This window comes from Acomys minous (genome assembly GCF_964271855.1).
Source record: "Acomys minous genome assembly, chromosome: 19".
Classification (NCBI taxonomy): Eukaryota; Metazoa; Chordata; class Mammalia; order Rodentia; family Muridae; genus Acomys; species Acomys minous.
Window position 1 is genome coordinate 26056207 of NC_140499.1, and position 72089 is coordinate 26128295.

General features: G+C 36.2%; 1 long non-coding RNA gene and 1 pseudogene across 2 annotated transcripts; one reads left to right on the plus strand and one right to left on the minus strand.

Moving 5' to 3' along the window:
- Nucleotides 1-8438: 8438 nt before the first annotated feature.
- LOC311589885 lies at nt 8439-37309 on the minus strand. Its single transcript, XR_014776674.1, has 3 exons — nt 37126-37309; nt 8701-8784; nt 8439-8612 (listed from the first exon to the last, which is right to left on the minus strand). It is a non-coding gene; the product is annotated as an uncharacterized lncRNA (long non-coding RNA).
- A 31175-nt stretch (nt 37310-68484) lies between these two features.
- LOC311590294 (large ribosomal subunit protein eL24-like) lies at nt 68485-69108 on the plus strand (annotated as a pseudogene). The gene is made up of 2 exons: nt 68485-68507; nt 68683-69108. The product of its transcript is annotated as a large ribosomal subunit protein eL24-like (transcript).
- Nucleotides 69109-72089: the final 2981 nt, after the last annotated feature.

Here is a 72089-nt window from a genome sequence, read left to right on the forward strand (position 1 = left end):
ATTTTATATATAATCTCCTGAATTAACTCCCCCACGCAAGGCAATGTACATGAATGCTCACATAGACCCATGCTTTGTGATACTTGACAGTGTGACATGCACCAGCAATTTTCACAAACAAGTACCCGATAATAATGACAGCTTCCTTTGCATTGCATTTTGTTTTCTTTCTTAACTCCAATCTTTCCCTTAACCATAGAAGGAAGTTTGTTTCCATAGTAAACATATGTCTCTCTGATTCTGGACCACAAATTATTCTGAGTTTTGACTGGACACTGTCTGAGTTTTCTTTAATAGTAATTACCACAGCACTGACTTTAATCAGATTTTCTGCTGCGTTCCCTTTTGTAATGATGTTTTAGGGTTACTGAAACAAACTGGATGGAATAAAATAACGTAAATGTTTTTTCACTGTTCTGCTCAAGACTAACAAAAAAGTTTTAGAAACTTTGTATACTGGTTTTCTCTTATAAAATAAAATGTTAGGAAACTGTTTCTGGGGCCAGCGAAGCTCAAATACATATACACAGTTGAGAACTATTAATCTTCTTATTCAGAGGAGAATGTCCTAAAACTTGAACATTTCCATGTTCAATTTCACCCGTTTATAGAGATGGCTTGGCCAGTGCCCCAGTGTCTATAGCTGTCATTAAATAAATGGAAGTGTCCTTGTGGATCTTCCAATGAAATATTTCAGGTAAATTCTTCTCTAAGAAATGGAAACGGCTTAGATAAAAATTTCTAATAGTCAATCAAATTAATTGTATAAAAGTATTACTCAATTCCATTATGAATTATCAGTTTCTAAGTTTGTTCATGAGCACTGTATTTTTAGATTAGAAAAGGACAGCCCATCAGCAAATTCCAACTGCTCTCTACAGGTGCTCCTAGGGACATAATGCACAACTCTTGTGATTAATCTTATAACTTGAGTGAGTTAACACAGAAGTATTTTAATAAATAACATAAAATATATGTATACTGTGTCTTACCATTCTTCATAATATATATATATACCTTAGTATACATGTTGGTAGGGAAGAAATTCATTAGTTACATAAAAATATTGAATAAGGCTCACAATAGGAGAACATCACCACAGTGATGCCACTTGAATAATGTAACTGTGTTGATCCTTTATAACTATATTTTATTGTAATAACAATCCAATATAATGAATTCAGTTTGTACCAGTTTGAAAGTAGTTTATTTAACATCACAAAAAATAATATTAGTTATTTAAGAAATCCATAAAACATGCTACAGTTAATTTTAAAGTAAAAACATACTGTGTAATTAAAGTGCCATGTTTATTGCTCATTCACATTGATTTACATACTTTAGAGAGAAAACAAATATTTCACTTAAATATAATCAACCTTTTTTGAGTAGATAGGTTATTATCATGCTTTCTATTATTACAGACATTGCACATGCTTCTAGCAAATAAAACTCTGTCTTGGAAAAGTCCAATATTAGGATTAACCTGGTAATGTTTCCTGAGCTTTACTATGTAGATTCTAATGATTATTAGTAGTTAGTTATATAATTTCATTTGTAAGATTGTATACACATACTAATAAATATCATGATCAAAATTCTCACCACACCTGACCTTCCAAAATGGTACTGTGTCCATTAAAAACTTTTAAAATGTTCTTACCTCTTTGACCTATCATTTAAAGGTGGCTCCTAGTCAACTTTATCTCCAAGATTAATTTATCTCATGTATTGAGACATTTTATGCTTTCACAAATGGTGCAGCCTTAAGTGAAACTTAATCTCTGTTGTCAATAATTACAATGTTAATATCACAAGATCTATTAAGACAACTGGTTTGCAAGAAAATTTGACACGATCGGGCCTCTTGTGGAATTCCTGTCCTCTGTGGGTCCTTCTATCTTTACTCCCACTCTCCCTCCCCCTGTGCTACACCCAAAGTTTAGCTGTGAGTCTCAGCATCTGTTTGGATGTGCTGTTGGGCAGAGCCTCTCAGAGGACGGCTATGTGAAGCTACTGTCTGAAAGCATATGCTAGGCTACTGTCTGCCAGCACAGCACAGGATCATTAATAGTCTCAGAGGTTTTGATTCTCTCCCATGGGGTTGGTTTCAGGTGGGGCCAGGCATTGGTGGACATTCCTTCATCTCTGCTCTGTTTTCATTTCTGAACATCTTTTAGGCAGGTATTGGTTGGACATTCCTTCATCTCTGCTCTGTTTTCATTTCTGAACATCTTTTAGGCAGGTACATTTTTGGTTGAAGTTTTCGTAGGTGGATTTATGTTCCTCTCCCTCCACTAGGTGTCCTGCTTACTTAGAGGGTGGCCTCTTCAGTTTCCATAACCCCTGCTACTAGGAGTCACCCACATATCCTCCCAGGAGTCTACCTTGTCGTAGGTCTGCAGCTTGTCAACTAACCAGGGCCCAGGGTGGCTTGCAGAGACAGAAGCACCAACCAGTGACCATGAATTGACTGGATGTAGACCCCCCCGAGACAGATGTAGCTGTTGAGTAGCTCAGGTTTCATGTGGGTCACCTAGTGAGGGGAATATGGACTGTCTATGTCATGGACTGTGCTCCCTGCTTTTTGATCACTTCACCTCTGGTGAAGTTTCCTTGCCTGGTACAGGCGAAGCAGATGCACTCAGTCCTAATTCGATGTTGCTGGGGGAGGGAGGCCCATCCTTTTTCTAAGAAGTAAGGTGGGTGTATTGGGGTAGAGGGATGGAAGATGAGACTGAGAGAAGATAAGGGAAATGGCTATAATTGGGATGTATATTGAATGGATAAATAAATTTCCTCAAAAAAGAAAATATTTTAGGGTTCCAGGACTCTACAAGAAGACCATCAAGGCTGGCAGATCTGGGCCCAGAGAGGCCTGCACAAACTACTGTACCAAGTAAGGACAATGCATGCAGTAAACATAGACCCCCTACTCAGGTCTAGTCAATGAACAGCTCATTCTCCACAGTGTGAAAAGAATGGGGACTGACTCTGACGGCCTCTATTTGACTAATTCCCCTTGGTGGGGATGTCTAGTGGCTCTCAGAGGAAGGGGAAGCAGGCTATCAAGATGCAAACTGATAGGCTTTGATGCTATGGAGGGTGAGGAGATCCCATTCTTTCACAGGCCTAGAGGAGGAGACTAGAGTGAAGGAGGGAGGGAGGGAAGAACGGGAAGATACAAGTGAGGGGGTAACAACTGGAATGTAATCTGAATAAATTATTTAAATTTAAAAATTGAAAAAACAAAAATATTGTTCTATATAAGTGAATCATGAGTTTTAAAGGTATCTATTTAGAATAGTTTAACATAATGATTTATTAATTTAATTTTATAAGAACCCTGCCCATATAAGTTTATCTATAACAATGTCTTAATATGAGGATATGAAGGCCATTAGCTGTCCAAAGTCATATTCAAATAGAGTTCTTACATGTCTTAATGTGGTTGATGTATTCTTCTGTAGGTACTGACTTATCTATGTCAAATTCATTGAATTGACATGGATTATTTTTAAATGTATTTTTTTCAAATGTATTTTATTTAATATTTATTCACTTTAAAGCCTGGTCATAGGCCCCTCCTTCCTCTACCTCAGGACCTACCTTCCCTCCATATTTCTTCCTTTTCCCCTTTCATACTCATCAGAGGAGGGGACTCCCCATGCCCACCCCAGCATATCAAGTGATATCGAGGACTGAGGGAATGCCCATCTCTTGTGGCCCAGCAAGGCAACCCTTCTGGGGAAAGCAACAACTACAACAACAAAAACAAAAAGAGGGAGCAGAGTCTATGTGAGATCCAGCCTCTGCTTTCCTCACTAGGGGGCCCATAAGATCACAGAGCTGCCCATTGGCTACATCTGTGCAAGGGGCCCAGGTCCAGTCCATGCATGGCCCCAGGCTAGAGCCTTGGTCTTCACTGGGCCCCTAGGCTCTGGTTATTTGGTTCTGTCTGTCCTGGTGTGGAGTTCCTATGCCCTGTGAGTCCTCCATCTCCCCCCCCCAACCCCCACCCACACACACACACATTCTTCCTCCAAGACTCCAGCGCTCTACCTAATGTTTGGCTGTGGGTCTTCACAGGTGCTTCCATCAGCTGCTCATGGAACCTTTCAGAGTGCAGCCATGCTAGCCTCCCATCCTTCAGCCCAACTGAGTATATTTAATAGTGCCAGGTGTTGGTTATTTCCCATGGGTGGACTCAGGTTGGGCCAATAACCTGCTGGACATTTCCTCAATGTCCCCAGCAGCCCCATCCCTGTCCATCTTGTAGGAAGGGCAAGTCCAGGGTCCCAGTCTCCATGGGTAGCTTTGGTGTTCCCCTCCTGCCACTAGGAGTCCCGTCTAGTTAGAGGGTGTCTGCTTCAGTCTCCATGACCCCTGCTAGTAGGAGTCTCAGCTAGAGTTAGCCTCATATTCTCCCTGGAGCTTACCCTGTCATAGGTCTCCTGCTTGTAACAGAGAAGCTCCACCCAAGGTTTCTTTTCTCTCTACCAGCCCTCTACCCTCTCCTCTCCTTCACCTCAGCTCGGATATCAACTCTCATTTTTCTCCATTTTCCCCCTCTTACTATGTTCCGCTCTTGAACCACTTCTACTGTCTTTTCTATTTTCACTTCTGAGTGAGGATTAAGCATCCTCCCTTGGGTCAGCCTTGTTACTTGTTTTCTCTGGGTCGGTGAATTGTGGTATGGTTACCCTGTATTATATGGCTAAAATCCACTTATATGTGAGTACATACTGTGTGTGTCTTTCTGGGTCTGGATTACTTGGGATAATCTTTTCTGGTTTCATTCCATTGCCTGCAAATTGCATGATTTCCTTGTTTTCAAAGCTGAGTAGTACTCTGCCAGGGACCAAACGGCCTGTGGCCGACCCCCACCCATTCAACATCTGCAACAAACATCCTGCTGGGCCACTCATTAGGCATGCAAGGCATCCGGCTTAACCCTGAGAAGAGAGCGATCTGATCCTGAGATAACCACAGAGACATTCTTCTTTGCCTCACCTAGGAAAACCCCTCCCCTTGCAAATGTTCCCGGGGCTCAACCCCAGAAGATTTTGTACTTTTCCATTTACTCTCCCCGCTTACCCCGCCCTCCCTAAAGCAGGTTTTAAAAAGCCTGCCCCCACCCTCAATAAACGGCTCTTGACAAGCAACTGTTCGCTTGAGCTCTGCGTCTCTCTCGCCCATATCTTTAACTACAGGTTGCGACCCCCCTCGGCCCCCCAATAACTGACCAGCTGGACTGGTTGGTGGACTAGTTACATGGACTAGTTATCCTAGTTTGTCTGTCATGTAAATATAGCAGTTTCTTTATCCATTGCTGAGTTGAGGGACAACTGAGTTATTTCCAGCTTCTGGCTATTACAAATAAAGCAGCTATGGATATAATTGAGCAAATATCCATGTTATATGATGGGGCATCTTTTGGATATATACCCAGGAGTGGTATAGCTGGGTCTTGAGGTAGAGCTAGTCTCAGTTTCCTGAAAAAACACCAGATTGATTTGCAGAGTGGTTATATAGGTTTGCACTCCCATCAACAATGGAGATGTGTTCCCTTTTCTCCGTGTCCTCACCTCACATGTGCTTTGGATCATTACCATTCTGATGAGTGTAATGAAATCTCAGAGTCATTCTGGTTTGCATTTCCCTGAGAAGTGCTTCTCAGCCATTCAGTATTCTTTGCTGATAATTCTCTGTTTATCTCTGTACTGAACTGTGTTCTTAACCATGCATACCCGTTCTATTGCCACAGCATGACCAATGTTAAGAAAGGCAGGGCTCTCTTACTGTAGCGGTAGGAAACATTATGGTCAAATGTGTCATCCTGTGACAATATATTAATTTTTATAAACAGTATCATGATCTAGTGGTACAGATCAGCAATGCTAGAATTGGAGAGTCAGACTGAAGAGAGGGTTCAAACTAGTCTATAGGCATAGATTTCTCATCAAGCAAAAGCTGCTATGGACATGATATGTAACTCCTATAATTCTATCTCTAAAGACGTGAAGGTAGAACTATCAGGCATTCAGGTTCAACATCTGTGATATAGTTATGGAACGGCTAGCTCAGACTACACAAAACCTTGCTTGAGAAAACAAAGCCAGTGCTTCAAAGATGGCTCAGCAATTAATATCATTAGCTGCTCTTTCTCTGTAACCTAGGTTTGATTCCCAACACCCACATAGTGACTCATGGTAACTTGTATCTTCAGATACAGGCACTGTCTTTTGGCCTATACTGTAGTGTATTGACACAAATGAAGGCAAAATGCTCTTACACAAAACCTTTTTTAAAAACTAAACTAAACCATAACAAAGACAAAGTTCCTAAAAAAAATGGCAATGGCAATTATATAAAAGAATAAAATTTAAAAGTTCTACCATCTATTATTCAACATTTATTGCATTGCTGATATGAAAAGATGACCAAGTATAGTATTAGCCACTGCAGGAATATGGGAAATTCATCAACATGTCCCACTACCTCTATTCTTACAACTTACTATGAAAACAGAAGCTAAATGTAACAGGTGAAAATTCATAATCACTTCCTAGAAAACACTGAAATTGGCCTCGTTTTGTGAATGAGCTGAGTTTAGTAATCTATTAAAATGAGTTTTTCTGCATTTAGAGGTATGTTCACTTCTCAATTCTGGCCAAATGGGAACTGAGTTAACATTTCTGAAAATCTTATACGAAGCCAGTAAGTACTATACTCATATCTATTCTTATCTTTCTTTCATAAACCTGAGTGACAATGAGAGCACATAATGTTGATTCTGTCTGCCCAATAACAATTTAAAATTGGAGGAGTTTGAGCACATAACTGTTGCATTCTAAAAAACCTGTTCCAGAGAAATTTCCTACTGAGTCCCAATCTGCTGAACTCTGCTGTAATGCTTGAGAATAGAGCTAGTGATTAAAGTCTCCTGGCGAAACCCAGCACATGGGGAAATCAAAGTGATAAGACACTTTGTTTGAAATGCAGACGGAAGGCTGCAGTGATAAGGTAGAAACAGTTCAAAAGCAAATATATGATCATATACTTGTATTCTTTATAAAACCACTGCAAAGTTATATGCATGCCAAATAAAAATTTCCATTTGCAATGAGTCTTTGTATCAAATATTAAAGGATGAGCTTAGAGCACAACTTTGAGGACATCACAGATGAAAAGGACATCTTCTCTATCATGGGAGAAATTCTAGAAAGTTGCCCAGCAACAAACTTTTTCCCCATCTCTGTGCTAGGATATGATCTCTGTGCATTCATAGTCAATTTAGATAGAAAAAAATGAATCCATCAGTTTAAATACCTAGTTTTCTTCCACTTTTCTTTCTTTCTTATTTATTTATTTTTAATTTGTTCATTTTACATCCTGATTGTAACCACCTCCCTGTTGCCTTCCAGTCCCACCCTTGCTCCCTCATACCCCCTCCCTCCCTCCCCTATTCCTCAGAAAGAGGAGCCCTCATCCCCTAACATCTGACCTCAGCCTACCAAGTTTCATCTTAACTGTCTATATTTTCTTCCTCTGTGGCCTGGCAAGGTCACCCCACCAGGGGGGGAGTGATCAATGTGTGGGGTCCAGAGTCCATGTCAGACGTAGTCCCTGTTCGCCATATTATGGGACCCACAAGGAGACTGTGATGCCTATCTACTATATCTGAGCAGAGGTTCTAGGTTGCCACCATGCATGGCCCTTGATTGATGCATCAGAACACAAACATTTAATCCAGGTGCAATGGTTCACACTTGTAATTCCACAGGTGGAGGTGGAGTAATCAGGCATTCAAGGTCGTCCTGAACTCTGTAGTGAGTCTTGTATAGGCTGTGCCACATGAGAATATGTCTAAACCAAATAATATATGTATATATTATATGATGTTTTTAAGGGCTGACACTCTGTATGGGGCAGCCAGTAAAGAGGAGAGGCTAATCCCTCTCACAGAGAGAGGCTAATTCTCCTTCCTCCAATAGTCATGAGTTGCCTTCTTTGTCTAGGAACGGTATGCTATCAAAGCCTCCCCTCCACATTACCATGTCAAACTTCCTGGAATTCACCTTTAACAACCTTTCTCCCACAATGCTTCATGAGCAGATGAAATGGAGTTGTATCCATTGGGGCTGACCTCCATCCACCTACAGACCTCTGTATTGAGTCGTAAGATGATATATAGTATCTACATTTATCATTGGAAACAAGGATAAGATTTAGATTCTAGTAAAGAATTATGCTGATTTTGCAATATAGCAATGGTATATTTTTAAAAAGCTTAGAGGCATCACTAGCTTCAGTAAACCCCACAGGCTTCCGGGGCTACATATGATTTTCCTCCTGATGAGGGGGCCTTACGTTCAATTAGATGGCTGCTGATTGACACCAACATGTGAGTGCCCATATTGCACCTGTGTGCTTAAACTTGCCAAGTGATTCAGAGGTTTTGCGGCTGGGTAAGTCATTTAATTACTTCTCTCCCTTGGCGGCTTCTGACATAGTGTGGAAACAGAAACAAAAATAAATAATATTCAACCACTGAATGAATAATGAAAACGTGACACATACACACAACCGGAACACTGTCCACTGTCCATCTGTAAACAAAAGTGAAACCATAAAGTTTGTAAAAAAAAAAAATTTGATAGACTTAGAAAATGTTGTATTGAATGAAGTAACTCATGCCTGTGAGGAGAAACTCCAGGTGTTCCTTGTCTTCTGTGCTTCCTAGCTCCAAATCCTCAGGTGTGAGAAGAGACCAGTGAGTAACTGCAGAAGACAGGAAAGCAGAAAAGAACCATAGTTGGGATGGTACGAAAGAAGAATAAAGGTGATATGAAGTTGAAAACAATATGTGAATGTAAAAGGGTCCCCAACTGGGGAGGCAGAGGGGATGTCAGTACAGAAAGAGAAGGATGGGACATCTGACATGAAGGTTTTTGAAAAAGCCTCAAGGAATACTCTTTTTAAAAAAATATTTTGTTAATTTATTCATATTACATCTCAATTGTTATCCTAACCCTTGTATCCTCCCATTCTTCCCTCCCTCCCATTTTTCCCTTACTCCCCTCCCCTATGTCTGTGACTGAGGGGGACCTCCTCCCCCTGTGTATGCTCATAGGGTATGAAGTCTCTTCTTGGTAGCCTGCTATCCTTCCTCTGAGTGCCACCAGGCCTCCCCACCCAGAGGACATGGTCAAATATGGGGCACCAGAGCTTGTGTGAAAGTCAGACCCCACTCTCCACTCAACTGTGGAGAATGCCCTGTTCATTGGCTAGATCTGGGTAGGGGTTTGAAGTTTACTACACATATTGTCCTTGGCTGGTGCCATAGTTTGAGCAGGACCCCTGGGCCCAAATCTGCCTATCATAATGTTCTTCTTGTAGATTTCTAGGACCCTCTGGATCCTTCTACTTTACCATTCTCCCATGCTTCTCTCATCTAGAGTCCCAATAGGAATACTCTTATATTTACTTAAATTATAGTATTCATGATCAAGAAATGACTATTGCTGGCCACAACAACTATAAAATGTTGAAAAGTCTAGTACTAGTTCAGAGAAAAACATTTTTACAATAGTTGGTTAGGGCAATCCAACTTACTAACAAAACACAGATTATATATGTAACCCTGGTGGCCTCTCAAGGACTGATGGTATGAAGCTATTGCTAGGGCTGAAGCACAATTAGGAGACAGAGCTCTGAATCTGGGCGCTGGATATGACCCGAAAACTACTTTTCTTCTTTCAGCCCCATGGCATTAGCTACCTTTCTTACAGTTTAGGACAGCCTGCCTAAGGACGGCACTAGCCAAAGTGGCATGGGATGCCCTGCATCAGTGGCTATCAAGACAATGTTTTACAGACTTGCCCATAGGCCAATCTGATAAAACCAATTGTTCCACTGAGATAGCACTTCCAAGGCTTGTCTAGGTTTGTGTCAAATTAGCAAAAACAAAGCAGCTCCAGCAGAATACATTACAATAGCTGCTTTCCTTTAGCAGCACAAGACTCAAGAAGCCTTCACTTTCCACTTCCCCAACTCTAGTTCAGATAAAATGCTGGTGGAAAACGGCGTAATGAACACAAAACTTCAGAGGTTCTTGGTCTCTTAAAATATTAAAATCATCTGCTCAATAATTAGAGGTGATATATGAGAGTGATTATGTTAATAGACTGTTTAAATTAAATAGCTAGGCGTATTTGAAGTGGAGTAAAAATAGTGAACTTTTTATTATCTCCTTATAAATGTTTTATGACTCTATATAGTTGAAATAATACTCTATTAATAAAGGTTATCATGGGTCTCCATAAGCAAAAAGTATGTAAAATAAGTGGACTGCATAAAATAATCTCAACTTAATTCTAATTTTTGTTATGTACTAGAGGCATTATACCTGAAAGCAAAATCAGCATGTCTTTACATGATAAATGCATTTTTCTTTTATTTTTGATATTTAATATAATTATGTAAAATTCATCTATTCCTTTTCCCCCCCTCCAAACCCTTCCTTCCATTTTATACCTTCTTGCTCTTTTATAAAAATTCATGGCTTATATTTTTCATTAATTGCTATCATATAAATGAACTTCTTACTCCACTGTATTTACTTTTATCATTGACTGTCTTCAACGATGCCACAAACACTATCCATATTGTACATAGAAATAGAAAAGTGCATCGAATAAAGCATCTTAAACCCAATGAGAAGGGTATCTTAATCTGCAGATGTTAATAATGAACAGTATCTGTGGTTTAATGTGGACAGGGAAGAATACATATTTATCAATGATATGGCTGATGTACTGGTTAGTACTTTGCTAACTTAACACAGCATAGTGTTGTCTGTGAAGATGGTACCTTAATTGTCTTCATCACATTTGCTATTGGAAATTTGTGAGGCAGTTTTCTTTTAGTTTTTGATTAATAGGTATTTTGTGAGGGCCAAGCTAACTGTGGGGTGTGCTGCTCCTTGGCAGGTTTCGCTGGGTGTTATTAAAAAGCTTCATTTCCCGGCTTCAAGTTGCCCTCTTTGTGTTTCTGCCTTGGCTCCCCTCAATGATGGATAGTGTTCATGTCATATAATCCAAAACAAACAAACAAACAACAAACAAACAGCTCACTTTTTCCTTTCCAAGTTGAATTTTATCTGAGTGTTTTAACACAAAATGGAAACTGAACAAATACAGAGATTGGAACCAGAGAGTGAGCTAGTACTGGGACAGACCTGGCCTTGTTTTTATGGGAGGATTGTGAAGGATTTGGGACTATCGGCATTGAAAAGCCATTGAGTGGTCAGTTTTTAGTGAGTTGCTGTGGGACCTTGGAAGGTGTTACCAACAACAATGGAGACCGGCTTGTAAAACTTTAGAGGGAACAACTTTGGGAATTTTTCAGAGACTCTGAACAGGCCATCTATGTGACAGTTTGAAATAAGAATGTGTAATTCTTGGTCAGCTGTGGCTGAAAAGTCAGCTGTGTGTAACAAGAGATCTGCACTACCAAAGTTAAAAGTTAGTTTTCCGGATAATTGATGCATGTGGGCTGGAGCAAAAACCATAGCGATAACAATAGCTAATGCTGAAGAAAATCTCATGTATCTAATAACATCTTCTAATTTACAAAGCAATGTGCTTACATAGAAACAGTCCTCAACTCCATCAAATATTTTAGAAGAGGAGGGGTAGGCCATTAGATGTTCCAATGGAGAAGGCATTTTTGGGCTAATTTTGAAATTGCCTTCCTAACCACGTTGACAGACAAATGAAAAGTAAACATAATAAAGACTTCAGTGACTTTCAGTAATTAATTTAATTATAAATTCTGTCACTATGTATATTTAACATGCATGTTTGTGCATCTGTGTGAGTATATGTCACATGAATGCAAGTGTCCATTGGGGACAGGAAATGGAGTGGGATGACCTGAAGTGGAGGAATTAGAGGCCATTTTGAGCTGCCTGGCATGGATGCTTTGAAGTGAACCCTAGTCACCTAGAAGAGAAATGTTCTCAACCGCTGAAGCATTCACAGCAACTTCTGGGCAGAAATGTAATTTTTATTTATGTTGGTTAATGCATGATAGATTTTTTTTAAGAGTATAAGTAAAATTTAGTATCAAAAAGTAATCATACATATATATTAATTAATTGACTTTCAGCTACTTTAATCTAAGATTAATTGTTTATTTGCGCAGATTTACTTCTCAGTGATACTTGCTAAATCTCACATAAAATGAAGAAGAAGATTATGCATCCCAGGTGTTCAACTTGATCCCTTTGTTGCACATAAGGAAGGTTATGTTTATCTTTCCTGCTTCCTGTGAGACTTCCTAAAGGGACAAAGAACAAGGTTCTACCAGCTTCTGGATTGGTATTTAACTCAGGTTTGAAGAGAAAACATTGAGGCACTCCCAGTAACCTTTGTTCATCCAGGACCCACAGTGGTCAGAAAGAAATAATTACAACCACTTCAAAGCAATTAAAAAGCAGTTGTGTGCAGAAAGTAAGAATGGCCCTAATTATGCCCTAGGGAAGGCTGCTTCAGAGGGATGCTTGCACTTGCTTTGAAGCAAAAGTAACTGCTCTCTCCTTCTCAGCAAGCCTCACTAAGTAGAGATATGTACGCTTTAGTGGACTCAAGGGAGCGAATAAGCTCAGTACCTGGTATACACATTGATTTCTTAATCTCTTGAGGTAAACCCCTGCCGAACATGGTGCAGAAACAAGGTATGTGATTTCCAGTGTGCAACACACTGCATTAAAACTAAATTACACTATGTCGATAAGCCTCGAGAAATGAATGTCCTTCAAAAGAAAACAATGGTTTAATTTGTAATTCTGCCCAAAGGTTTCTCTTCTTGAAATAATCAAATAGAATGGATCTAATGTTTGCTGTTTAATTTAAAACGGCATCAGATGAATGTGGCTCATAGTAATTGCATTATATGTACACATACAGGATTTTCTTTCTGGTATTTGCAAGAAAAGGTAACAGTTGTCATGTTACTGTATTTTAATATCCTGGGCAACAAAGTAAATCCTGGATGAAAGAATAACTAAGAAAATTGTTTGCGCAAGGAACTTCATGGTAAGAATGTGATTTTATGGGCTGGTTCTCAGTTTGACTAAGTTTTTACTAATGAAAAATAAAGAAATGCAGTTTGGGTTCAAGCTCAAGATGTTTAAAAAAATCACATACATTAGCCTTAAATACAACTATCATAATAGCAACAGTAAAGAAAATACTCATTCATAAATACTTTGATTTATAAATAATTTCAAAATACTTCATACATTCTTAACATAATTTAATTAGTTTATTAAAAATCAACCATAGAAACAGTAAATGCATACAGTGGCTGATTTCAAAATAAAATATAAAACATAAAAGTATGTCAGATATTGAGATCCTCATATGTCTTGTTTTCAAAGGAAAATTTAGTTTACTTTTCATAAAATTAGTTTGCTTTTATTTACAAATTATGTTTCCAAATGAAGTTTGTATTTAATTAACCCCTAAAGTGTAAAACCTCATTCATGCATATTACTTATAACAAATACTTATATGCATGTTTTATATTGGTGATTTATTTTCCTTTATTCAAATTAATAAAATTATTAATAAAATTATTTAAAGTGAGAAGCATAAATGCAGATTAAATGGGAGATTTTTTGTTATAAATAATATTTCTACAAGGAACTAACATGATTATTGCATACTCCATTTAATTATCTCATATTCAACTTGATACAGATGTTTTATATTATGTTTGTCTTACTCACTATTCTATGAAGTTTTAATTAACAAAAATGACTTGTAATTTTACAGTACTATAAAACAGAAGAACAAAATAATGTTTGACCTTTTTAATGTTTTACTAATTATGCTATGTTATTAAGTTTGTTCAACTTTTTGTCAAATTTTCATTATTTGTGAAGTGCTATAGAAGACTACTAACCAAACAGTACGGAGTATGAAGTGTTTTTAGTTGTACTATTATATGAATTATAATCATAGAAAATAAAATTTGAATACAAAGGCCATAAAAATATTACAATGCAGAATATTAAAACATTGTTACTGTGTGTCATGCTAATAATAATATCATGCATATAGTCATTATATGTGCTGGATTAAGTAGGCTCATTTTAAAAGGCTATGTCTTATTTATGCAAAAGCATGATAAAATAAGCAATATTCAAAGCTGGATATTTAAATCTGATAAGATACTTTGCGGAGATTGAGTCTATTCACACATCAGATAGAACTTATTGATTACCAACACCATAGTAACCACCAGATGCAAAAAGATGTAGAAACCTAGAATCCCTTCTCTAGGGATCCATAATCTCCTAATGGTGGTTGTAGACATATAATCAAATAGCCATAAAAATGCAGTGGGTTCTATTTCTAATAGACATATGAAAATGATGTTCTGTGGGCTCTGAAAAGAATGCACTTAGCTCTGCATAATAATTCAGAGAAGACTTCCCAGAGGAACGATCATGTCAGCTACAAGTTCTGTTTCCATTATTCAACACTTTCAAAATGCCAAGTCTATATATCCATACATTTAATAGCAAAAAAGCATCATTTCACCACTCCCAGTCCTGTACTCCCTACAGTCCATTTATACACTGATACTACTGAGCTATATAAAAATGTTGATCAAAGTAAACCATATGCTTCCTTAAAAGATCTGTTTTCACTGACCATCATACCTCGGTCCATAATCTAAAACTATCTCACCATTGCTTCCATCTTCTATTAAACTTCCTTTTGCTTTCTTTCTCTGCATGTCTTGCTGTTGCTTTCCCATGTGCTTTGCCACATGAAGCCATTCTCTTCCCTTAATCTTTTATTGTCCAAATTAAACTTGAGATAAAATATTCTTGATTTCTCATTTACATGCTACATTCAAAATTTACTATGATATAATAAAAACGTATGAAATATTTATTTTTGCTGTGGTTCCCAACATAGAGTTCCTAGGAATTTAAGAAAGTTGATAGTGAAATTTAAGTATGAAAGCTCTCGACATTTCCAATCTATACAGCACGGTGTTCAGAAAGGAAAAGCCATGAGTGGAAGTTAACATTAATCTCTGAAAATGGAAAAAATGCTAAAGAGTCTGCTGAACTATCAATGAATGCTGATTTGAAAACTATGCCTGCATGATAGGACCCACATAAATAAACTCTATAACTCAGCATAAAAAGTGTTCCTGGGGTGCAGAACACATGGAGAATTCAGGGAGGATTGCTTGCAACTGTCATCTTTCTCCTACACATATTCCCCACTTTCAGACTGAGTTTTATGCCTTACAATGACTCATATATGTACATGGTTTTCAATAGTTCTGTGCATTGCTCTAGAATGTTATTGAATCCACCAAGGGGATCCCGGTAGCCTTCAGTCATCAATGAGAATTCTGGGTACTCTAAGATTTACAGCTACTATGTAAAATGGGGATCACATCATAGGATAAATCTCTTAAGCTTTGGTGTCTGTGCTAACTCTGGGTAGTTTAAGAAATATCTTGAGATCTAGAACACCCAATTGGTGTCATAGAATAATACAACTGTTCATAATTTATGCAATCTTCTATATAATAATTATAGGGCAAAATAATAGGCATAATCATACTTCAACTACTGAAAATTATAGAAAAATTAGCTTCTATAAACCAAAAATAACAACTGACATTTCTTTGTTTTTCATCAAAGAATCAAAGACTTCCTAACAACAGAAATAATACTTACATGCATTTGTCATGAAATAAAGTTTATGAAATAATATGTGAATGAACATACACATGGCTGTTAGTTAAGAATAGACTACTACTTCAATGCATTTTTATTAGTGGTTATGGTGAATATGATGAAGAGACAAAATGTATGCATATGATTGTGAGGATGCCTTCATCCTGCAAAGACATATTATCAAGTGAAGGTAATGAAATGAGACACTGTGAAAGTAATAACAAAAAATCAAAACTAACAGAAGAAACAAAGTAGAAAGAACCAAATGTCTTTGAGCCAAATTACACATTCCCTAATGCCTGAGAGTTGCCTTTTCATTTTAACTATTACCAGCTTCATTCTTTGCCCTGAAATAAAAAAAAAAATTGTGTGGCTTTCTCCTTTGTTTGCTTAGAAGCTGTAAGATCTTAGCATCCCAGCAGGTTTTGTTGCAAATACAGAGAAGTAAATTCTCCCCATATGGTTTCTGCATTATCCATATGAGGGTAATCAAACAAACCAGCTAGGGAAATCAAAGGGATCAGCTGGAGGCTTTCTCTTTGCTACAGTGAAACAGACCAGTTCAAACAGTGTGTTTTCTGTGGAATGTCACTTGCAAACTGGCTTTCCCCCTTCTGAGAATTAAAAACTGTAATCCTTCATGAACACAGTATACATTTGTAAGCATTAAGTCATCATATTCTATGGATAAATTTGGTATTAATTGAAACTTAAATGGTTTAAAGATGCCATTGTTTTGAAAGTTACAATGTTTGTTAGTCAATTGCTTCTGCAACAGTGGAAAGCAATTTTTGATTTGAGTTCTTCATTTTCTTAATGAAGTTCTTCTGTTCTTCTGAACAACCACAGAGAGAAAACACCCATCTGTGTGATAACATCTCAGACAACAGCATGCATATATACAGTTGATACATTTTTTCTCATTAGAAACATTAGAAGGCTTTTTGTTAAAAAGACCCAAGAAATTGTTTTTCCCTTGACAATTATACTGCAGTTATGTAAGGTGTCAACATAAAATAAATATAGTAAGACCCACAGGCCAATTTTAAGTTAGAAACAGTTTGAAAAAAAAAATCTAAAAAGAAAAACTTACATGTACTTAAAGAATATATATCAATTTCCATGATAATAAAATATAGCATGTTGTAAATGAAAAGGATGGGCTTCTATAACTATTTAAATAAGTCAAGTTTTGTGAGCATTTAAGTTTTCTTTTGGTCATCATAGTGTACTAGGTATTTAGTGATTTATCACCAAAATAATTACTATCTTGAACACATACATGAATAAATATTTTCAAACATTAATGAAATCAGTAATAAAAACAATTATTTTAGGACTAGGGGTCCTGGGAAAGGAAAACTTGAGAAAGTCCATTTGATTTTATCAGACTCTGGTTAGAAGCACGTAATCTTTTGTGAAAAGGAAAAAATGATGGGGTCCCCAAAGCACAGGGAGTTCAAGATAAAGAATGGAGAGAAATGTAGCAGCGATTGTCTATCTCTAGGAGAAAGTTGGGGATTTATAATGACTTAGATCATGTAGCACCTTCCTCTGAAATAGAAACATTCCATCCTTAAGGTAAGCTTCTTATGTGGAAACAACTTCCAGAAGTCCTTGATAGTGATCAAAACCCTTCATATAAGAACTTGCACACACACACACACACACACACACACAAACCATACACACATGGTATGTGCTCACTTGTAAGAGGAATTTAACCATAGAGTACACGATAACAATACTACAATTCAAAGACCAAAAGAAGATAAGAAACAAGGAGGACCCAAGGAAGGATGTTACAATCTCAAGGAAATAGAAAAGTCAGCATAAGTGGTTGAAGAGAGGGTAGGAAAGGGTGCATGGAGAGAGATGAAATGGATAACAGACCTGTGGAGAGCAGGTGTAGTTGGACAGCGGGCTTGTAGAGAGAAGAGAAGCAATGGGCAGGGTCATTTCTGAGAGAAGTTGGTGACCTATGACAGGGTAGGCTTCTGGGAGGAAATGGGGGGACTCTAGCTGAGACTCCTAGTAGCAGAGGTCATGGAGACTTAAGAGACCACCTTCTAACTAGACATGACTTCTAGAGGAGGGTGCATAACACCAACCCACCCACAAAAACTTCAACCCAAATTTTACACTGCCTACAAGATGAGCAGGGATAAAAAATAGGGCAGAGACTGAGAAAATGTCCAATCAATGCCTGGCTCAACCTGAGATCTACTTTATGGGAGAGACACAACCCATTATACTGTTAATGATACTCTGCTATGCTTGCAGACAGTAGCCTAGCTAGCATAGCTGTAATTTGAGAGGCTCCACCCAGCAGTAGATCAAAACAGATGCTGAGACTCAGAGACAAACTTAGAGTAGGACACAGGAAGTCTTGTGGAAAGTGGGGTAAGGGATAGAATGATCTAGAGGGGACAAGAGCTCCACAAGAACAGTAACAGAGTCAACCAGCCAGGGCTCAAATGGTTTTGCAGAGACAGAAGTATCAACCATGGACCATGCATAGACTGGACCTAGGCCCGCTACACAGATGTAGCCAAGGTGCAGTTCTGTCTTCACATGGACTCCCTACTAAGGGGAGCAAGGCTGTCTCTGACATGGACTCTGTTACCGGCTTTTCAATCACTTTCCTCTGGTGGAGCTGCCTTGCCAGGCTGCAGAGGAAAAGGATGTCCTCAGTCCTGATGCAACTTGATGTACTTGGGTTGATTAGTTGAGGAAAGAGTTATCCTATGCTCTGAGGAGTAGAGAAGGGAATAGGGGTAGAGAGAGGGAGGGGTACCCAGAGGAGAGGAGGGAGAGGCCTATGATCAGGATGTAAAGTGAATAAATAAATAAATAAGTAAATAAATAAATAAATAATAAAATTATAAAAAAGAACAGAAATTATGAATGTTTTAGAAAAAAACAGAGAAATGCTTCATGACATGGATGGATAATGATGCTGGCAAGAACAGTGAATAAAACTCCAGGAACAAAGGCAATAACTACAGAATAGACACAGACACAGGATTATATTAAATTAAAAGCCAGGTAAGCAATAAAAGAAACTATGGTAGATATCATAAGCAAGTCATTATAGCTTATATGGATGAATAGAACATACTAGAATGTTGAGACATGGCCCATGAAATGACTCAGATGGTGTAGCGAGAGAAAGAGCTCCGGTAAGTTGTCTCTTAACCTCTTACATGCACACACACACACACACACACACACACACACACACACACACACACACACACACGCACACACACTAAATAAATAAATAAAATGTAAAAATACACTTTAAAAGAGAATTTGAGTCAGACTATAAGCTTAAATTATCGTAGAAAATGGTGTGATATTAAAAATGTAGCTCTATAGAGATAAATCAGGATAGCCGTTTGATGAGTTTAAAAACTAAACAATTATTTAATATTCTGGAGTGTATTCTGAATGGCAAGCATGCCAAAAACTTCAGGATAGTTAATGAATCTGTCTATTGTAAGATTCTTACATGAAAGTAAAATTAAATTTGAGTTACCTCTGATATTTTGGGAAGACCTGAGGTCAAATCCTCAAGACTCACACAAAAGGATTGCTGCCCATGCCTGTAGCCCCAGCATTAGTGGATGAGGACAGGCACATGTCAAGAGCTTCCTGGTCAGCCAACATAGCCAACATGGGATGTTTTAGTGATAGATTCTCTATCAAAAATTCAGTGAGGATCACTCTTGCGTACTTAGCCACCCCCATCTCCATTTTCAAGATCTTTAAAGGTGAAGCCCCTCCCCACATGCTGTGTGCATCATACTCACTCAATCTTACATGTGTGTATAGAACTGATCTATCTCTAACATTCAGGGAGTAAGCCAAAGACCTATAAATGTTAATCTGCCCCATCAAGCAGGAAAGGGATTCCTTTTGCTTTTTAGTGAAAACACCTGAAGTCCTGGTCCAAACTCTCAAAAGCATCATTGTCAAGTCGGAGCTGCCTCTGATTTGACAGAAACTGTGGCTTCATGAATTCTCACTTTATTACTGGACAACTATACATGTATGTGCTTACACATATGCAATAGTAAAATTATCGATACCTCTGTAAAATAGACAACATTGCTCCATTTATGAACGATAAGGACAGGTTGGATGGGAGTGATGAACAGATAGGCTACACCATCTTTTTAAAGTGGGTCCCCACATTCATCAGGAACAAATCTTATATTCTGTCCATTTCTACCTAGTTACCAAATAATCTACATTCAGTGAATAAGACATTGCTCAAAAAAGATGCATTATCAAATCCATAGAGAATGCCACCATGAGGAGAGGACAGCTTCACCCAAGTCACTTTGTCTAATTTTTACTGTACCAGGAAGGGAAAAGACTTTGAATGAGACCGTCCAAAGCACCTGAGTTAACTGAGAGTACAGAACACATAAACGCTGTGCTTACACTCTGGAAAACAGAGTGCTAACAAAGAAGCCAGTAGAAACAATCTGCAAGTTTACTGGACATTCCCACTATAGTAAATAGGTTCAAATGTTCAACTATCCCTGCTGTTTGTCGTATTTCACAATCGGTTCAGATCAGGCTTTACAGGTGTGAATTCTACAAAAGTGCTTCAGAGCAGAATTTTCTTTTTCATTGATGTGAAAGAGTTCATATTATAGCACTAAGATCATAAGTATGTATATTCTGTCATTAAACATCTAGGAAGACTAAAGCTACAATACAGCACTCTAAACCACAAAACAAATATACTCTAACTACATGACTGTGATTACATTTTCATTTTAGAGGGCATTAGTATTGACATAAGTTCTCACTCTGTAGCCCTGACTGGTCTGGAACCCACTATGTACCCCAGAATATTCATGAACTCATAAAAACTATCCTTTCTTACTCTCTCAAGTTGTGACATTACAGTTGGATAGCCAACACATCCATCTGTCATATTTTTTCAACTTGAAGAAAACAATTCTGTTGCTATAGTTAGTCATTTTTGTTCAAGTGAAAGTATATAATTTTACTTGTTGATTTTCTTATCAGAATGATGTGTTTATGTGTGTGCATATTTTTCAACATAAACATATCCCTAAATTATTTGGACAGAATAAATCAAGATGTTAATGTATGTGGACTTTGTGACAATATTTCTATGTAGTTTCTGAAGATCCATTGCTCTCTCAAGTTCGTGAAGTTATGATAGGCAGGCCTCAGTTCTGACCTGGGCAACCTGGAAAAATCATTGTCCAACCAATTGATCTAACTGCATCCTGTGTATTGGACTCGCATGAGCAACTCTCATGCTGGAGTGGGCTTTGTGAATCAGTTCTGCTACTGGAAGTAACCACTCACTAATACTCCTGAAAGAAAACGCAATAAAACTCATCACTTCACCTTGTTGGACTCTGGAGCGATCATTACTTTGATCTGTTGCCAAGTCCCTATTTAGGGTAAGTAGACCTTCATTCATAACTATTTTATGAATAGCTTCATGTATCATATGGGACTGTCATTTCAGGATTATTTTTCTTTCCCACTTTTTCCTCACTGTCCTTTATTTCTCCTTTCACATTTGTATTACGCATGGGTTCATTTAATGTGTTGAGTTTTACCTTTTCATAACCCAAATGATAAAAACAATTGAACACTCAAGGGAAATTAGAGAAACTAAATGTAGAGAAAACTTAAGAGGAAAAGAAAAGACTGGGTTGCTCAATTTAACTATTCAACATTATAAACCAATATGTAATAACAATGAGGATGATCAGACTATTGCCATTAATAGAAATGATAATATAATGAAAACAATATATAATAATATAATGAAATGATACATAAAGATAACAAAAAACAGTAATATACAATGAGCATAAGTGTGATTCTTATGTATGAATTTAGAAAAGACAGACATAGCTGCCTTGAAGTCAGCTTTGATGAAGAACATACAAAATATTGATTTCATATAATTTTTATAATACTGATATGTAGTAAGAATTTATCTGCAAGAAGAAATGTATCATTTGGAAAAGTACATAGAATAACTATATTCATTTCAACATTAGTTGCAGTGTCATAGATACACACATTATATTGATACACAATAATGATGCTTATTTTATAAAAACAGAACAAACTGTATTCCATATGACAATATAAAGTTGTATAGGTATGGTTACATTGTCTTATATAGTGGTAAGAAAACCACAAGAAGACATGTCTTGGCTGAACCTAGACCATCTTCTGTGTACTTTTCACATTAGTGTAATTATTAAATCAATCCTCTTTGTACACAAATGATGGACTGACAACATCTACATCCACAGTGCTGATTTCTGAGTGAGAATTTTCCTGGAGACACCCATGTTTCATTGTACTTCTGTTTTCTCTAGTGTAACATACAATCAGTAGAAGAATAATTGCTTTGTTTTGCCATTGAAACACTCTTTCCTGTGAAGTGATAATTCTATGTGACTCTTCCTGGTCATTCTTCTATAGGAGGCAGAGTCTAGTTCTACCATCATTAGCCTCCAAAGGAGGGATTATGCAATGACAATAAATCATTAATAGGTGCAGAAAAAAAGAAATACCTTAGGTTTCTCCCCTGCAGTCACAATTGTTGAATACCTGCTTTTCTCTTAACTGTAAGTTTAATGAATAGGTGCTTATGATTTAAAATTATATAGTTAACCTCTCTTTTCAGCAGTATGCTCAGCAGCATCTATTATTTTATTTAAAAAAACATTTATTTTATTTTTATTGTATAGGTAAGTATGTGCACATGTGTGTGTATGTGTGTGTGTGTGTTTATGCTTGTGTGTGTCATGTGGATGTGAATACTGTTGGAAGCCTGATTGATCAGATCTATAAATCTGCAACTGTAGATGTTTGTGATTTCCCCTGTGGATGCTAGGAAGCAAACACAGGGCCTGTAGAACAGTAACTGGTACTCTGAGCCATTGATTCCTATTGTTCTTACTGAGTTCTTGAGTCATTCTCAGATTGTGTTTTGATATGTTCATGACCACCTAGTTCTGTGGCCTGAGTAGAATGGAACAAAGTTTTACAGAATTTTATTAAAGAATACAGTACATAAGTTGATGAAATAAGTATTAACAAATTGTAGGAATAAATATAATATACTGTACATTGTTAATTATCCTTTTTACTTTAATTTTAAACAATATATTATCACCATGTTTTCCCTTCCACAGTTACTCCCAGATCCTCCCCTCTCAACTCACCCAAGTGTTCTGTCTCTCCCTTCTCTCTCTCTCTCTCTCTCTCTCTCTCTCTCTCTCTCTCTCTCTCTCTCTCTCTCTCTCTCTCTCTCTCTCTCTCTCAGCAAACAAAAAATGAAAAGCAAAAAAAAAAAGACAAAAATGTTAAATATATAACACACACACACACACACACACAAACAAACAAACAAACAAACAAAAATAAATTACATAGAGTTTGTGTTCTTTTGGTCATCTGCTCCTTGACCTGTGTCCTGGCCTGGAGTGTGGTTGATATATCCCGAGACACACATTAGAGAAAACAGGTTTTAAATACAAATAATATCTTGGTTAAGAGTAAGACTTTGCAAGCTGTTTCCCCAGTCCTGCTGAGTAGAATCCATGATGCAGAAGGTTACTTTGCATACTACAAAAGACTAAGAAAATTATCAATGTCTCTTAGCTACACATTCTATGACTACAACAGTGACTTGTCTTCAATATACGTTGATACAATAGTGGCACAAATATTACAGGAGTAACACTTTAGAGAAATTGGATTTAAGCCCATTCCATGATATAGAACTCCTAAAGTAGCCAGACCTACATCTTGATAGCTCATGGTTCATGAAGAAAACCTCCTACTGTTATTCTTTGAAGGAAACATAGCAAGAAATTGAATCCTAATGCCATATTGTTAAAACCACATATCAGTGAGTCATGCAACCCTAATCAGAACTTCATCTTTCAGTATATGTGAAAGCACACATATACCAACAACTGGGAAATAAGAAGAAAGTAAGATATTTTGGAGCACTCATCTACAAATGGGATATCTTTGTCAAAATTCTCTCCTCAAGGCCCAGAGATCTACGATTAAGAGGAGGTAGAAAGATTGGAAGAGCCACAGACATGGATAACTGTAGCCAGAATTAGCTATTTTGTGGGTTCCTTTTTTGTCTCATCTATCCTTCTCCACCCTGTTACTTCTTCCCTTTTAACCCACTAACACTAGATAGGAGAGAAAAGGGAGATAGAGGGGAAGGAGGGAGCAGTTATCATTAGACTACTTCCCACTAATTGGGGGTGTCAAATTTTTGGATGGCAAGTTTGATCTTCACCATCAGGATATCTAGTTCGTTTATTCTTTCTTTCTTTCTTTCTTTCTTTCTTCTTCTTCTTCTTCTTCTTCTTCTTCTTCTTCTTCTTCTTCTTCTTCTTCTCCTCCTCCTCCTCCTCCTCCTCCTTCTTCTTCTTCTTCTTCTTCTTTTTCTTCTTCTTCTTCTTCTTCTTCTTCTTCTTCTTCTTCTTCTTCTTCTTCTTCTTTTTCTTTTCCTTCTTCTTTCTTCGTGCATAAATACTGGACAAACCACAACCAATGGTAACCAACAACGTGCACCACCACCCAGCCACATACCTACTGGGGCTCTAGCAATTATATACACTCTGAAAAGTCTCCAGAATTCCAAAGGTCACACACAGAAACTATCTGGATTTGGCAAAAACCATGGCCCTGACAGAGCATGAGACAAATAGTGGCCCGCTGCTGCAAAGCAGCGCTATATCTCCACAGCTGCAATTACAATGAAAACATGTTCATATTATTTCTGTAATATTTAAAGGAATCAAACGCACACAATTCTCACTACAGACAACTCCAAGGAGAGAATATCTTCTAGACAAAGCAAGACTGATGCACATATGATCTCAAAGAGACTGTCAGTATGTACAGGCTTGCACACATTCAAGCCAGATAGAAAATTAAGAATAAATTCCTTTGCAAGTTATAGAAGTCTAAGAGTGTTCAGGTGGAAAGGTCACCATTTTATAAATTTTCTGTGATTAAAACACACCTAAGACAAAATATATGCAAAGGATTAATGTAAACTTTCAAGCAATAACTTTACCTAATATAGTGCTGAGTAAATGAGGTTGGATATAATGCATTGAATGTGTTAGTTAACACATTATGTCCAGTAAGAATTTTTGGTCATACAAAATAAAAATGAAGCAATAATAAATCATAAAAACAAATTATTAATTAATGGCCTCAAAATGGCCATTTGTATATTGACAACTAACTGCATGGTAATATGGAAAATGTAAGCATCTTCTAATCACATCATACTTTGTAGAAGGTTGCCATTAGAAATTTTAAAGTTTTACTCATCATGTCCCTGTGTGCTGACTGGAAATTTTTCTGTGGGGTTCTAAGTTGAGAGAGAGAGAGAGAGAGAGAGAGAGAGAGAGAGAGAGAGAGAGAGAGAGAGTTATTCAAATTAATTGAAAAAGTCACTTTTAATATCACTAGAGTCTATTGTGACATTCCAAGTTTCAAATTAAAGCAATGAAAGTATTGACTAGAAATTATTTATATCCTCCTTGCTGTCCATGCTGTCGTTGTTATACTCCCTTGACATCATATGACTCTTATCATCTCATAGTATGTATGGTGATCTCAAATGGTCCATGAGATATTCATCAGGCCCTAATAACAGTGAAAACATACTATTTCATTTAATTTGTACATAAATATATCCCCTGTAATTTTCTGAAATAATTATACTTAGCTTCTTGCTAAATCCTATACTATACTGAACAGTCATCTTATTTCTTCCTTATCTTTGAAATAATATATGAGAGATATTTACACAAGATGTAAACTATTTCTCTATTTTGATTCTGTCTTTACATAAATTTAAAAGCAAGTATTTATTTTTTATCATGAAAGTATAACTACTGGTGAGATTATCTGAATTGGATAGTAAACTTGATGATTTAGAAGAAGAGAAAAGGCATTATTTCATGCCTGGATGACAGAATTCAAATATTACATATGACTCTATTCTACATCAAAGACCCCATAGGATACTGTCCATTGGTTTTGTGCATACAGGATAGAAGCTTCAAGATAATCAATTAGCTTCCATAGTAATTGAGAATTACAGTATAAAGTTTATTCTAAATAAGTAAGAAGTGATTTAAGCAGTTGTGAGTGCCTCATGGTGTTAATTATCTTATTTCTTTTTGGAATTGATTTGAAAGGCCACCTAAAACAATGACAGGAATCATGGATATGTCAAAGTGTCATAGCAATTAAAGGGAAACTTATTAGTAATCAGAATTTATAAATGTTATCAGGCTTATAAAAATACTTGTTTTGATACTTTCATGGTGAAAAGTAACTGTTGCAATTGAAAGATTATAAAATTATTGGAGAACAACAAAAGTAGTAAAATCTGACACTCCACAATTTCATGTGAGAATTCTAAAGACTAGAAAAACCAGATTACATTTTATTGAGAGAAAAGGGAGGAATGGAGAAGAAGAGGAAAAGGGTGGAAGAGAAAAGTAAAGTGCAGGGAAGGAGGTTAGAGAAAGGGAAAGAAATCAAGAAAATTTGAGAGAGACTAAAATATATATACATAATTAGGGAGAGAAAGAGAGAAAAGATAGAGGGATGTATTTATTATAAAATTACATATTATATATGGCACAAATATATTATAAAATGTGTATATCGTATACCATATGTGATATAAATATAACTATATACTAAAAATAAATGTATTAATATACTATTTATACAAATATAAAATAACATTAAATATCATAATTGTTTGATATATAATATATATTCATTCTCTAAGGTCAGTGTATATTCTGGACTTATAGAATGGCTATATATGTGTGTGTGTGTGTGTGTGTGTGTGTGTGTGTGTGTGTGTGTGTGTGTTGTAAATACAGAGAGATATAAATGTATGCTCATGTATGTATATATATATATATATATATATATATATATATAATGAATTTTTTAAAAAGCATTAGAATGTTATGAGGCAAGGAGCCTCCAATGATACCATTACATTTGGTTTTTTGTTGTTGTTACTGTTGGCCATGTACTGTTGAGCATGGAACTTATGCATAAGAGTAGTTAGTTTCTCCAGTGAGACTCTCTTGAGAAAACAAACTTTCTTTTGGAAGTGGTTATCAATTGGAGACAGCTTCTGGGTTATGAATAAGGGCATGTGTTCACATCTCAAGGAGCAGTCCTTGTTCATGCTGCCTCAGTCTCTGTGAGCTTATAAGTGGTCATACTGTTGATTCAGGGGGATTTTTTTCTTGGTGTCTTCCAGCCATTCAGACGACTACACTCTTTCACCTCTGCTTTCTCAGGTTTTACTGAACACTGAAGAGAAGAAATTAAAGGGGATTTCTCATTGGTGGTTAAGGGCGTGAAGGGCTTCTAGTTTATTCATAATCTCTATCTATGGGTGTCTGTATTTATTCACATCTGCTGTAGGAGGAAGCATCTCGGATGATGGCTCAGCATGCACTGATCTATGAATATGGCAGGATGTAATTAGTAGTCATTTATACCTGTGGGGTCTTGTTTAATTTTCTTTTACTTTGAGTGAGTAAGAATAGTTGTATTTGTTTACACCCTACTTTTCTGAGCTATCTAGTTTCAAGTTCTTGATCATTCAAGAGCTCTTCAGTTTGGGCTCCATGTCATAGAGTGGGCCTTAAGTCAAATCGGATATTCGTTGACTATCCCCACATGTTTTGTAACACTGATGCACTGGCATATCTTTGTACATATGTAGATCATTGTAGATCAAAGAATCTGGCACTAGGTTGGTGTGCCTTGTGGTAGTGTGCAGAATATTTCTCTGTACTGAAGATACTAGAAATAGGGGTGAATACTTTGTCTAAGCATGAGCTACTACACTTCTCCATGTTTTGTGAGTTGTGTAGGTTTTGCCTTTAGCCATGGGACCTTGCTGTCAGTTTGTAAAGAACAATCACAATATTGGCAAGAGCCTAGTTGGTTGATCGTTCCCGTGGAACCCGTTTGGCCAGCAACTCAATTTTATTTAACCCAATCCCAGTGCTGAAAACTTCATTTGGTGACTAGAGATGACCAGTTTGGGATCTGCCTCCCTCATTTTGTGGCAATTTCACTTAGAATTCTGTTGGCATAATGACTATTGTTCAGTCAAATGTTGATATCTCTACCCCACTATCTGGTTTTAATCTGGACATTGCATTGTGATACTTATTCTAAGTATCTCCTATCTCAAATTTGTGTAAATCTGTCACCATTTGTTCTCTGTGTTACCGATAATAGCCAACTGGCCAATACTGAGCAACAACAGAGAATAGGGTGGGACATCCTGGTCCAATGAATGGAGGAGAAAGAACAGGAAGAAAAGTAGGAATGCATGAAGACTAGGAAACATCAAGGGAAATGAACTGGACCTAGGAAATGATTTAAAAGCAAGTATAATGTGGTAAATCTGAATGGGAGAAAACTATACTAGCTTGGAGGTTTAGGATGGAGTAATTTTTGCTCATTATTGTGCTCTAGGCTAATTAAATATATCTTAGTCTTTCTGTATTGATATTTGGGTATACAGCTGATTAAGGAGTAATTGCTGACTATACTAAAATTATAAATCAATATTAAATATTAATAATCATTGCACAGAACAATTTTATATATGTATTTATGTATATATAAGACATATATGTGTGTATATATGTATATGATGTATATATGATGGAAATGCATGCATGAACATATATAAAATTACATATATCATACACTTCCACTGTAATGGATTTTCATACTATACCTCAAATATTCCTTTTTTTTTTAACTGTCTCTCTGTATTCATTCTCTTGTTCTGCTCTTCCTCCCATTCTCCACTTTATATTCACGTTTCAACCTCCCAAAATCCATCCATACCTATCTATTCTATTTCCCTTTCCTAGGGAGATATACCCTGACTACAGTCCCTTACTCTATATCTAACCTCTGGGATTCATTGAATTTTAGCTTAGCTATCAGTGATTTACAAGAAAACAGCCACATATAAAGAAATGTATAACATGTTTGTCATTCTGGGTCCGTGTCACTTCACTCAAGATATTTTTAGTTCCATCCTTTTACCTGTAAATTTCACTTCTTTATAATGGCTGGGTAATATTCCATTGTGTAAATGTACCACATTGTCTTACTCTCTCATGCTCTTACATGTCATCCAGCTTGTTTCCCATTTCTATCTATTATGAATAGAATAGCAACAAACATACTTGCCCAAGTGTCTCTGGCAGGATAAGTGTCATTTGGGTATATGCCCAAGAGTAATACGGTCGTATCTTGAGGTGTATTGATTGCCATTTTTGTGAGGAACTGCCACACTTTAGGTTTTCTACAGTAGTATTGAGGGGAAAAGGGCTCCCTTTTCTGGGAATAAGGGTAGTGAGGGATGAAGGAAGAGGGAGGGAGGCTTGGACTCGCAGGCGAGGAGGGTGGTGCTGTGACTGGTACGTAAAGTGAATACATACAGAGAAAAATAATGTGATAAGGATGCTGAAGCGTAGCTCCGCACACCTGCTAGCTTCGGGGTAGGGGTGCAGGTGGGCAAGGACTCAGTTTTATTTAATGGGTTAGCCATTGGGAGTTTGACCACGCTCCAAGAACTATATGGGCAACACAAGTTGGACTTGTTTTTTCCTCTTCTTCCTCCCCACCCCTCCTCCTCCTCCTTCTTCTTCCTGGTTTCAGGGAGGTTACAAGGATCGGGTAGAATTGGAAGGGCTGGCAAGTGAGTGTGTATGATTCTCACTCATAATCGGAAATTACCAAATAAGCAACAAAACCAGGCTACAATCAGGATGGGAAGAATTTAACCTGTAGAACAAGCAGGTAACTTATATTGCTAATCCCACCATATGGGACTAGCTCCGAGACTGGCTGAAACATGAATGTCTAGGCATAGACAATGATTCTTGTTGACTGAAGAACTCCTATGAATTCCTACTAGATGCTGTTCTTCATATGGCATAAATGAAGATTTACAGCGTCTTCTTTTCCTGATCGTACAAAGAACAGAAATCCAGCCTTAATTGTTCTATGCTTCACACACACCATTTATATATACTCTTATAATTTTAGGACTGTATAATGCTTTTGAGAAATTATATGCTTTCATAACAAAAGAATCAGACACTGACATTGAATCAGACCTGACAGGATGCATCCTTGCAAATATTATCTTTTAAAATGTAAATATTTTCTCCTAGTGAATTGGAAGGGCAGGTTAACAACTTCCTTCTCAGGTCTCTGTTGGGGTTAAAGACCAGATAGATTACACTAAGTCTAATTGTTTAAGGATTAAAATGATTTTAGGTATAGATAGATGTTTGAAGTTGATAGAAATGAAATAGAATAGATATTGAGTTTCATTCAGGATTTTAGACTCAACAAGATACGAAATATGTTTTCTTTAAGCTTGCCCAATACAAATAGCCAAATCACTATGAATGTAATATTTATATAATTCCTGATTGTTTTGTGGTACTTCTTGCTGTATATAGTTTATTTTATTTATGTGTAATAATATAAATGTATATATAAAAAAGAAATATAATAAAAAGAAAAATGTAAAGATTTTAGCAGTCATTAATACAAGATGTCTTCAATATTTTATCCTATCCTGTCATACAAGTGTTTGATATACATTTTATAACTTCGAGATAAAATTTTGTTATATTATGCTTTTCAATAGCAAATTTACTTGAATAATCTAAATTTATACTTTTAGAGCAGCCTAGTAGAAACATTGAACTCAGTTCATAAAATTACGTGCATTCTTTAAAAAGATTTTCCTGTTAGTAAAAGGAAAGTTATGAACATGTAAAAAGTTAAATGTGTCAATAACAATGTTGATAAGTACTTAAAGAAGGAAACCCATGTATATCTTATGGGAAATAAATATAAACTCACTAACATTATTTCTTATTCTTTCAATAACGTACCCAACGCGCCCAATCTTTTCATTATAAATTTTACTTCAAACTATCCTTCAGTTTTCTTGAAGCTTCCATATGATAAATGTTTTTGCTTTAATGGAACTATACAAATAATAAAAGTAGTAGGTATGCCTCCTAAAAGCAATTCATGATAACCTCATATTTACCATTCTCTTGAGTTCTCAGCAAATGAGATACTGATGAAAGTTGATAAATAACATGATTTCATATATTTTTTGGATAATGGAGAGCCACAGTCAATAATCCCACAGAGTAACTCTTTCTACTACATATGTTTCATATTTTAATAGGACCATCCATCAAATTATGCTGAAAGTGGTGTATAGTGTCTTGGATGATTGTAGCTTTCTAACTGTCATGGAAAGCTAATAAAGATAATTATATCACTGTGCACAAAGCTAAGCTTTCTTAAATAACTAAAATTAGCATAAAATACTGTTTTTATTCTAAATGCCCAAGGTCAAAAAACAAATATCCTAAAATTTTATATCTTCTATATAGTTTCAAAAGCATTAACCTCTCAATATGAACCTTTCCTGTCTTCTAATTACTTCTTTTCAATGTTCCATAGAGTTAAAAAGAGAGTACACTGATATCAATTATTAAAGTTCATATAATTGTGTTCAATATTTCATTATAATTATAATAAGCTCAACATTTTTTAAATTCTAAAGCTATAAATGGAAAGTTTAATTACCATGATATTTAAAATTGGACACACTGATTCTTCATCTACCGATATGACTATTAAATTGATCAGAATAACTACCCTTTAAGACACCTATTTGCCTCAGCCCATAAAATCCTATGTAAAAAAATTAAATGATAAAATTATACATTTTAATTTGATATGCAAGTACTCTTTAGCCAGGGAAAATATTTTAAAAAGTAGATTCTAAATAGTTTTTTATGAATTTAAATATTAAAATGATTCTTTATAATTCTACATATGTGTTAATTTCATTATACAACAGTCAAATCGTAAAGAGCATTGTGTTCATAAACATGTGCATTTACATACATGTATATGTAAATATAGAAATAATAATAAAAGAAAAGGAGGTTATTGTTTTGAGAATGAGGGGAAATTAAAAGAGTTGGAGGGAGGAGACTTGGGAAAGGCTTGACAAAAGAAAAAGGAGAAAGTAATGTAGCTCTATTTTATGTAAAATATTAAAATTATATTTTAAATAATTAAAAATAAAAATGAAAAATGTTTGTTATTCACATTTTACAAATGATTCAGCAACTTGTGACTACTAGTTGCTGGTAAAGAATTTATGTTCCTCATAGGGTATCAAGTTTCTTCTTGGTAACCTGCTATCCTTCCTCTGAGTGCCACCAGGTCTCCTCCTCCAGGGGCATGTACAGGGCGAGGAGGTCCCCCTCAGGAACAGTCATAGGGGAGGGGAATAAGGGGAAAATGCGAGGGAGGGAAGAATGGGAAGATATAAGGGATGGGATAACCATTGATATGTAACAAGAATAAATTAATAAAAATTTAATAAAAGAGAAAAAGAAAAAATAACACACAAAAAAAGAATTTATGTTCCTTAAGATTGTATCTGCTTTTTAAATTTTCTCTTTAAATAATTTGAAAATGTGATTTTCTGTATGTTTTATTTGCTCATCTATATTCTTTAAAAGAGGGTATTTCTTAAGACTTTTAATGAGAATATATGAAATGTCATTTTTATAGATGGATTCCTATTTATTTAAAGGTGATTCCTCTTTCTTTTTATTTTACATTTATTTATTTATGTACATATGCTGCTATTAGAATGTATGCTTGCATAACAGAAGAGAACATCAGATAAATGAGGGCATCAGATCCCACTATAGATAGTTGTGAGCCACCATGTGGTTGCTGGGAATTAAACTCGGGGTCTCTGGACTAGCAACTAATGCTCTTAACCACTGAGCCATCTCTCAAACCAGAAAAATGTCATTTTTTAAAATTACCATATTTTGGTAATTATATGCTTAACACAGATAACTAGGTAGCACTAAACTGTATTTAAGGAAAGGTTGCATTTTTGCATTTTGAAAACATTAAATTAACTTACTGCTCATAATTCAAGTGTAGAATTTGATAAACATTGATGTAACTCCACAATCAGATTAATAACATTCTTATGACTCCTTAAAGGCTACTCAAGTAAAATTGTAATCCTTTCTAGCAGTCTACCAAGAAGAGACTTGATATCCTATGAGCATATACAGGGAGAGGAGGTCCCCCTCAGGTACAGTCATAGGGGAGGGGAATAAGGGGAAAATGGGAGGGAGGGAGGAATGGGAGGATACAAGGAATGAGATAATCTTTGATATGGAATATTAATAAATTAATAAAAAAATTTTAATTAAAATTTTTTTAATCCCTTCATGCTCTTCCTTATTCACAACTGCACACTTGTGAATTAATCATTCATATACTGTATAGGCATATGTATGTTCTCTGTGTGTGTGTGTGTTTTTCTCTCTGCATGTGTGTGTGTGTGTGTATGTATGTGTGTATGTATATATATACATACATATATATATATATATATATATATATATATATATATATATATATACCAATATATGGCATATGTGTTATTGTATAGGCTCTTTCATTCAGCACAACATACTTTGGGATTCACTTATATTAAATATATATCAATACTCCATTTTTTTTTCTAGATAGTATTTCATTACACAGATATTCTTAAAATATACCAAAATATTCATGTGTAGCTGGACTTTATAATGATTTCAAGTTAAGTGAATATTGACTATAACCCTATCTGGTAGATTCATATTCAAGTGTTTATTAGAACATGTGACTTTCATTTTAATGTAACTATGTAGGAGATGAAAGTTTAAATGATGTTTTTAGTTTATAGCTAATTTCCTAAAAAACTGAAATTATTTTCTTTAAAATATCATTTCAGTCTTCATTTCCAAAATTAGGCTGTGCTCTCATACCCTCACATTCCATCCACATCTGTAAAATTAGCCGATCCAATTAGAAGCTAGCTCTGTGCTTCTGCCGCTTGATTTTTCATTTCATTAATTATCAGTGATGATGAGCACTTTAAAGCAAACCTGTTTGTCAATTGCAAAGCCTTGGTGTTTTTTGTCCTTCTTTATGTGTGGCATTCCCGAGCAAGGGCTTACCATGATGCTGAGGCAAAGGAGAAGGAAGATAGAGCCTTTATCTTCTTTCCTTCAGACTGTGAAGATCGTACCTGGTGGTCAGTGCGGATTTACAAGTGGCACGGCCCTGAAATAACAACTTCTCTAGATAGTGCTACCAAAAATGTGTGTCCAGTACAATGGGTTTACAATCTATGTCAGAAATAAGTGAAACTGCAAATATTAATGTTTGAAAATATGCAAAAAAATTATTATAAATACATATAAGAACTTAACTAAAATATTCATTTCTTTAAAAGATGGGAAGCAGAAACTGGTGGAATTTGAACTGTATTTTATATTTTCAATTTTAAGTCAAGCAAGTGTGTGAATTGTCAGTAGACAGGCATGGGGCACACCTGCATCTATCTCAGAGTCAATGCTGAATCCCTCCTGCTGATAGGACCCCTGAGCACTGCACTGAAATACCAGATAGGAAGATGAATTTTAATACATTGATTAAAATCAGCTATCCTAATTAATTCTAACATCACTTGTTGTTTTCTATATTTGAATACCTAAATCATTTTTTTAAAAAAAGGAAATGTATTATCTTTTTAGACCTCCCCAAGATTTCATGTACCTCATTATCTCTAAACATGCTCACATTTGTCTTAAAAATAGCCATTTATTGCAGCAATTATAATAACATGGAATGTTTCTGCTAATTAGAAAGAATGGGCTAAGAGGCCATCTCTCATTTCGGACCCAGATATTAAATCAATAAATGATGCTTCACAATTGGACCTGATAATAAACAGATTTCTAAAAGATTGCTTTCATACTTGTATAAATATTTTGAATACTAGTGGAATGATTAGCTTAAATCTGTATTTAATTTTGCAAGCATTTAAAAGAGACTTCTATTAATTCTATACACTTGAATTAGCAAAAGTTATCCAATGCATATTTGACTAATGAAAGAGAAGTAGTGAATTAAACCACATTTACTTTTCAGTTCACTTGCTCACAGGCTCACTCATTTGTAAAATCTAATAAAACTGTTCAAATGAAAGAGACAAAAAGAAGCTGTAAGAGATGTTTGGGGGAAACCTGAATTTCAGTTGAAACAATAAAATACTTTTTAAAATTTAAGGAGGCACATGTTTTCTGCCAGAAAACTTCATACCAACTAATTTTACTGAACTCTGTGCTCATTATTTCCTAAAATTGGGTTCAGGGATGAAAGAACTTGATGGAATGTGTTGAAGAAACAATGCTTCATTCTTATTGAAATTTAGAAACACTTACCTTGGGCTATGCTTCCCCATAGAAGCAGAATAATGCAGATCACACTTCATTAATTGAAGATGGAAACTGCAGAACTGCCACACAGAGGTAAAACCAACCCTGTGCTGAGAGGGCAGAACACCAGAAAGTTCTATCTGCTTCAGTCTGTCTCCCCAAATGACATTTGCCCTCCCCCCATTAAAATGGCTGTCTGAGATAGCTCAGCACTTCCAGGACTATCTACCCTTTGTTTTAGCCAATATCAGAAAATAGGTCCCTGACCTTTCTATCTTAGCATATTTCCAAAAAAGGCTCACAATTATGAATCTTTTTTTTTTTTTTTTACATTTTGTGATGTATGGGCATTTCCTACAACTCAGAAGTATCTTTTATCAAGCACCTAAAAGCCATTCCTTTGAAATGCAATCGACAAGTAAAAAGAAAGAAAGAAAAAGAAAGAAAGAAAGAAAGAAAGAAAGAGAAGAAAAGGAAACAATGGCTTAATGTCCAAGTTTCTGACTGACAGAACACAATCTGCATTTCTACAATTGCATGGCAGCAGGCAAAGATGGTCATGGCATTTACCCTGGACATCTCTCTGTTATCTCTACCTTCTTGGAGCTCAAACCTCTGCTTGCGTCTTGTTCCTTCATTTTGCCTTCAAATATTCAATCACTTCACGTAGAAAGATGGAAATAGAAACTTATTTATCATCTGAAAAAACTAAAGTCCAGTTGGATTAAAGAACTCAACAAAAAACCAAACACACAAATCTGTTAGAAGAAAAAATGGGAAGAGCCATGAGCTCTTTGGCACAAGAGACAACTACTTGAACAGAATGCCAAAATCTCTGGCTCTAAGATTCATGATGAATAAGTGGGACCTCATGAGACTAAAAAGTTTTTGTAAGGCAAAGAACACTGTCAACACAATAGAAATGACAGCCTACAGACTGGGAAAACAGTTTCACCAATCCTATAGCTAACAGAGGACTATATTTAAAATATATTAAGAACTCAAGAAATTACACACCATCAAACAAAATAAATCAGGTAAAATTTGTGTTACAGAACTAAACATAGAATTCTTCACAAAGGAATATCAAGTGGTAAGAAACACTTAAAGATACACTCGATGTCCCTAGTCATCAGGGAAGTGCAAATCAAAATGATTCTGAGATTCAATCTTACACCTATCAGAATGGCTAAGATAAAAAACTCAGGTGACATCACATGCTGGCAAGGATATGGAGAAATGGGAACACTCCTCTATTAGTGATAGGAGGGCAAACTTGTACAGCCACTTTGCTAATTAATCTAGCACTGTCTCAGAAAACTGGCAATGGTTATTTCTCAAGACCCAGCTATACCACTCCTGGGCATATATAGTCACTTATAATCAGATATTAGCCACACAATACAGGATAACCACACTATAATACAAAAACCTTTAAAAGCTAAATAACAATGAGGACCCTAGGGAGAATGCTTAATCCTCATTCAAAATGGCAAAGCGAATAGAATGGGAAGCAGTTGAAGAGAAGGAACAAGATGGAGCCTACCACATTCTCTGAAAGACTCCACCCCACAGGTCATCAAAGCAGATGCTGAGACTCACAGTCAAACTTCAAGGTGGAGCACCGGGAATCTTAAGAAAGAGTTGGGAAACAGAAGGACCTGGAGCAGAAAGGAGCTATACATACAGACCAATTGAACCAACAAATCTGGGTGGAGGAGGGGGTGCTGCAGGCACTGATGCACCCACCAAGGACTATGCATGGTGAGGACCTAGTCTCTCTAATCAGATGTAGTAGGAGGGCAGTACAATTGCATTGTGGGTCCCATAATACGTGGAATAAGAACTACTTCTGACCTGGACTCTGATGCCTACTCGTTGACCACTTCCTCCTGGTAGGGTAGCCTTGCCAGGCCACAGAGAAAGAGGATAGAGGCAATCCAGATGTGACTTGATAGGCTAAAGGCAGATGTTATGGAGGAGTGCTCTTCCTTTCTGAGGACTAGTAGAAGGCAGAAGGGTGACAGGGAGAGAGGGTGGTACTGTGATACTGTGAGGCCATAAGACTCCCAGAATTCCAACCCTTACATCTTATACCTATCATAATGGCTAAGATCAACAACTGAAATGACATCACAGACTGGCCAGGATGTGGAGAAAGGGGAACACTTCTCCATTGCTGGTGGGAGTGTAGATTTGTACAACCACTTTGGAAAGCAATCGGGTACTTTCTCAGAAAGTTGACAATAGTCTTGTCACAAAACCAAGCTATACCACTCCTGGGCATATACCTGAAAGATGCTCCACCAAATGAGGACATTTGCTCAACTATGTTCATAGCAGCTTTATTAGTAATAGCCAGAATCTGGAAACAACCTTGATGACAGTCAACTGATGAATGGACAAAGAAACTGTGGAACATTTACAGAATAAATTTCTTGAAATTTGCAGGCAAATGGATTGAACTAGAAAAGATCATCCTGAGTGAGGTAACCCAGACTCAGAAATACACATTTGGTATTTACTCACTTATAAGTTGGTATCAGCCATATAGTACAAGATAACCATACTACAATCCACAGACTCTAAGAAGCAAAGTCAAACTCAATGGAAGATGCTAGACTATCACTCTGAACAGGAAATACAATAGACATTTGAAATATAAGCAGGGTGGGACACTGGTGGATGATTAGGTGGTAAGGATAAAAGGAGTGGGGATCAGGTGAGTAGAGAGGGAAGGAAGGTGGGTGAGGAGAAGTACCAGGACAAAGAAGAGAAAACTGAAGGGAGGGCATCTCTGGAATAGAGGAAGTTCCTGCATGCCTATGGAGGTGACCCTAGCTGAGACTCCAAGAAATGGGTGTTAAGGAGCATAAAGTCAGATCCTTCTGTAGCCAGATAGGAATCCCAGGGGAGGGAGGGGGACATCCATCCACACATCAAATCTTTGATCCAAAGTGTGTCTTACATACAAGAAGCTTAGGGGTAAAGTTGGAAAAGAGACTGAAAGAAAGTGACTGGCCTAGCTTGAGACTCATGTCACTGGAGAGAGCAGACCTCTGTCACAGACAGGAGTCTGACATAACTGATATTCCCATTCTGAACTATCCCCTTTATATTTCCATGTCTTTATCTGGAATGACCGGGTGTGTCCAAAAGAGCTTCTTTAGGTATGCTTAGAGTAGTGTGCTTAAGATGATGGTTAATTGAGTATTGGAACTTGAGCAGTGGCTACACAACTAGAGAAAACTGTATCTTCCTTCTGCCGTTAGTATAAATGTTCATGAAACTTTGAGCCCTTCTCATTCCATGAGAGGATATTATCAGGACCAAATATGTCAAGTCTTGTAAAGCTAAGATTAGAGGTGGGGCAACTTTTGTCTGATACTTCCAAGAAAGAGATGATGATGATCATTGTACAAAATGTGTTTTGCCTACAGATGTATAGAGATTAAGATGGAGCAGAGTTTGAGGGAGCACCAAACCAATGACTGGCTCAACTTGAGACCCAACCCATGTGAGAAAGCCAACCCCTGGCACTATTAATAATACTCTGTTATGCTTGTAGACTGGAGCCTAGTATTATTGTCTTCTTAGAGGACACATCTGGTAGTTGATGGAGACAGATGCAGAGAACAAAGGCCAAGCAATGGTCCAAGGACAGAGGGTGCTGTGGAAGAGTGGGAAGAAGGATAGAAGAAGCCAGAGGAATCAAGAACACCACAAGAAGACCTACAGAGTAGGTGCTCAAAAAACATTGAATCACCAGCCAAAGAGCATGCATGGACAGAATTTAGCCCTCCTATACGTATGTAGCAAATGAGCACCTTGTTCATCATGGGGATCCCCTAACAATAGGAGTAGGGCCTATCTCTGAATCTGCTACTTATCATTGGGTCACTTCCCCTATCTGGGCTACCTTGTCACTCCCAGGAGAGAGAGAATGTGCTTTGTACTGCAGTGACTAAAGATACACTGGTGGATTGGTATTGGTCGGGGCCTCCCTTCTCTGGAAAGGAGCTGGAGAAATGGGAATAGAGTGTGGGGGCGAAACTGTGTGGAGAGGAAAAAGGGGGCTAAGGATATGTACGTAAAGTGACCAAGTAAATAAATGAATGAATAAATAAATTAATGAATGAGTAAATGAATGAATAAATCTAAATAAATAAATAAATAAATAGAGGGGCAAAATATTATGAGGGGTTGGTTTTGAGTGCTTTAAAACAATTGTTGTTACTTCTTTACGTAAGGTTCAAGCATGAATTTTATCAGTGACAATAATATGCCATAGTGTCATGCAAAATAAATCCATATATGTTCTTCATCCTGAGGGCTGCAGATTTGTCAGCTCTGGAAAAGTACATATGAAAATATGAATGGATTGAAGGGAATTTTTTGTCATTATATAAACATAACTGAGGCATTCTTATCCTCCTTCATGAAGTACAGAGATAAGTGAAATTTTTTAAACATCCATGAAATCCATGATGAATGGCTCCATTGTGATTCATAAAATATTAATTGCAACTATCTCCACTGTAAGTGGAGTTTTTAATACAACTGAAATTGCTGTATCTAATTTGCTATATCTAAACCCACAAATATGATAACAGTATCTGTATTAAATGTAAATCCAAGGATATGATTATGGCAATATTACTTGTATTTCAACATAATATTGTATTCTAGTGGTTGAGAACTCAGCTATTTTCACTGTGTAGGTACCAAAGGTGCTCTGCTATAATTTATTCTGTTGGTTGACCAGAGAAGTTAGTACTTAAGAAATGGTTCAGTGATTAACAGTACTTATGTATAAGGCAGCTATGAACATGGTTGAGCATATGTCCCTGTTGTGTGAAACAGCCTAAGTAGAAGAACAGATAATGAAACTGTGGTACATTTACACTATGGAATACTACTCAGCTATTAAAAGCAAGGAATTTTTGAAGTTTGTGGACAAATGGATTGAACTAGAAATTATCATAATGAGTGAGTTAACCCAGAAGCAAAAAGAGTCAAATGGTGTATACTCACTTATATCGAGACACTAGTCCAAGGGGTACATCCCCATGAAAAACTTTACCTACCAGGATAGTGGGTAAGAGGAGAGGACATCCTATTGAGACTTTAGGTGTGAGAAGCCTGGGAGAATGAGGAAATAGAAGGATCCAGTGGGCCCTGGAAAACTATAGGCAGGTCTGGGCCCTGGGGTCCTCCTCAAACTATGGCACCAGCCAAGGAAAATATAGGCAGTAAACTTCGAACCCCTACCTAGTCTAGCTGATGGACAGGACATCCTCCACCATTAAGTGGAGGAGATCTGACTTTCACACAAACTTTGGTGCCCCATATTGGACCATGTCCCTTGGAAGGGGAGGCCTGGTGGCACTCAGAGGAAGGATAACAGGTCACCAAGAAGAGACTCGATACCCTATGAGCATATACAGGGGGAGGAGGTCCCCCTCAGTCACAGACATAGGGGAGGGGAGTAGAGGGGAAGCGGGAGGGAGGAAGGAATGAGAGGATACAATGGATGGGATAACAATTCAGATGTAATACGAATAAATTAATAAAAAAAACAGTACTTATATATTGGCCATGTTTTTTTTCACACTTTTATTTTAATTTTTTATTAATTTATTTATTCCCTTTACATCCCTATTGTAGCCCCAACCCTACTCTCCTCCTGGTCCCACTATCCATGCCTCTTCTTCTATCACGTGTTTCCTGATCTTCAGAGAAAGGGGCAACCCCCAACCCCAGCTCATCAAGTCACATCTTCCACTGAGGCCAGGCAAGGCAGTCCCACCAGGGGGAAATGGGAAACTAATAAAAGATTAGGTAATACATTCATGTTAGGTATAGCCCCTGCTCTCCTTACTAGGGGACCCACATCAAGCCTGAGCTGCCCATCTACATCTGTGTAGGGGGCCTCGTTCCAGTCTATAAGTGATCCTTGGTGGTACTCCAGTCTCCACAAGCCCCTCTGAGCCTTTGTTAATTGGCTGTATTCCTCTTCTTGTGGAGCTCCTGTCATCTCCAGGTTCTTCTACGCACCACTTCCTCTTTTCCACAAGACTCCCTACCCTTCACTCAGTGTTTGGTTGTATGTCCCAGCATCTGTTTTTATCTACTGCTGTAAGTAACCTCTCAAAGGATAACTTTACTAGATTCCTGCCTGTGAGCATAGCGGAGTATCTTTAATAATGTCATAAGTTGGTTTGTTCCAGTGGGCTTGGTTACAGGTTGGACCAAGAAGAGGTCCCTTTATCTCAGAGATCTAGGGGAGGGGAATAGGGTGAAAGAGGGAGAGAGGGTGGGAAAGGGAAGATGCAAGTGAGGGCATAACCATTGTGACATAATCTGTATAAATTATAATCAAACAAATAACCAACAGCAATATAACTCATAACATTAATAGATGCAACTGGAATGAGGCAAAGAAGAAAAAACAGAAGAAGGAGAAAGAAGAGAAAGGAAGAAAGAAAGAAAGAAAGAAAGAAAGAAAGAAAGAAAGAAGAAAGAAAGAAAGAGAAGGAAAGAAAGAAAGAATAAAAATCCCAAAAGCATGACTTCATCTAAAAAGACCTATCACATTGAAAGCAAAAACAAACAAAAAACAAACAAAACAAAACAAAAAACCTTTCTCAACAGATGAATAGAGAGAACCAAGAGCTTTCAATGTCCAATCACAGGCTGAAAAAAAACTTTCTGATTCTTAATCTCCACGAGTCTGTGGCACAGGAGAACCTCCTGAATGATGCGTGAAGTAAAAGTGATGGATTTTCTGACCTGTTGTTATGTGCATTTTGTCTAGCAGGCACTAAGCCTGGCACTGTTCATGGGGTGTGACATGGAAGTGTACTTAGGATCAAGTCTTTCTCAGAGGTCCAGAACCTGATTCTCACATATGTGTCACATATCACATAGTCCCAAGAAATGAAGCTAAGATTGAAATGCATGGGTTTTCTGATAACAAAGTTCTTGCTATTTGCACTGTTCAAGTGTTCAACTACCACTGCAGAAGTCCCCACGTAAAAACAAAGGCAGTAACCATTGTAAAAAAAAAAAAGTGTTGATTGGGCATTCCCTCAATCTCTTCTCCATGTTTATCCCTGCAAATTCTTGTGGGAGAGTTGGTGCTCCCCTCACCCCACAGAAACATACACCATACTGCTTATTGATATTTCAGTGGATCCATATTCTTCTCCCATCAGGCACATTATGTAGCTCACAAATGCCTGTAACTCAAGCTCCAAACCATCTGGAATGTCATCTTCTGAGAGTCTTGGGTACCACGCCTATATGTCATACAATACACGTGAATAATTTTAACAAGAAATACCTTGGAGGTGCAGACATGAATGTGCAGGTCAGAGGCAGGACGGTCTAAGAGTGACACATGCCACTCCTAACCGTTGTTTATCCACCCCAATATCAGGGATCACCTAGGCACAGAGAGACTGAGAAATTTATTCTATCTTTAGACCAATAGAAAGAAAGGAAGTATTTGACACTTGAGAGCAAAGGAAAATCAACTAATAAACATAAGGATTTGTCAAAGAATAAAAAGACATCTGAACAATAAGCTTTTTCAAATGTACATGGAATGAATAATATTTTTAACTTGTCATATATACCACAAGAACCCAAATTGCCAAACATGGTAAACCTCAGAGCGAGGGCATTGTTATTACAATATGCCTCTAGCATTACATGGGAGGAATTAATATGTATAGAAAGCTCATATGTGAAGAATGTATGAATATTTTCCTGTTACTGTGTGATTGCAATAGTGCTCTTTGATTTTTCTCAGTGAGGTTTACCAATGTATACAGTCATTGTTGAAGTGTTATCCATAGATTTATCGAAGTGCTACACCCAAACTAATGTTTTGTGTGTGCACCAATTGAAGAGAAGTACATTTTAAATCACATCGACTATCCATCAGGCAAAAGGATGGTAAGATTCAGCGGGAAGGAAAGGTATGCCCTATTTCCATACATATGCCACATTATCTCTATGAAATTTCCAGACATCTCTTCCACTTGAGATTCACAAAAACCCAAAACTGCTATTTTTTTCCAAGAAATTTTAGCCTACCAAGTTCATGCCTTTCACTTCTGTCCTGAAGGAGAAATCAATAAATGCTGTAAAGTACCTATCCACCACTGCTCTGGAGACTTAAGGAAAAGATTTCACATTGTACAAATGTCTGGGGATATTGCAACAAAATTTATCTCTGCGGGCCAAAACACATGAACTGATATAAAATATTCAAGTGGCATCTATGTTTTATTTTTATGTTTTAAAATAGCTAATTGGCATGCTCCACAGGGCTTTTTGTAATAGGTCTACCATGAAAACAATAGCTTATACTGAAAATAGTATTTTATGCTTTTAAATAACTTTGTATTCAGATTTTTGTCTGTTGTGCTTCCATGATTGTAAGAATATTAAGAAGATAATAAAGATGAATATAATCTACAGTAAATCAAAAATATTAAAAACTAATTTAATTACTAAAACCAACATTTTAAAGTTAAAATGTTAAAGTAGATGCAAATATTATGCTTTTAATTATAATTAGCTTATCAACAATTCATTTCAGATATTTTCCTATAGAAAGAGCTTTAGGCTATCATATTCATGTGTCAATCTTAGGTATGAAAGTATTAATACTTTAAACCCATTAGCATTCCCTACATAATACATGAGAATCATGCCACCAGTCACATTGACTCTATAGTCTAAATTACCAGTAACAACAAAAAGAGATGTTAGATGATGTTGACCATATATTTAACAAGGAGATTCAAATATGGTATATCTCTTCAATTTTGATTACAAACTAATGCTATTACAAAGAATCTATTTCTTCTTCTATAAATCTAAAACAGTCTGGGTAAATTGACCCTTGTCGTCATAAGTCTGAAATTAGAAAATTATTCAACTTAGATTTTATAATGTCTGGGGTATTGTAGGTTTCTTTAAATAATATATAATTGGTTATATCAATATATACCTATTTTTCAATTAGCTTTCTACACAATAAGAAAATTAGAAAATATCAATGTATACCTTACACCTGAGATATTGAGATAAAGAGAGCTGTTTGTTTTTTGCTAAAGTAATTTCCTGGCAGCATAAGGCAAACCAATCTAAAGGTCAAAAACAGATTTGTAGGAATGAGAAAAAGGAAAAGGAAAACTTGTGGTTATCTTTCTGGTAACTGAAAAACATCAGGATCATGTTCATTTTTGTAAGGGATCTGTGTCCTCTAACCAGGCTATAATTTTACTTTAACTCTTTATATTCACCTAAACTTATTTGCAAGAAACAGAGACAGAGAGAGAGAGAGAGAGAGAGAGAGAGAGAGAGAGAGAGAGAGAGAGAGAGAGAGAGAGAGAGAGAGAGATAGTTATGTTCATTTGTAGGAAACATAACTGTGTTCAAATGATATCCTTAAAGAGACATTTACCATTCAATCTTTGCCCAGGGCAGAATGAGATAATGGCTGTAACACAAGAAGCACCTGCTCTGTTTTATTTTCACTGAGTGTGGAAACCAGACTATGGTGCTGTGCAATCTGTGGTGGGTCTTTCTTTATTAGGATCATTCTGGAGACATTCTTACCGTTAAAACTAGAGAGAAATCTCTGAGACCTGGTGGCACTCAGAGGAAGGACAACAGGTTACCAAGAAGAGACTTGATACCCTATGAGCATATACAGGGGGAGGTAATCCCCCTCAGGAACAGTCATAGGGGAGGGAAATAAGGGGAAAATGGGAAGGAGGGAAGAATGGGAGGATACAAGGGATGGGATAACCATTGAGATGTAACAAGAATAAGTTAATAAAGGGAAAAAAAGAAATCTCTAGTTTTAGGTGAATTTGAACTCAGTCAATGCAAAAATGCCTTTTCCCCATCACAATGTATTTAATGTTCAAGAAGTTTCAGCATGGAAGTCTTTCATTCTTTCTTTCTTTCTTTCTTTCTTTCTTCCTTTCTTTCTTTCTTTCCTTAAAGATTTATTATTTATTAAGTATACAGTGTTGTGCTTCATGTGCACCTGCACACCAGAAGAGGGCACCAAATATTATTATAGATGGTTGTGAGCCACAATGTGGTTGCTGGGAATTGAATTCAGGACCTTTGAAAGAGCAGGCAATGCTCTTAACCTCTGAGCCATCTCTCCAGCCAGGATGAAAGTTTTTCAAATAAATTTACTTTTGCTCACAGAGATGACTCTACACATAGTAATTTCAACACATTATTATGCCAGTGTGTTTTATTCCTGTTAAGACTAGGAGAACAAAACAACTCCTGTTTTTCACATCTATTCCTTCTTCTCTCTCTGTCCAATCCAAAGCATTTGCCTTTATGTATAATCATTTATAAGTATCTCCAATTCCCCAAATAATACCATAAAATTTAAATCAGTTCTCTGTAACATTTTAATGGCTAAAAAGAGTTTCCCGCAACACAGATCACAAGGTTATATGTAATTCTTCTTGATTTCCTTTAGTATACACCTATAGTTTTCATTAAAGTTTTTCAATTTACCTTGTTTTATTTTTGTCTCCCAAATTTTATGTTCTTTTCTCAATATCATCTACTTTTTCTTTTTACAATAAACAAATATAGGCAACTTTACATAGCAGTTGTATCACATTTCAAACTTACATCGCTCTGCTTAGTGCTAACCACTGCTTTGTACTTACTTTTGCAGAAGGAAACAGAAACTTTCATGCAATATGTTTGAACAGCAGAGCATTAGGATAAGGATACTTTAAAATATGCATGAGGAACCAGGGACATTAAACTCACCAAACAAATAATGAGGGTGACAGGGATGAGCCTTCAGGATGTAATGAAGGAAACTACTCCAATCATCCATTATCATTACTTGAGCCACATTTTGAATCTTCTATCTCTTCTCCCAGGCTCAACACCTCCTTGGTCAGTGAAGTTAATGTTTGGAATCATAATTTGGAGCTCATCATTAAAGAGCTAGATTTCTAAGATGATTTCAATTATAGTAAATAAAATCAACTTCAGAGTATCATAGTTTACTACTATATCAACAAGCTAGATCTTTGCCTTATTTCACTGAAGCATTTACAGGATGATGAATCATACTCCAGTAACCTTGTATTCTTGTCTAGCCCTCTACCATCCAACCTGATATTGCTACCTCTGCCAATCACTTTCTATCACATCACCTATATTATTATATTCATATCTCATAAGCCACTGACCTTAATTTATATATTGATTTGTTGTTTTTATTGCCCTCATAGTAGGATATAATTTTCACAGTTTAATCGTCAGCAAGAAGTATACCTGATTCATAATGTGATCCAAATTGAAGGTTTCTGTCTAACTAGATCCCTCTGTTCCTCCCTATCAACTACAAGCAATGATGTACATGCTTAAAGAATTGACACATTTCTCTAAGAGTGGTCATTAGTCTTCATTAATCTGGATATATACAATGTGACTGGTGGTGGTAAACTGAGTTATCAGCAAATGCCTAGCAAGTCGATACTATAAGATATGTTGAGAGCAGTCATGTCTGAATGAAAATGAATCATGGAAATGATAAAATTCTATAATTCATAGTTTTATTTCCTCTTGATGTCTTGGTTATTTGATATTTACCAACAGGACATTGCATTTTATTTTATACTAATTACACCATTCATGTCAATACTGAAGTTAGAACATTACAACATAGTAGAAAGGTTGGAAGCCTCAGCTTTACAGATTAGGTACCAAAACAATATAGGAAATGGTGTCATTTTGAATAAATTATTGATTTATAGCAAGTAAGCTATACAAAAAAATTCACCATAAAGATTCTGTTATTTTAAAACACATTCAATGGAGGAGCACTCGGTACTGCAGTGTGATAAAGCTGAAGGAAAAGTAGGTAAAACCCAGGATTCTCTTGTCTTTGCTCAACCCGTGAACTACTGACAGGGAATCTACAAGTCACTGGATATTAGAATGACTGGGAGGAGTTCCAGTGCCCATGACCGATTAACTCTGAATTGCTGTGGATAGAACCTAGATATCAGCATCCTCCCCAGCTTCCCAAGTGACTGCAACATGCAGACAAAACGGAGATGCCTTACCCTAAGGATGAGTGAATGTAAAAACGGGCAACATGCCTAATAGATATGGATAGAGTCAGAGATGGAATATTTCTACTTAAACCTTATGCCAGTCAAGTTGAAGTTCTGCAGTTACATTATGTCATTATCTCTGAAATGTGCTTGGTTGAAATCCAAGGAAGATAAATGAGCACTCTTCATAGAAATGGCTTAATTTGGCAGACATCACTGCTTCCACAAACAAACTGTTCAACAAAATCAGTTCCTGGAATCATTATAACTTTAAGAATAGAAATTAAGAAACTAAGTGGCAGGTGTTGTATGTAGCTTCAGAAAATGCAACAAAAACACTTGTACTCATTTTGTTATGTGAAATGCTGCTTCTCAAGATGCCTGTTTGCAAGTTTCGCTACAGACTATGGGTGCCTGGAATTCCCATTCTCTGCTGCTTTCATCTAAACATTCTCCAATGAAAGGAATCCAGTGTCATTACCTATAGATCTCTAAGCACATAACTTAAGCTTATAAAGCATCAGTATTGTCACTAAAAATTATATGCACATATTCCAAAATATTTCAAAGAACATTCACATTTATACCATAGACTCATCCATTAGTGAATATCTCTCCCCACATTTATGTAGCTGGCTAGATGTCCTCTGTGTAGCGTCTAACCCTTTAGTGATTATATACTACCTCTACCTTCCAATGTTGAGAGTAGTGATAAGCCCAATTCCCCTTGTTTCCTTATCCCATGTCTCTACAATATTTAGAATTGTACTTTATGACAAATAAAGTATATCACATTTTGAAATAAAATGACAGTTCTGATTTTGTTCATAACCTATGACTTATGACTTATAAATTATATGTCATTCCTTAAATTCTTCTTTTTGCTCAAAAACATAATGCAAAAATTACTATCATCACAAGGAAGAATATAAAATGGAAAGTATATTCTATGGTATTTCTAAGAAAGAAGAAAAGACATAAACAAAACAAATAGTGTGATAGAATAATTTATTATTTCTCTATTGGCAATTTTGTAATTCTTTTCTCTTTTGGTTTGAACTTTTCTATTCTTTAAAGACTAAACAGTGGATCTCTTTGTACTATCAATTTGGTTACAAATTCCCAATTAGGGTACAACAAGTGTATGAAAATGTATAACAGACGGCATGCCAACTTATACAGCATTCTTGAGCCCCTGAGTTTGAGTTTAAGGTTATAAAAATCTGTATATATAATAGATCCATGTTTTATCTACAAAGGTATATGTGTATGCTTTTTACATACAAGCGCACACAGATACACACACTAACACATACATAACAAAAGAGCTTAATTGGTATTATTTTTCCTATATCTTTTCTTTAAATGTCATATAGAAATTGACATAGGGAAAGGGATGCACAAATATGAATAAGAGCATTGGTTTGCTTCTACTTGTTCCACAGCTCCAGTTTTTGTGTACAACTACTTGATGTACATTATCCTTGAACTAATTTCACATTATATGTGTTGATTGTTAATTGATTGTACTAATTTTATACTTTAACTCTTTCAATGTTGGGATGCTACAGTTCATTAGATGTGTTAAAATGGTTCACAATCACCTTAGTACAACTTCAGCAGTAGTTTTGCTTTGTTTGAGACAATGTCAGTCTTTCACACAGACTGATTTTTGTCTCATGGTCATTGTGTCTCTGTCTCCCCAGTTCATGATCTCACTTGGAAAAAATTAGGCTTTATTATAATAATATACTTGAGCTCTGTTACTAGGTCCCTCTCTCTCTCTCTCTCTCTCTCTCTCTCTCTCTCTCTCTCTCTCTCTCCCCCTTTCTCTGTCTCCTCTCTCCTCTCTCTCCATCTATTCAATTCACGTATATCTATCTATCTACCTCAAGGCTCAACTGCACTGTTTCAGAATCATGTTTGTGCATTAATAACTGTGCCTCTCCCAGGGGAAGAGGCTGGTCTCACACCAATTGGTTACAGACTGCGTTCATCTTCTTGCTCTCTTTTAACCTCCCAGGTGGACTTCTAATATTAGATCCAGAGTGTGCTGGCACACACTTGTAATCCCAGGATTTTGGAAGTAAAATCGGGAAGGTCAGAGTTCAAGGTGAGATTAGTTACAACATAAGCTGAGGCTCTAACCAGCCAACTATAGCAGAATTGCTCTTGACTTCTCTTATTGCTCATCTGGAGCTAACTACTTCACCACTGAGAAGCTGTGGTAACACTGTCCTCATTCCATACATTCTCCTGTTTAAATCCAATGTTCCCTGGAAGAAGCATTGCCCCTGTGAGCCTGGGTGACTTTGTCATTCGTAGTGCATATGTGCAACTTTTTAGCTTTAGACATAAGGATGCCAGCCAGTCCTTTGCTATTTCCCTCATGCTCCACACTGACACTGAGTTTCTTTAAATTACAATATATTGTGGCATTCTGTATTGTATCCTAGAACCGAGCAATCTTTTGTATCATAATTCATTTGAAGTCTTTCATATATGGAGCCTATTCATCCTTGTACCTAAATGCCACACCTCTTTGTGCCTCTCCTTCCATGAGAAAATGTTACTTTACTTTCATTTGTAGTCCTTAACTTGGGACTTCAGCCAGGGACTGTTAAGGGCTGGAGTAGCTCTGCTTCACTTCCACTTATTAAAAGAGACATGATTGAAAATTATTAGTTAATAATTTGTATTATGGCTTACAAAAACATAAAGTGTTTCAAATGAAAGCTCCAGATAGTGGCACTCCAATATTAGAAAAGAGAAGTAAAGAAAAAATTGTCTTCACACACAGGTGTTAGGCAATTAGCAACAATTAATAAAAATATACCATTAATTAGAAAAATAACAAGGGTAAGTTATATATGAGGGTTTACCTGGAGGAAAAGGGTAAATGGAATAATTAAATTTTAATCCTGAAAGTAAAAAAAAAAATTTAAAAAGCAAGCCAGAGCAAAGTAATTGACATACATACTAAAACAAATAATTTTCAATGTTTGATAAGACTTTATTCTCCTTTCTTCATGCACAGTATTCTGTCCTCTTTTTGTACTCAGACAAACCTTAAAAAATTATTCAGAGACAGGATCAAACAGAGACAAGTGGAATTCCACACCACAGAAATCTGGTGCAGTGAGCTTGCTTTAGTGTGTTTCTTTGAAATATTTGCGTTTAGTGATGCTGATATTTTAATAGAGTAATTTACACATACGTTTATTCATAGCAACAAGTAATATTCTGAACTGAAGTTCTTTCTAAAGAAATATATTTATGTAATTTAGTTTGTAGTTAAAAGTAATGAGAACAGATTTCATTTGTCCATTTTCATTTTCTAAATAATCTGTAACTTCAATTCATACTTATGTAAACACATGCATGAACCCAGAAAATGTACTGTAGATTCATTGCTTTAGTACTCAGAAGACAGGGTGTGATGAATCAAATTTGTGTGTGTCCTTAACTAAATGTAAACATGATTTACATGATTGACTACTGCTTATGATTTCTTTGTAGATATTTTGTCTTTAACATAGTGTGAAATTAATTTTCTATTGAAGACTTGATTTACATCTCCATAATTTTCTTCCCTGAATGAAGAAACAACATAATCCAGGGTATGTGAAGGATCTCATAGATAACAAAATATAATGGTAATATTCAAAGACAAATGTTGCCAAATAAATATCATGTTGTAATATTAGTAAATGAGTAAACAAATATTTATGGTTTAATATTTGTTATTACTTTAGGTAAGTAGTTGACTAATTTTAAGGATTTAAAGTGATTTTATGCTACAAAATAATTATTAAATATTTTTAAAAATGTGATAAAAATTTAGATATTTTCCCATAGTGATGTATTTTTTAATATTGTAGTAAATCAATGTATTTCAATTGCTGTGGTATAGATATGCATTGAATAGCCATTAAGGTCTTTGTTTTGAAATATAATCTACATTGTGATATATGAAAAGCAAGAAAACTAATCACAATATCGTATAGTATAGAGAGGGGGACCTATAAACAATGATTCAGATCTCATAACGTTTCTAGGATGACACTCCCATGAATCAATAATTGAATATTGAGGGATTTATAAGAATCAGAAGGTAGAGGCAAGGGCCATTCATATGATATTGTCTGTTTCTTGGAACTGATGCATAAGTCTCATCTAAAATTAAGATTAAGCATATTCTATCCAGAAACAGTTAACAATGAACACAATCAGTATAAGAGTGTTTAGTTGTACTACTAGTCAGTATTGTTTGTCACCAAATTATAGTCATAAATATAAATATGATTATTTTATTAAATGAAACTCTACCCCCTTTACTCATCTTCAAAAAATATATAACTTAATTTCTTTTCCTTGGGACTCCTGAATGAAGCCAGTAAATTTACTTCTATTTGTAGAACACCCACCCACCCACCCTTTTTTTGCTACATAGCCCTTGACTTGAATCATTAAAAACAAATAGTGTATAAAAGACTTTGATATTATGGTGGCAAGGGTATCCTTATAGATATGGCTTCAAATGTGGCAAATAAGCCACTGGGAAAAACATCCTCATTTCTACCACAGACAGAATTCTGCCTAAAAAGGGGCAAGTTTAGATGCAGGCAGAGTCAACTGCCAAAATCTGCCAAGAAAGCATAAGGTAGTCCTCAACAGTTCCTGCCTCACAAATATGTCTGTCAGATATATTGGGCCAGAAGGCTGAAGATGATGCTCCAATGTTATCGAAAGACTTGGGTGACTATTTAGGAAGCAAACTGTCTCTATCATCTTTTCGTTTGGAAAGCTACTAATCTGCACTCCTGGCATACTCAGGTAATCAAGTTTATTCCTTCTCAAGTCTCTGATGGAGTTGAAGACCAGGTAGCTTAGTTTTACAATGAAGCTTAGTTGTTTAGGGGTTAAGATGTTTTTAGGTCTAGATAGATGTTTTAAGTTGATAATGATAATATGTTATGGCGATTGATTTACATTCAGAATTTTAGCTGCACCAAGATAGGAGAGATGTTTTCCTCAAGGCTGTCAAATACAAATAGCGAAAACACTAAGAATGTAACATTTTTATAATTCCTGATTGTGTCATAAGTTTTCTTGCTATAGGTAGTTTATTGTATATATGTATAATAACATAATTGTATATGTAAAAAATAAAGAAATATTTAATAAAAAATAAAACCATGAAAAGTTTAGAAAGAAAGAAAGAAAGAGAGAGAGAGAGAGAGAAAGAGAGAAAGAGGAGACACTCCCTGGCTCAACCGTTTGTAAATTGTATGGGTCTTTATTAATTCATTTGTAGGTGACCTGGTTTTCAATGATTTCTTTAGTACATTTTGCCCATTTCATCCCTCTATGTTCCTAATAACTTATCTCACCTAGGCGGTCCATGTTTTCATTGCTTCTGGAAACATTCTTAGAATGAAGCATTCCTCGTGAATTAGACATACCTTTTATTCTTGGGGGACTTCTGTGTTTAAATGAATACTCACACACTTCATTACAGTATCTCTGAAATACATGCAAACCCTGAGGCATACCAAATTACTGAATTAAGGTGACATAATTCTTAGAAAGAGAGTTCATTGCTTCATTCCTAAAATATACCCAATGTCTCCAAGGTTCTGACTAATTTATGCTGCTGGGGGAACTGCCCCAATTTACTTTGAGTTTCAATAAGCTACCTACAGCCGCCTCTAGCTACAGCACTGATTTGGGACATCAGTATCAACCAAATTAATGTTATCACATTTCATTATATGTAATTGATCCCTACTCCATAAAAGTGAGAAGATCAGGCCTCAGTCTCACATATTACACTGGCTGCTAATGTAGAGCCACAGTGCTTCCAAATGGGGGATTAATAAATTCTTTGGACTTTGTTCTAAAATGGCAGTTTCTTGTACATATAAGCAGCAGCAGGTGTGCAGTCAGGATAGTTTCTTTGTCTCACTTAATGGTCCTAGAAGTCACAGATGTGATGAAGATAATTAATAATTAACCTGGAAGAAATTCTCAGATGCTATCATTGAATCAAAACATTTTGTGTGGCCATTTAATGACAGAACTGAATACTTATCATTCAAATGAAACCTAATATAATGTACCCCTTTCATTCGGGGACTCTCTCAAGAAACCAAAAAGGACTATAAATAAAGTAGCAAACTCAGGCACAAATTTGGTTAACTTTCTGAGACAATCTTCCATTTCAGCATTAAAAATTATTAACATGATTCAGTGTCTAAGATTGTTATTTTCTAAGGCCCATTCATATGGTCACTTATTTTGTTTGTTTGTCCTGTGCTACCCATAAATTGGAAGCTACTATTCACATTTTATAATGTTTTTAAGTATTTAAAAATTATGTTTTCTCTCTAAGATATTAAATTTCAATTGTTATCTCAAATCACGAATGAACATTCTGCTAATTTTCTGTGATTTTTGACTTATACAATTTGAAATTTCTGATATATTTTTAATTTTGTGTGAAAGTACTAATATTTTTCCAAAAATACAAATACCACATGGTATAGTATTTTCAAAGTCACTAAAAATCATCTCCTTGTTTCCAATGGTGGCTTAAACCTGGGTCTGAACATTCAGGCAAGAATGTAAAATGAAAAATAATATTCCATTGTTTCAAAGATCCAGTCATTTCCCTAAGACTGTCTGGGAGAAATCAAGCCCTTGGCATATGAACATCCTGAGCAGAGACTTCAAGCATGAGTCAAAAATCAGAGAGATTACAAAAGAGGGAAAAAATAATCTACGTTATAGCTTAGGATCAAGTCAGAGAACTTTATATCTTTTAAAGAACTGAGCATAATGGCACCCACAACTATGTCAAGCACCTCAAGCAGAAATGGATACAAAGTTAGTACATAGAAACTGTGTTAGTATTTTATGACTGGTCTGTTGAGAAACCAGGAAAAAAACCCTGTGATTTTAGTGACTAGAGAAATGGCTCCATGGACAAAACATTTCCATGTAAGAAGTGTTTATGTCAGCTGTAGCTCTGATTCTCAATACCCACTAATAGCCAAGTATGCTTGGGAGATTGAAATAAGAAGGGAGGGAGCTGGTACAGGATCATTGTAGCAAGTCAAAATAGCTGCCTTGGTCATGTTAATGAAATCTGAGTCCACCTTATAGACAATTTCTTCAATGAAAAAGAGAGACCAAAGCTATCAGTGGTCTATGTTGTACTCAGGTCAGTCTTGATGATGGGAACCTGCTGCTTTCCACTCTTCCCTTACCTTGTGACAGTAAGATGTACTCTCTTCACACTGGGGTATCATTGAATGGTTTATTTTATACCATGATGTCTGTTGCGTAACATCTACTCCAAAACAGTTCTTATCCTCCTATAAAAATGGCTAACTTGTCTGCATGTGATAGTTTTATCATGATTGGTGGATGTAGCAGCTACTTATCCATGTTTGTAGATTACATATAACTTATTGGCATGGGTATGGCAAAACTAACACATAAAACTAAGATGACACAGGTTAATGACAAAATTTTCCTTTTATGGTCACATGCTGCCCTAAGTGACTAGTATGGCATCTATTCTAGATTTCTATAAAAGGCTTTTAGTTCTATGACACTCAAGTGTGTCCATGCCTTTTGCTCTAAAACTAGTCCTACTTCAATTATGTATTTCTTCATAAAGCCCTTACCCCCCATCAAGCATATAAACTGGGAACAAGGCTTCAATCAATCAATAAAAATGAAAGGAACATGCTAATTACTGAGAGTTTTATTACTAATCTCATGGTAATCCATGTTCATCAATACTTATAATACTTAATATGCATTCAGTAAAGTTAACTAAACAATTAAATCAAGTAATGTAACATAACCTAAGAGCTACTGTCTTTTGCTATCTTTCTAAATGTATAAATACAGGTAGCTCCTAAATCATGAATATCTATGCTCTCTTGATCTTCCTGAAACCTATTGAATCATTTTGTTAAAAATGTAGATTTACATTCCATAACTTTAAATATTAATTTGCACTCTACTTGTGAGTATTTTGTACATAAAATTTGTATTTATAATTGATGCTTATTTACCTCAATAATATAACTTTAAATCTAATTAAAATGTAATTAAATAGAAAGCACTCTTTTGTTTGTTTGTTTGTTCATTGGCAAACAAACTATATTTCTTTTAGATATACTTGTTATAGATGATTGGTTAAAATGTTATCTATATGTTATAATTTTTAAAAAATACTTCTATAGTGTTTTACATATTGGTTATACTAATTAACATTTCTTTTTCATCTGGAACCCTCATTGATGCTGGTTATTACGATTAAGTTTTAAATAATAGCTACTCTAAAATGTATGAAATACTATTTTACTGTAGTTTAAATTTGCCTTTCCTTTGCTTATGCAAGATTTTGAATTTGAAGCCATCCTGGGCTATGCAATGAGACTCTGTTTTGTTTTTTTTTTAATCATTTTCATTTTTAAAGTTTTAATTTATTATAATTTATTCAGATTACATCCTGATTGTTATCCCTTCGCTTATATTTTCCTATTCCCATCCTCCCTCTCTCTTTGCCCTATTCCATTTCCATAGATCTCTGATGAAAGGGACCCTCTTCCCCCACCACATGACCACAGCCTATCAGGTCTCATCTGGATATCCTGCTTCCCCTTATTCATTGCTCCCTTGAGGCCTCCCCACCAAGGGCAAGTGATCAAATCAGGGATACCAGATTTCATGTCAGAGGCAATGTCTGCTCTTTCCACAACTGTGGAGAATGAGCTGTCCATGGGATAGATCTGAACAGGTATGCAGACTCCCTTGGGTCTAGATTCTCAACTTCATATGAAAAAACAAACAACCTAAAAAAATAGCTAAAACAATCTTGTAAAATAAAAGATCTTCTGGCAGAATCTCCATTCGGGGCCTCAAGCTATATTATTGGCAACAGTAATAAAAAGGCATTGTACTGGCATAGAAACAGGCTGGTTCATCAATGGAATGGAATTGAAGATTCAGAAATAACCCACACAACTATGGACACGATTTTTGACAAAGAAGCCAAAATTGTATAATGGGAAAAAAATTGGTGTTGCTCTAACTGGATGTCTACATGTAGAAAAATGCAAATAGACCCTTATTTTTCACCCTGCACAAAACTAAAATCCAAGTGGTTTAAAGACTCCAACACTAAATCTGGCAGAGGAAAAAGTGGGGAAAAGCCTTGAACTCATTGGCATAGGAGACAGTCTTCTGAACAGAAGAACACAAATAGCTCAGGCTCTAACATCAATAATTAATAAGTGGACCTCATGAAATTGAAAGGCTTCCGTAAGGCAAAAGACATTGTCAAAAAGCAAAAGGAAACTACTCCTAAGGACGTCTTCCTGGCCATGAGAGAGAGCCCACCTCTGACACTATTCATGATATTCTGCTATACTTGGAAACAGGAGTCTGGCTCACCTGTCATCAGAGTGGCTTCACCCAGCAGCTGATGGCAACTGGTGCAGAGACCCACATCCAAACATTAATTGGAGCTGGGGGAATTCTGGTGAAGCTAAGGGAAATGATTGAAGGAGCCAACGGGAGCAAAAACACCACAGGAAAACCTAAACAATTAACTAACCAAGGTCCATATGGGCTTGTAGAGTCTGAACTGCTGACCAGAGAGCGCAAATGGAACAAACCAAGGCCCTCTGCACATATGGAACAGTTGTGCAGCTTGGTCTTCATGTGAGAATCCTAAAGTGAGAGCAGGCTGTCTCTGACTGCATTGTCTACCTTTCTTTTCCTCTAATGGGGCTGCCTGGTCAAACTCTGATAGAAGATGTACCTAGTCTTACTGCAGCTTCCCACACCAAGGCTGGGTAATACCTATGGGATGCCTCCCCTTTTCTGAGGAGAACGGGAAAAGGGGTGGGTGGAAGGGGAGGGAGAGGGGAAGAAGTAGGGACTGCGAGGAAGAAAGGGAGAGGGAGGTGCAGTTAGAATGAAAAATAAAATACCAACTTTATAAAATATAGAGATTGGTAGAAACAAAATAATAGACAAAAATCTGTGCGTGTGCTCACGCACGCGCACACACACACACACACACACACACACACACACACACACACACACAAATAACAGCTTCTGGAACTGTCTTGTCTTTTAATAAGAGATAGTAAGTCCCTTCAGAAGGCCTGCTGGTTTCTGTCTTTAGTAATTTCCATTTTTATATTTATTAATTATCTTTATAATTAATTTATACTCATCTCTAAAATGGCAAAATTGCCAGGAAGAGTTGATATATCCAGGCTTTTCCTGAGCACATAGTGCCTTGATCACTTGAGTGCAAGCAGCCACAGTTTGCTCTAAGGTCACTTTGATATTATCTGCTGTGAAGCAATGACAATAAATAAGAGATTTGTTTAAATTGACCTCTTCAATAGTTCTGTGGCTCTGAGAATTTCAACAGATAAGCAGTAACAGCCCATGTTAACTCAGCCTTTCGTCCCATGTTGCAATTGCTTAGTGTACACAATTTACTTAATCTCAGCAACTTTATAGTTTTCATTTTGGTTACTTCATGTATGCTATCTTGACTCACAATTCTGAGGTTTCCATCTTTGTTTTGTTGTTTTCGCATGTTTCTTTGTTCAGGGATGGAGCTTGTGTAGTTCGGGCTGTCCGTATACTCTCACTGCAGTTGAGAATACCCTTGAACTTCTGATCTTCCTGCATCCACCTCTCAGCTGCTTGGGATGAAGGCATAGTGTGCACCACCACACTTGGTTTACAACAAAGGTTGATGGAAGTTAATTTATTTTTTGCCTGTTATGAATGAGTATACAAATTAATTTGCTCAAATAAAAATATCAGACTAAGATTTCACAATGGATGTGATGCTATCATTAATGAAAGCATTAACAGTTTCAAATAAAAACAATAAATCACTAGTATGCATTCTTTAGTTTTTTATTTTTTTAATGTGCATGAAATTGTAAGCCCTGGTAACAACACACTTCCAAAAAATAGACACTTTGAAGAATATGGATATTGTCTCAGACATGGTGATTTCCCCACATTTACTAAGAACAGATATATAACATGCTACATATTTTATTATCTTCATATATATTACCATCCAATTACTATAATGATATATCTAAGAAAAGCAACTTGAAAAGACCAGAGGCTTCATTGACTGACACTTTCAGTTCCTATTGATGAACCTTATGGATTGGTGAGGCCAGTGGCTCCTTTCTTGGTGGATGCAAAGCAGAGGTGCAGAGAAGATATCAGGTCTCAAAGTCTCTGTGTGGTTTTGCACTATCAACATAAAACCTCTTGCTGAAATGTGTACACCACCTTCCAAGGGTCAAGGTGACACCTAGCCTTTTCCTTTGTAGAATCTGTGGTTCCTTCCAAGTCTGAGCTATGACAGTGTTAAATATCTGCTGTGTTCAGAACTTTATAACTATTCACATTCCAAAATGAAGGTGCCATGTAATATAAAGTATAAATTTATATGTAATCCTCAAGCAAAACTTTACCTTACTTGCAATGCTGATTCCCTTATGTAATTTCATCCCACGAATATAAAGTCCAGTTCAATACTCAAACTCCATGAGGCAGAGTTGCAGCTCACTCTAGTGAGGTGTTTGAAAAGGGTTTAGTGAAAAGTTACAGAAAGATGTTAGAAAAATCAAGAAACCACAGTGTACTACTTTGGTCTATCAATCGGGGACAGGGCCAAGAGTAGTATCTATTACCAGGTCAGGTCCTGATATGGAATGGATGCTTCACACACAGGAAGGAGTAGATGGACTAGAGATGGTCAATATTAGCGTCAGAAAATCCTTATAACCATTGTGTCTCTTTGAGCCAGGAAATAAAGGGAGTGTTTTAACTGTTCCCATCCACTGGGGAAAGGTTACCTGCTGCTTGGCTTCCAGGCTAGGTTTAGCAGAGATGGTGCCCCCATTGAGAGTGGGTTCTGGGGTATCAAGCATGGCGAAGAATTAAAAGAGGCCTTGAAGAGCCCAAAGGCATGAACAGCATCCCTCTAGTACATTATCTTTATGCAGTTGTAATTTCTTGTATTCCACTGGACAAATACGAGATTCTAAAATCATACTGATTCCCTTCATAATATAAAGCAGATACAATAAGAGGTATATGTGTATGTTTTTTATCTTCACTGACTATAGTGATGTATAAGACTCAAACATAATATACGTATATGTGTGTGTGTGTGTGTGTGTGTGTGTGTGTGTGTGTGTGTGTGTGTGTATAACAGAATAATGCAGGAGGACAGTTATATAGTAGCTAATAAAGATAGCATACTAAGAATATATGTGAGGAATAATAGGTAGATTGTGGATGGTAGACTGGTGATAGAAATGCAGAGCTAGGTAGATTAGCTTTTTGTGAAATTTTTCATTTTACTTATTATAATCAGTTGGTTTTAAAATGTGAAACTGTTTGAATAATTTGTCAGAAAGCCATTTGGTAGTTGACCAGACAAATGCAAACACCCTGAAAAATACTGAGTCACATGCAAGGAAAGGACTTTGGCTTCTGCTCCCTGATTGGTTTTCTTGTCGTACTTTGAAGCATTAAATATGGAGACGCAATAAAGTACTAATGCATCAGCAGGTCCATCACTGCATAGCAGTCAAGGGGGTATTCTGAGCAGAAGCTACAAGAAAGGAGCAAATGATTAGATGGGTCATTCAACCCGTGCACTGAACATCGTATTTAACCTTGTCTTAGAGCGGTACTCTAGGCAAACATAAATGGCTTACAGAAGGCACACAGAATAACTCCTTTGATTTATGGGCTGCCCATCAGTTAAGTGGTCAATTACCATAGCACATTCTCCAACAGCCAAAGAATGAAGCCTATCTTCATAGGAACGCACAATGGAAAGAAGATTCCCCCCCCCCCATACAGAGATGACTGACACCATTTGCAAAAAAACTTTGTTCCACAGTTTACCAAAACTATGTGAAGAATAGTAGGTAGATTGTGGATGGTAGACTGATGGTAGAAATGCAGATATAGTTAGATGATAATTGTTAATATCTTTGAAATTAAATTTTCTAGTTAATATAACGTGCAAATATTAAATTAGCCCAACTATAGAATGTTAAGCCAACTGTTACACTTTAGTTGGGCTTAAACAGGATGTGTATCCCAAAAAAGCAGAGATAATTGTTGAGATAGTCTTTTTGCACACTGTGTGAAGGGAGGTTTGTCTTTCCTTGCCCGCCTAAGTCACTTTCTGATTGGTTTAGTAAAGAGCTGACAACCTATTACTAGGCAGAAGATAAAATGTGGGACTTCCAGGCAGAGATAGGAACTGTGGGATGAATTAAGAGGTGGGATTTGCTTGACAGACATTGAGGAAGACAGAAGTATCTGGCCTGAGGAGAGGTAATGAGTCATGTGACAAATGTGGACTAGCATAGAAAAGGTTAATTAAGTTATACAAGTTAGTTGGAAACAACCTTAAGTTATAAGGTCTAAGCTTTTATAAATAAATATGTCTCAGTGTCATTATTTGGGAGCTGGTGGGTTGTGACAGTCCAATGGTAGATAATTTTAATGTAAACATTTTCTGAGAAGCTGAAGATATCAGAAAATCTTGTCAAAAGTAAAAGTGCAGTTATCTGGTGAGCAGCAGTATAAACAAGAGATTGCACAGGAGACTGTAATTGGTGACAACATCCAGCATTGGTGTTTTGTCAGATAATTTATTTCTTAAATATCTACAGTGTAATAAATATTTACTGTCAGGATGGTATATAATAATACAAATATTAATAATAATATTAATAATTATTATAAAATGAAGTTTTTCAATTATTACATATACTCTTGGATATTCACTTCCCATTGCATGGACTATTTGGACATACCTTTATATTATCAACATGGGAGTCCTTACTCTAAGATCGACATCTATACACATATGTAGAGGTTTACATCTATCTTGTGCATGCTCTTTGGTTGGTGGTTCAGTTTATGTGAGCCCCCATGGACCCAGGTTAGTTTACTCTGTAGGTCTATTTGTGGTGTCCTTGACCCTTCCAGCTCCCTGAATCCTTTCCCCAACTCTTCCAAAAAAACCTCAAGCTCAGCCTATTATTTGGCTGTGGGTCTCTGCATCAGTTTCCATCAGGTGCTAGATGAAGCCTCCTAGAAACCAGATATGCTAGGCTCCTCTCTGTGATCAAACAGAGTATCATTACCAGTGTCAAGGGTCAGTTCTCTTCCATGGGGTGGTTCTCAAGTTGGGCCTGTCATAGGTTTGCCATTCCTTCTTTATTCCATCTTTATCCCTATAGTTTTTATAAGTGAAACAAGTTTTGGGTCAAGGGTTCTATAGGTGGGTTTGTGTTCCATTCCCACCACTGGAAGTCCCAGCTGGCTATAGGAAGTGACAACTTCATGCTCCCTAAACACCGCTGCTAGAAGTCTCAGCTAGGGTTAATCCCATAGACTACCCTGTCTTTTCTCTTGTCCCAGAATTGCCTCTCCCACTGATTTCCATTTTCTTTCACACCCTCCTTCTACCTTCCACTCCTGCTCTCCACATACCTGAAAGTGGGGGATAGCCTTCAACTCATTGGTACGGGAGATGACTTCCTGAATAGAACACCAACAGCTCAGGCTCTCAGTTCAACAATCCATAAACAGGACCTCATGAAACTGAGTAGCTTTTGCAAGGCAAAGGACACTGTCAATAGAACAAAATGGCAGCCTTCAGAATGGGAAAAGATCTTTACCTACCCTACATCCAACTAATGTTAACAGCTAATATCAAAAAAATATTTTTAAAAACTCAAGAAACTAAACATTAGCAAAACAAATAACAAAATTTAAAAATGGGGTACTAAGCTAACAGAATTCTCAACAGAGGAATGACTAATGGGCGATAAGCACTTATAGAAATGATCAATGTCCTTAGTAATCAGGGAAATGGAAATCAAAACAACTCTGAGATTCCATCTAACACCCATCAGAATAACTAAGATCAAAAACTCAAGTGATAGCACATGCTGGCAATGATGTAGAGCAAGGGGCACACTTCCCCATTTCAGGTGGGGGTGCAAACTTTTATAACCAGTGTGGAAGTCCCCTCAAAAAATGGGAATAGAACCACCTTAAGATCCATCTTTACCTTACACTCCTGGGAATATACCCCAAAGACATTCTACCATACCACATGGACACTAGCTTAACTATGTTCATAGTAGCTTTATTCGTAAAGGGCAGAAACTAGAAACAACCAAGATGTCCATCAATTGAAGAATGGATAAAGAAAATGTAGTACATTCACACAATGAATTTCTACTCAGCTATTAAAAATAAGGACATCATGAACTCTGCAAGCAAATGAATGGAACTATAAAAATTCTTCCTGTGGGAAGTAACCCAGACCCAGATAAACAATCATGGGGTGCACTCACTTATAAGTGCATATTAGCCATATAATACAAGATAATCATGCTACAAATCATAGACCCTAAGAAGCCAAGAAGGCTCCAAGGGAGGATGCTTGAATCTCACTCAGAGGAAGAAATGTATAAAGAAAAAAGAAAAGAAAAAAAGAAAAAAGAAAAAAGTCAAATATACATTATGTGTAATTGCTTTTGAGGAGTTAAGTATGTTCTTTTGATCCTCAAGATTGAAATCTAGGTCTTGAAGATGTCAAATATTTGCTCTACCCTGAGCTATATTCTAATTTGTGAAGGTTTATTATATTCCAGAGTATTTGTTAGACTTCATTCTTATCATTTGTGTGTTTGCTGTTGATTAATAACAGAATAAATGAATAAGTCTGTGTATAATATCAATGAAACTTTTCTGTTCCTAAAAAAAAAAGATAGACATCTTAAATAGATGGAGGGAGGGACATAGATGTGAGAAGGGGTGGACAGGGAAACAGAGGTGGAGAGCAGAGTCACAGGTCAATGCTGATGTTTAAGAAGGTAATAGTCCTGAAAATTCTCAGTGATTCCTTGGGAATGGTGTGCATTCCTGCAGATCAACCCTGGGCCTCTCGCATGTTTGCTAGGTATTCTATTTTCATCATGGAATATAGTACTATTTAAAGGAGGCAAGAGTGGACTTTTACTTTGACAACAGTGTTTAATAAACATTTATTTTTAATGTTTCTTTTTATTTAAAATTACTGAAAACTTACAGTGTATTTGAGAAGTTTCTAATAGTTGTACTAAAAATTAGTTAGGATTTACTTATTGATATAATCAATGGATGGTATTATTGGAAAGAATGAAGTACACTAATAAAGACTATTCTTTAGGGTTATTGAATGCTTTTAAAACTCTTATACCTTAACATGGTCAAATGAATTGATTTAGTCAAAGTAATAAAATTTTAAAATCTTATGATAATTTACTCTAGAAGCTTATACAATCCCATACTTTCTGTTTGAATACCTACACCTTTAAAAAAAAACATATGGGGGATGGAGTGATGATTTTGAAGTTAGGTGACTTGTTCTTACAAAGGACCTAGGTTCTATTCTCATCATGTACATGGAAATTCACAGCCATCTGTTAATTCAGTTCCAGGAGACACAATGCGCTCTTCTTCCCCCCAAGGGTACCAGTTTTATCACAGACCAAACGTTCACACATACAAATACAATAAATAAATATAAAATGTAATTATAAAGATGTCATTTTGAATATTGATAAGGAATTTTTATTCTCCACTGACACTATCAATAGCCTTGAAATTTTCTATGAGTATTTACTGGAAAATTCTATTATAGTAACAGATTATTCATCACCTAATAATAACTAAAGATAGAATTTATTTTCTTTTAAGTGAAGATCTGAGAAAAATAAACTTTTCAGCAAGCAAGTCTATTACTAGAAGAAAAAGATAATTTAACATTTGTCTAGAAATGTTCATTTGTGTTTCAGAGACAGGACTCCTCTGCATATACATTTTAGGTTTTAATAAAACAAGCATAATGAAATAAAAACAAGTAGTTCATGTCTGATCATTTGTGATATGATTTAAAATTTTAGTATCAAATATGGTATACAACTAGGAGCTATTTCTGTCCATATTTAAAATTTCAAATATTTTAGCAATATTGTAGCTGTTATACATTGGTATCTAAATGAAAGGAGAAAAGGAAACTACTTATGATACAGAACACACAAAATACCTACAGATATCTATTCTGTTAGATTTAAGTTTTCACAAGATTTTTAAGTATGAGAGAACTTTTAATATAATAATAAATTAAAACTATGGTGTACATGTCATTATATCTTAACTCAATTCTATATTAAAGAATATCATCACTTAACATTTATTCTGCTATCAATTTTAATATTTATTATCTTTTATGTAATTACTTAGTTGATCCTAGTAACAGAGAGTCCAGTAGAAAAATATATAATATATATGGTCTTTAAAATTATGTTTACTAATGCGTCTTCCATTCTTTTTCCTTCTGCTTCTCTACCTGAGTACATGTCTTCAAGGGTACACAAAATGCGAATGGCATGTGCTCTAGTTGTAACACACTAGCAAACCCAAACAACAACATCTTATCGCAACTCAGATCTCATGGGAAATGAACCAAAGAACCTATACATGATCAATAGACATGAAAAATAAAATAAAAACAAGAGGGTCTGAAATAGGGGATATATCAGCTCTCCTTTTTTATATAAACAATCTAACCTTTAAAATCAACAAAAATTATGAAAACATGAGAAAGTCCAATATTTGCTATATGAAGGCATACTTACATCTCATTTTAATTATGAGCCTATTTAGGATCACTTCACTGTTTTTTTTCTTCAAATTAACTGAATATTGTAATGTATTAGCTCTACCCTTTCTTATAGGTCTTCTCCCTGTTAAGAAGCAATTGCTTAAGAAGAAACACTTGGATCAGATTTATTTTTATTTCATATATGTAGTTTTAATATATATATAGTACACATCCTTCATTAGTTAAGAAAGTTCAAACAAACAAAGAGCAACAATGAAACAACAATGACTACATCAGGACTCCTTCGAGAGAATGGAAATAAATTCTCCTTTTCTATTCAATGACATAAATCTTTTCAATTTTTTTTATTCACTTTACAGCATCTTTACAGTCCCCTCCCTCCTGTCCTTCCAGTCTCACCTGTCTTATTTCAATTACAGCAGACATGTTTTATTATGCTCTTATGTACACAATATGTTACAATACATGTACTACTATACATTTTAACTAAAATTATTCTCTGTTTTAAGTATCTGAAGTAGTAATTCTGAATCATAAATTGATAATAACAGCTTTTAAGATTATATTATACTATTATCACTACGCCACAATCCTGTTTAAGGGTGTTACTTCTAACCTAATCATCTCTTTCATTTAATTTGTGAGTGACTACAAATGTGGACAGCTTTATGTCTGATAAAACTTAAGCCTGTGTTTTGCTCATAAAAGTTAATTTTAAGGCCATTACAGCTTGCTGTTGTCCTGACCTTTAGAGGATTTTTTTTTAGATTCTGGGTACTGTCCTGGGCTCAGCCTGATGTGACAGATCCTGGGCAAGTTCTTCTTCTTGGCAATCTGCTCCGTGTGTTTAAGACTCAGCAGTAACATTCTTCAGCTTAGGAAAAATCAGCATGAACAGTAGTGCTCAAATTTCTACAGAGCAGCACAAGAAAAGTTTATTTTTTGAGAAAATAACATAACAACAGTAAAACTCTGGGGGGTGTTTATAAAGCAACATGTATACTTAAGAAAATAATGTACTAATGTGGTTTTTCCATAGAAAGATGATAACCATGATGAGCTGCTTAGAGTTTTCTGAGTTTCAAAGTTCAAATTTATGCAAACAATATCAAACTCCTTGTTTAGGTCTGTAATCTCTTTTCAGTTTTCCTTCAGAAATTCCAGCAGAAGAAAACAACTTCATGTTGACTTTGTGTGTAACTGTTCTTAAAATCATTAAAGTAGGTAGAAAGCATTATAAGTCATTGGTTTAACATCATCCAGAATATTTTATGTATGCATTTTTTATGTTGACTTATACATGAAGCTTAAAATTGTCTATGCATTGAGGAGATTGCGCTGAATATGTTTAACCTAATCAAATTACATTTTTATCAATGCTGATAATATTTGAGAATTCAGAATGAGCTTCATTAAAATATCAGATTTGTTTCCTTTGTCAGTATGAGAGGAGATAGTTTGTGGTGATTCATGCCAAATCTAATTATACAGACTATTCAGGAGTCAAAATACATCTGGCATCATTGTGTCCTGATTGCATGATGCTTCACTCCAAGGCGACAGACAGTGATAGGTTTTAATGGGCCTCAATCAGAGATAGCTGGATTGGGAAGATGAAGCAAGCATCTGCTGTGCAGACATTTTCTTCCAGCTTGAACAGTGTGCCTTTGAAGAGTGCATCTCATTTTTATATGTCCTCAAATACTGGATCTAGAATCTTAACTCATCTCTTCTACCTCTGAAGATAGAAAAGCATATGCACAGATGACTATTGAGTTGCATACAAGGAAAGAGATCATGCATATTTATATTTCCAGAAATGATTCTCAGACGATACTTTTATTAATAGAGAATGACATTAGAATATCCATCCAAGATACACAGTTAGGAAAGCGCTTCTCTTTATAAACTGGCTCCATTAATTTAAAGTTTTCTATATGTTTTGATTATCACTGATACTAAGTCTTGAGTTAATATTTTATTTATTTTCAACGGAAATTGAGTGTTCACTTATATTAGCTACGTAAGCCCTCTAATAGTTCTCTACGTTCTCATACCAGTTAGAAGTCACATGATCTCTCACCAAAAGTGCATCATACCCTTCCGGGTCGACTGGCAGACTTAATGTTGAATGTGTTATCTCTTTTTGGTCCTTGGCAACATCATGTGAAGTTGATTATGTCTTGAGATTCTTTATAGTCCTCACATGACGGAGAGGGTGTATTTATTGTGCCACTTGTTCTCCGTTCCATTGGTCAACTGACTGAACTGAAGAAGATGCTTTCTAGGCTGCAGAAAGGCTAAGGGAAGCAAACTGGAGGAGTGTATTGGTTGTTTTAGTAACTTCCCTTGGAAGACGGAGGGGAGGGGACAGACAGCACAGAACAATTAACAGTAATACATTGAAGGCTTTTTGTTTTCTGTAAGGATTAATTTCAGAGCCATGACAACTGAAAGTGGTCTACTTGGGATATTTGTGTCATGTCTCAGAGGTTCAAAGAAGAACATGTCCGCTTGGTGGTAGCACTTCGACTTAAACCGTCCCATAGTGATGTTTCTGCTGCTCTGCCAGTTATGTGCAGGAGCTAGCCCTCAGAACAGCCTCCTGTCATTTGACTTTAATACTTTCATCTAGAAAAAAAAAACATTTTCTTAATGTTCTTATTTTAAGTAAAAAGTTGGCTATTGTTGAAATAGACTGCTTCAGCAATGAACCATATACAATTTGGAAATATTTACATGCCGTATATTTTTTATTATAATTTATTCAGATTACATCCTGATTGTTAGCCAGTCATTTGTATCTTCCCGTTTCCCTCTCGGCTTCCTCTTTTGCCCTATTGCCCTGTTGCCTTTTTGCCCTATGGGAGGCAGACCTCCTCCTCCACCATAGGACCACAACCAATCAGGGATCATCCTATATTTATTATTATTATTAGTAGTAGTAGTAGTAGTAGTAGTAGTAGTATATCATTAGCATGAAAACTGTGGAGACAAATGAAGAGAATTTAGAATATGACCAGAAACCATGAAACTCTTTCAAAGCAATTTTACCCTTTCCTCCTAAAATCAACCCTTTTAAGCTATTTTTGTGACTGTAAATACAAACAACTACAAGAAAATGAATGAATCACAAAAGGCTTATATAGGTTCCTTTGTACTTTTTTTGGTGGCTGCTTATGTCTAGGGGACAATTTCTTCTTTCTTCCCTCGTCAACGGAAACAGCTTAAGCTATATTACTATTAGAACACATATTCTTTGGTAATCTTCAGGCTGCTTAAACCTTTTGTAGCTAAATGGCTTTTCTCCCAAAGGAAGGGTACGTTAAGCTGATTGAAGCCATAAACACATCAAGAATTGGTCTAATTCCACCATTAGAGTCACAACTCAACTTAAGATGCTCTACAAATATTGATGAGAAGCATTTTTGAGCTCTTAGCCATCTTTCCTCCGGCAGGCTGGAAGCTATTTCTATGAAGGTCTAGCTGTTTCAGCGGGTACAAGATTTACCCCTCATAGGGGCGGCTTTATGCCAGGACCAAACAGGTTTCCCAGTTTCTTAATGCAAAATGCGAGTGTGCATTCCTTTCCAAAAGGAATCCTCAGCAGATAATTTGGACTGTCCTCTAGAGAAGCAATCACAAGAAGGTACAGTAGGAACTCGTCTTGTAGTCAAACTCCAGCGAACTGTTACTGCCACATCTCTAGCTGATATAAAGGCCAAGAAGTTAGGAAAACTCAGCTAGGTCAGGCAGTGAGGGCAGCCAAGGAAGCAAAAAGGGCGAAGCAGGCATCAAAGAAGACAGCAATGGCTGCTGCCAAGGCCCCCACAAAGGCAGCGCCTAAACCAAAGATGGTGAAACCTGTGAAAGTCTCTTCTCCCCGAGTTGGTGGAAAATGCTAACTTGATAGATCAGTGTTTAAAATAAAGATCTGTTTCTAACTCTTTGAAAAATTATCTTTGAAGTTTTAAAGATATTAATAGGATAAGAGAGACTAAAAAATCATAAACCAGCTAAAGATGTTAGAAACCAATCAACATTTAAAAATATTTAGGAAACTTGCAATTCCTGTGTACTTGCAATCACAACACAGGAAGCATCAACTCTAGAAATATTTAGCTAAAGCAACTCAAATACATTCAGATTCAAAGTGTTAGAACTGATGATTTTAATTTATTGATAGAGATAATTAAAATTGCAAAGAGTCGTGATTTTTAGATGCTGATGAAAGAGGCACTCTGTGGGTGTATGATAATAGTCTTTACAAGTTGTTTCGTTACTGTGTCCATTTCCCAAGTCTCTGATGGGGTTGAAGACCAGATAATTTAGTTTTACAATTAAGCTCAGTTGTTTAAGGGTTAAGATGTTTGTAGGTCTATATAGATGTTTTAAATTGATAAGGAGATATAATAGATATTGATTTACATTCAGAATTTTAGGTGGACCAAGATAGGAAAGATGTTTTTTTTGAAGTCTGCCAAATACAAATAACCAAAACACTAAGAATGTAACATTTATATAATTCCTGATTGTGTCATGGTTCTTCTTGCTGTAGGTAGTTTATTGTACATATGTATAATAATATATATGTATATGCAAAAAGTAAAAAGCTATTTAATAAAAAATAGTTTTTTAAGGAGTAGGGACTTGAAACATTTCCTTCAAATTATGGTCATTAATCATATTAATAAACACATGCACGTCTATTAGTACACTTTATAAATACGTAGTATGAATATAATATAGATACTCCTGAACTGCTCATAGAGAAGTCTTGGCAACAGGCCTACTGCCGATCATCTATGACATGGTGTTCAAATTCCTGGTACTATTAGATGACACTTGAAATGTACGTTAGGACCATGATTTGCATATGGTTGTATAACAACCAAGAGCACTACATTTTAAAAGGTGGGAAATTTAAAACTACTTATGAAATTGACCACTCATTCCAAAGAATAAAATCATGGCCCCTAATCAAAGTCTGCCATTGCCTTAAAAATTATCTTTTCCTCATTATCCTTAGAACTAGTGTGAGCACTCCTGAACAACTTCATATAGGCAACAGATTGAAGAAAAGAGTGTAGAGTTCATTGCCTTAACTCTAAAACACACTTTTTGATAAAAATCTAACCAATAATTTTAATCATCTAAAGTAGAAAATATTCAATAATCTTACTCCATATCAAAGTCAGTGTCAAAAGAATTACCCATAATTTTGAAACTCCCTTGACTTCCTTTTAGCCCCTTACATTGCCATTTCGTTGTTGGTTAATGCTTTTGAACTCTGGTTCACATTGTTTCTACTCAGTAAAATAACATTCTCAAAGCCAACTGAGATTGTAACATGCACCCTCATCTCAATGGCCTTTTGTTTTGAAAACCAGTAATTCTTTACTTAATTCCCTTCAGCAATACCTTTAGTAAGTAAGCCCTAACCTTTGTGGTTTCATGTTTTTCATCTCTACAAATTTTAATGGCTATATAATGAAATTGCAGAGAAATTACTCAGGGTCTGTTGTTGTGTTCAAATATAGTTTACTGTTTTTTGGTTTCGTTTTGTTTTGTTTTGTTTTGTTTTAACTCTGAGCAAGTCACTTTACTTACATATGTCTGATTCTGTACATATTGTTTCTTAATCTAAGCATCATTGATATTTGAGACTTATAATTGTTTATTGCAGGGGACTCTCATGTGAATTACAGAATCTTTCTTAGCATCTGTAATTATGACAATAAACATGATTAATTCAGAATTCAGACAAGAAATAAAATCATACTATAGAAGTAGAAGCATTTGTCATAAGGATTAGGCCACTCTCAGAATAAGAGCATCCAATCACCACAGGGACCATCGCAAAACACAATAATTCATATTTATGAGCAGGCTAGGAGAAGAGAGACCATTATGGAGGCAAACACTCCCAAGGAGTGAGAGTGAATAACAGCTAAATTGATCATTATTCTTATGAGCATTTAGTAGGTAGGATTTATATTATATTTTTATTTTATTTTAATTTTATTAACTTATTCAGATTACATCTCAATTGTTATCCCTACACTTGTATCCTCCCATTCATCCCTCCCTCCTGCTTTCACCCTATTCCCCTGCCCTAGGTCTAAGACCGAGGGGAACCTCCTTTCCTACTATATGGTCATAGGCTATCAAGTCTTATATTGGTAGCCTGTTTATTCTTTCTTTGAGTGCCATCAGGCCTCCCCACCAAGTGGAGGTGGTCAAATATGGGGTACCAGAGTTCATGTCAGATCTGTCCCCACTCTCCACATAACCGTAGATAATGTCCTGTCCATTGGGTAGATCAGAGTAGGGGTTTGATGTTTACTGCTTGTATTGTCTTTGGTTAGTGCAATAGTTTGAGAAAACCCCCCTGGGCTCCGATCCACCCATCATGATGTTCTTCTTGTAGGTTTCTATGACCCTCTTGGTCCTTCTATTTCTCCGTCCCCTATATTTCTCTTACCTAGCGTCTCAGTAGGATATCCTCACATCTATCCCAATCTCTTGGTAAGTGAAGACTTTCATGGGACATGCCTTTTAGGCTAGTGCCCAATTATAAGTGAGTATATACCATGTGAGTCTTTCTGCTTCTGGGTTAACTTACTCATTATGATCATTTCCTATATACTTTTTTTAAGTTCCTAAAAAAGATGCCTTTAAAAAAAAAAGATAGGGTTTCTCTGTGAAACCTTGGCTGCCCTAGACTTGCTTTGTAGACCAAGCTAGCCTCAAACTCACAAAGATATGCCTGACTCTGCCTCCGGAGTGCAGGGGTTAATGAATGCTATTTTCTTGTTTAGAGAGATGTGCCCAGCCTGTTTGGATTAACACTTACAGAGAGGAATGATAGCACATCTTCTTCTGCACCTGGAATGTTCTAT